At 46.5% G+C, this 71159-nt stretch overlaps 1 protein-coding gene across 1 annotated transcript; it reads left to right on the top strand.

Moving 5' to 3' along the window:
• Window positions 1-2229: 2229 nt before the first annotated feature.
• LOC134052041 (heparan sulfate glucosamine 3-O-sulfotransferase 3B1-like) lies at window positions 2230-28409 on the top strand. Its single transcript, XM_062506230.1, has 2 exons — window positions 2230-2672; window positions 27791-28409. The coding sequence occupies exons 1-2, from the start codon at window positions 2230-2232 to the stop codon at window positions 28407-28409; spliced, it is 1062 nt and encodes a 353-aa protein (XP_062362214.1).
• Window positions 28410-71159: the final 42750 nt, after the last annotated feature.

Here is a 71159-nt window from a genome sequence, read left to right on the forward strand (position 1 = left end):
ACAGCTGACAAATATTAAATCCTTAAACCAAACTTTTTGTGACATTTTGTTGATGTTATCCTGGCTGGTGCTGGTGGATGTAAAGAACAAGGAGAATTATTCCATCTGAAGGGTTTCCCTATTAGCTTATGGTGTAGGAACGTGCAGTGCAGCAACCCATGTGTGGAAGCAGCAGATTTTCTGTTTGGAATTGTACGAAACACCGAGTGCAGAGGTGAGTAAACCTGGGTGCAGGAGAGGCATGGAACGATTGCTGCCCACAGCTGTGATTCATGCATTGCCAGGAGCTGTCCTCTTGCATTCTATTCACAATTACCCATCTGGGCCAGCTGGCAGACCTTTGCCAGCACACAGAGGGAAACTGGAAAGCAGTTCCTTCTTCCTCCTGCCACAGCTTGTCACCTCCATCTCTGCTTGGTTTGGGATCACCCTTCACACCACAGACCCCAGTAGTACAACCTGTTTTATCTCACAGCAGAGAAACATTAGAATTATTTCCTGTTGACTCTGTAGGTGAAGTACAAAAGTTCTCCTTGTGTCATCCCAAAATCTGCTTTGCAAAAATCTGGTCCTGGGGAGAACAGAGATGAGTGAAACTGGTACTGATGGAGATTTGGGTGGCCCAAGCTCTGTGTTAATCCACTGAGCAGCTTTTAGAGAAGTCATATACCTCTCAGGGTCTTATTTCCCCTCTTCAGTCTGCTTAATTAGTTTCTAAACTCCAGTTTGTAGTTTCAGATTATTTTACAAGATTCTCCCACCACAGCCAGTATGATGGAAACAGTTCACTTTTGCGTAACAGTTCAGGAATTGATGTACAGTTGATATATGAATAAGTCAGGATAATGCTATTGCTTCTGACACACAAAATTAAGGCTCTTCATGGTGAAAAGATGCTCCTCTTGTTTGGAGGAAAATATAAAAATAAAGAGGTTTCAGCAAAACCTCACTCTCCTCTCAAAGCAGTAGTTCTCTGAAAGCAGCAAATTCTGTATCAACATTTATGCATCTTTTAATAAAAGCATGATTAGAAAAGCTGCCCAAATACACTAGAGCTGTGAGTTATGTGATTGCTGGGAGAATACTGGCTAGAGCACTTCCATGGAATGTACAAAAGCCCCATCCCCAGAGGATGCTGGAGCAATCTGGTCCTGGAAAGGAGAGTCCCACAGCAAGTGATATTGCAGCAAGGATCTCCTCAGACTGATGCTCTTAGTTTGCCTTTCAGGACCTGTTGGGTTGGGTTTGGTTTCTGTGTGTCACTCCCATGTAGACTGTGGCAAATCTCACCAGGAATATTTACAGGTGGGGATTTCAGAAAATACAGTGTGACAGAAGGTGCAGCTGATTGAAAAGCCAACTCATCAAAAGAACAGGTAAATCATAGTATCACAGAATAGTTTGGGCTGGAAGGGACCATTAAAGGTCCCATAGCCCAGCGCCCTGCCAGAGGCAGCGACACCTTCCACTACACCAGGTTGCTCCAAGTCCAATCCACCCTGGCCTCGAATGTTTCCGAGGATGGGACATCCACAGAGTTTATGGACAACCTCGGCCAGTGTTCTGTCAGCTTTATTCTAAAAAACTTCTCCCTAATATCTCATCTAACCTTGCCCTCTGTCAGTTTAAAACCATTGTGCTTTGGCTGCGCTAAAAGGCTTGTCCCCACCTTTTGAATACCCCCCCCCCCCACCTTAGGTATGGAAAGACCACAGTAAAGTCTCCCTGGAAACCTTGCTATCCAAGTATTTGGGGGTCAGGAGGAGAAAAAAATGACTGAGTTGACCCGACACCATTACGTCCCCAGTGCCCGACCCCCATCTGCAGGCTCCCCGCAGCCGTGGAGGAGCAAGGCTCGGGAATGCCGGTCTGGAAGCGGCTGTGGAGAGCACGGACCCGCCGGGGGCCGCGCCACGGCCTCGAGAGTGCTGCCCCGCCCCTGCCCCGCCATCGCCCAATAAGCGCGCCCGCTTCCCTCCTTCGCTCCGCCCCTCATTATTATGCGAGAACCCGCGGCTGTGATAGGCTGAGGGCGCCGCCCGCCCCAGTTCCCGCCCCGCTGCCGCCTGCGCTGCCGGCGGCGGGAGACGGCGCTGGGCGGGCGGCGGCGCCGGGCGCTCGGCGGCGATGGGGCCGTGCTGAGGCTCCGCGGGTGCCCATGAGGCGCCGGGCAGAGCCGAGCCGAGCCGGGCGGGCTCCGGCCATGCATCCCGGTGCGCCCGCGGGCACATGGGGCAGAGCCTGAACCGCTGCCTCGATGTTCCCGTCGCGTCGCCGCCGCTGAGGCGGAGGCTGCTGCTGCTCTTCATCATGCTCTTCCTCTGGCTCTACATGTTCTATTCGTGCGCCGGCTCCTGCGCCGGGCTGACGGCCCGAGGGTCACCCGCGCCTCCCCGCGCCGCTCCGCCGCTGTCCCCGCTGCTGCCGGGAGAGCCGGGCGAGGAGAGCAGCCTGGAGGAGCAGCGGGCAGCGCCCGACGCCGGCAGCCCCATCTCCAGCTTCTTCAACGGCTCCGGTACCAAGCGGCTGCCGCAGGCCATCATCATCGGCGTGAAGAAGGGGGGCACGCGGGCGCTGCTGGAGTTCCTGCGGGTGCACCCGGACGTGCGCGCCGTGGGCGCCGAGCCCCACTTCTTCGACCGCAACTACGAGCGGGGACTCGCCTGGTACAGGTACGGGCCGGGCCGGGGCTGAGCGGGGTCCCCGCCGTCCTGCGCTCGCCGCCCCGCTTGGGGATGCGGCCGAACCGGGCTCCGGAGCAGGTTGGGGAGCGCCCGGGCCGAAGAGTAAATGTTTCGCTAAGTGCTTTCCCCCGAAAAAACAACTCCTAAAAATATCGCAAACCCAGAGCGTAACTTGCGGTCCCCTGGCGGCGGGGCGTCTGCAGGTTTTTCGCGAGCCAAACCGTATTTAATCTCTATGTAAAGGTTAAATATTGACTTAATATATTTAAACACTCTTATTCCGCTTCCAGGTCTTTCGGTGGAGCGTATTTTGCCTCCAGCTCAGGGTGTTGCTGAGGGATGCCTGGTGTGTGTCCCGGGTCGGCACGGGCTGGCGGGCGGTGCGCTCAGCGACCGCATGCTTGTGGGGCTTTTTACCCTGTTGGGGTTTTTTGTTTGCTACCTATTGGGGTAGGATTTGACGCGTTTTCTTCCCCCCCCCCCCCCCCTTTTTTTTTTTCTGTGGAGGAGACGATGTGGGGAGGGTTTACCTCTTTGGGAGTTTTTTGACACATTTGGAAGGGGTTTGAGCCGTTCCGGGAGCGCTGCCTGGGACTGGCAAGCGGCAGCTCCACGTTCCCGATGAAACTTCCCCGCTCGCTCACTGCGTTCAGTCCCCGTTAACTTTCTCCTAGCCCGTAATCGTCTCTGGAGCTGGTTGATCGCCCCAGGTCGCTGTCGCCAGCCCGGCGCTGGACTGCGGGAGCGGTGTAGGGTGTATTGGGTAACGGGCGCGTCGGGAACCGGATGAACCCTTTGGACTGGGGAAAAATTATAAATTTCTGGCTTGCATCCTGTAAGGATGGATGTAATTCTAAGTGATTTTGCGAGGAGCAGCCCGGTCCGGGGTGTCTGTGTGCGGGTGGGCTCGGCGGAGCGGTCGGCGGGGAGAAGCGAGATCGGACACCGAGCGAGGGGCGACCTCTGTTTCTGTGCCTTTCTCACCCTTTTGCGATTGAAGTTTCTTTATCGGGAGTATTCTGAATATGTCTTTCTGCTGAGTGTTTACAGGAATGCTAAAGGAGCAGAGGTGAAAACTTCTGAAGCTAGATGGGAGCTGCGAATTTACGTAATGTAACCTCTTTGTAGTCTTGAAACTCCCACCCGGCAAGTCCCATTAGGTTTGTGTCCCTTTCCTTAGTGTTGCCATCCCTCATCATTAAGTGAAATGAGTACAGGATAAGATCTGATGAGGAGGAAGTAATTTTTGAAAGCTGTTTCGTTTTAGGAAATTCTGCCGTCTAGGTGGAGGATGTAGCGTGTTGTCCCGCAGCAGCCCAAATTAAGTCTTTGTAAATTCAGCTGAGTTTAAAAACGTAATAATCTCGCATTTTGAAAGATAACTTGCATATAACAGAACAGAAAATCTGTCAGGATTTATTAGCAAAATGGTGCTGTATGTGTTGAACTCTGTTTTTAATTAGGCACCTAAATTAGACCATAAAATGGTTGATTAATCTTTTACAAGTAGGAGGTGGAAGGGGAGAAGGAGAAAATAATGCTTATGATTGAGTTCATTTGTTATCCCAGATGGAGTGGGTGAAAGCCACTATTTAAAGGACACACATTATTTTTAAATTTGGAAAACAGGTATTGTGTTTAACTTCCCAAAGCTTCACCGTATCGGCTGCTGAATTTTAAGCAATGCGGGCCCTATCCCTGCAAATACACTGTAGTTTTTCATAAGTATCTTTGCAAAAGCGCTGTTTTAGGTGAAATCTGACAAATCTGAGGTCTGAACGGCGATGCTCTCAAACAGCAGGAATAAGTGATGCTGGAAGTCTTGAAATCAGTCGTGTGTGATTCACCCCGAAGATGGGAGTGTGTCTGGCTGGCTGTCTGTGGGCTGAGACCTGGGTCAGTTAGGGGGGAACTAAAGAATGCAAAATACTTGGGGGAGGATGAAAATCAGCAGCCAAGTTGTTATATATGGTGTGTCATTTCTAACTTAATTAGAATTAGATGCAGAAGTTTGTTCCTATAAATTCTGCCATTTGAAGTCAGATCCTATACAGTAGTAACTCCAGCCTCTTGCTGCCTTCAGTGAATCTTGGCTTCTCAGCACTCCTCAAGAACTTGTTTATTTCTCCCAGACCTAATGAGGTCTGAATTTATTATCTTAGTATCCATAAGGAGATGTATTTATATTTTCTTGTTAGTGGTTCAGTACAGTTGGATTAAAGGTGCCATGAAAGGTGCATGGTGTCAGCATCGTGCAGTGAGCTGGGCAAGCCTCATCTGTGTTTTTCAGATGTTTTGCTCAAATCAACTGTACTTTGGAACTGGGGGAGTTACTGTGTCCTCAACATCCAGAGTGCACTGTAAATCCAATTGCTGGCTTTGAAAAGATGAAGATAGAATTTTTGACCCAGGTCTCATTTGAAGTGTATTTTAGCTAACTGGCTAAGTTTGTTTATATTTGTTCGGAGTTTTTGTTTGTTTAAGTTGTTTCTGCCATCTCAAATCTTCTTTTTCAGATTTTCAAGATACAGAGGCATCAGATTTACTTGTTTAGCTTGATTAATTCTTATTTTTGGAGATGATTTGGATTAATCCTGTTTAACTACTTATTTCTGTCTGAAGTTTTCATCTATCAAAAACAACTTTAGAGGGAGGGAACACAAACTTCTTCCTTGCTCCATGTTCTGTCAAGTGAAATGAAATTTGTTGCTGTAGTGTGGAAAGCAGAACACCATCAGGTGGTGCTGAGTATTGTTCCTGAAAAGCAGGGGGAAAGCAGGAAAAATTAAATATATTTTTTGATGGCGAGATAAATAAAGTTTGGTGGAAATAACTTCTGCATGCACACTGCTGGTTTCCTCCCCCCATAATGAACGCAACATGTTAACTGCTTCTAGTAAAAATAGGTAGCATGACAGAGGAGAAATGGGATCCAGCCACTATTACAAACTAATTTTTTTGAAGTGCCTTGAATTTTTGGGTAGTAGAGGAGTTCCCTCTTTGCGGCAGCAGGGAGTTCAGCTCCACAGCCTGTGTGCATGTGTCTGGCTGAGCAGCCTGCAGGGATGTCGTTGTTCTCTTTGCGGTTTGCTGTAGAGCGTGGTGAGGAGGAAAGAAGTGTTTCTTGCAAGCCTAGAAATTCAGTTGTTGAATTTATTTCCGTATATTCTTTATTTGATTCAACAGTGATGCATTTTGAAATGTCCGAGGGACTTGAAAGCCTGTTGTCCTATAATTAATGTAAGAAAAAGTGATTGTCATTAGTGTTACATGTTTTGGGTTTTTTTCATTTTTTATTGTGATTTTCAGCCCAGTGGGCTGTAACGCCTAGTCCCTCCTGCCTTGGGCTGGGCTGTTGCCAGCCCTACTCAACATCACTGATTTATATTTCAAGTCTGTAGCTCTCTGCTAGGAACCCCTAGGACCCCCCGTGCCGTGGCTGCGCCGGCTGTAACTGCGCAGCAGGACTGGGCTGGGCTCCTCTGCCTTTAGCAGTGCACCAGAGAGACCTCTCGTCCTTTTTTTCTTCCTTTCTCTTATGGAAAATTCTTAAAATGCTGGCGCTGGGTCTTCCCACTACTGCTAAGTTGCCTTAATTCATTCTCCTTGCTGAGACTGGGTGATTTGGATCAGCAGGATCAGGCCCTGCGGTGTGGTGGTCTGCAATAAACTGTGTCAAACGTGCATTTCTTAGACTCCCAAATTGCTTGGACTTTCATGTGCGAAGTGCTGCTTGACAGCAACTCCTAAATTGGAAGAAACTTCCATATTTTTTTTCCCCCATGAGCCTCCTTTTTTTTTTTCCCCAAGGAATGTGTAGGGTACAAGCTGGTGTTTACAGTCAACCAGACTGGGAGCAGGGGAAGAATAAGGAAATGATGGTTAAAAGTTTGGGGTGAAAACCCTGAGGAACCAAATCTTGAGCAAGGCAGGATTTTGCCCCTGCATTTGGCCATTCTCTGTAATCTCAGCTTTAGTGGAGGTTTAATAGCTGCTGCTTCATTGCCTTCCCAGTGAGGCATGGAATCGGCAGCACAGACAGAACTGTAGTTGGTTTCCATCGAGTGTCACACAGTTTATTGGCCCCAGGAAGTTTGGGAACAGTCCTGATACTCCGAAATGGACTTTGGGTGCAAGTGAGCAAAGGCTGGTTCCTGCACTACGTTCCTGTGAGTTCTGCTTGGTCAGAACAAGCATCTCCTAAGGGACAGATGTGTTGTCCAGGAAGGTTTTGCCAAAGAACTTTGGTATTGAGATTTTCTTTTCTTGATGTGCAAAAAATTTAAAACTTGACTACTTATTTTGCGTTGTGTTGTGTTTAAGCAACTGGGGACTTCTAATGGTCCCCTCAGAATCTGCATGGAGTTCAGTGCCCCCATGGCCACTGCAGCAGCTCCCTGTGATGTGTCCTGAGCTGCTGTGTAACGCTGGGAGGAAAATGGCCCCCCAAAAGAAGGGGTGTGCTGCTATAATCAGTCAGCAAGGCCCTTGTGCTTGCATGGGATCATTCCTTTAGATCTGAGGAGGGTTGAGTTGTTCAAACAGATGGCAAAGATTATTCGTGTTGCTGGGGTTTCAGTGCACTGCTCTGTTTCAAGCATGTTGCCCGATATGACGCACGTGACAAGTTCTTCCCAGCACGACGCTGGGGGGATGACATTGTCTGTTGTGATCGGGTTTCATGGCCTCACCTGTTGAGCTGCTGAACTTTTCAAAGTTGCCCAAGCATTGGGGGTGACGGATGCGGATGGTGGATCTGCCTGGCTAATCGTGTTAGCACAGGACCGCGTGGCCTGCCGGGAGCATTGTGCTCCTTGGCATGAAAATGATGGGAATGAAGACTCATGGGCTCAGCTCTGGGATTGGGATTTATTATTTTTTTTCTTTTTGAGTGGGCCATGGCAAGTGTCTGTAACACACACTGTGTGCTGGATATCTCAAGGCACTTCAGGCAAGGCTTTGTTTTTAAAAGCATCCAGCAAGCCCTGGGTGCAGGGGCTATAGAAACTCTACCCGAACCAGTGTTCTTTGGAGCTGCATTTCCAATCTGCCTGATGACAGGAATGTCCTGTATTTGGGCCTCTCTTGCTGAGCTGCTCTGCTCACTTGAGCCTGGGTTTGGGGCTATTTCCCCATCCCAGCTAGGAAGAAGTCTAATTTAATGACCGTTCAGCATGGGATATTTGTGTCTCCTGGTGGTGTGGCCATGGGTGACCAGTGGGTTCAGGTGATAATGAATGGGCCAGGGCCATGTGGGATGGGTAACGTATGAGTTCAAAGACCAACAAATAGTGGGGCACGTTGTCTCAGTGGTGTGATTAGTGGGTATGGGGCTATCAGCTACTACCTGTTGTAACCATGTGGGGTGTGAGGATGGGCTGGAGAGGCTTCTTTGGTTTGTGGGAAATGACTAATGACTGTACTGGGGCTTGCCGTAACCGTTGCAATTCCAGGTCTTTCAGCAGCTTGCGTTGTGTTTATTATCTTGCAAGAAACACCATGTGCTTTTTAAAGGCACTCAGCCCAGCAGCTGCCAGAAGGCAACAGAGTAAATGGACTTTACCTTAGCTTTCTTAATGGGAACAAGGGGTCCTGAGATGAAACATACTGATTATCAGCAGGCTCAGAGGAAAGGTGGGGTGAATTCAGGACAGGTGTTTGTGGTGGTGTAACTTTGCCATCAGGTAGTTACTCCCAGGGATGCAGAGACAAACAGGGAAGGACACGACATTGTGCTGTGAATCAGATGAGGGGAAGAAAAGGCAGTCAGGAGCATGGTCCCTCTGTCTCCACCTAGGGAGAGCAGGGTCTGCTTGGCTGGGATGTGCACTGTACCTTAGTCCATTCATAATAGTGATCCAATGGGGACAGTCTCTCCTGGTGACACGCTGGATTTGAGTGCACCCCATGGTGGTTTTCCTCTTCGGAATAGTACCTAAGGAGGAGGAAAATGAACTCAGTGATGATGATTTAGCATGTGGTGCCCTTGTACTGGGAAGGCCCAGGAGTGAGGATGGACTTTTGGGAGATGTGAGCTGGCTTGCTTGGCTGCCAGACCTTTGTTCCTGGCCTGTGGCCTCAGCAATCATTCAGAGAAGACCAGAAAATTGGGTGTTTGGATCTTTAGATGAAGTCGATGGGAATGTTAGAGGAAAATAGGTGTACAGATGCTGTTGGCAGATCTCACACTGATTTCTGGTAAATGAATAATTCCATTTTTTAAATCTTACTGTCGAGATACGTAAGCATGGCAGTGCTCTGCCGCGTGGTGTCCAGGGAAACTTTATTTAGAGAAAAATAATTCCAGGTTCTGCTAAATGCTTTGCATCTGCATTAACCCCCTTGGAAACACCCTGGAACTAGCCTGCTTCTACAGCAGTTTCATTTTCTCCTCTCTGTACAGAAAAGGGAGGGAAGAAGAATGTCTCTCCAGAGGGATGGTGTGACCTGGCCCTGGCATCGAGGGAGTCATTGCTGTTTGGCAGCGGGTCTGACCCAGCGTTTTTAGTTTGCAGCCTGTCTGGGGTGCAGGGCTGTGTGGCTGACTCTGCCCTCCGTGTGGCTTTTAGTGTCACACATGGAGCCCGGCTTTGTGCTGGTAGATGTCATCTTCCCTTGTCCTGTTCTTCTTGTGAGTGTTGTGCTGATAAAATTCCATAGGTCAGAGCTGTAATTTGGCCAGTCTTTGCTGGTACTGATGGGGATTTCTTTGAATCTACCAAAGTGGCTGCTTTCTAATATAAGTGAGCAGTTGTAACCTTTCCCTGGAACTGGCACAGGCTTTGCTTTCCTGTCAGTGCAGCAGGCAGCTCTTCCAGAAGAAAGGGAGAATTATTGTGCACAGGCTTTTGTTTTATATGCCAGTGTACAATATTGTAGGTTCATCTGTGCATTTGCTAGATCCTTCCTAAAAGTGAACACAAGGCCAAATCCTGCACTGCCACAAATATGGTCCAACAGTACTGAGTATGACTGTATTCTGCTACGCCAATTTCCTTTAAAAAATAGAATTCTTCATGTGGAAGTTGGCTCTGATGAGGACAAGAGTGTTCAGCAGCGTGTGGTGACAAACTGAACCAGGTCCCCAAGCATGGCTGTGTCTAATGCAGTCCAGAACTCTGCTTAGGGAAGGGCTTCAAGATCAGACCCTCAGTGCATATCTGTGTGACTGTGAAGAAAACGTCTCCACAGAAACCAAAATCCATTACAGTTATTAACTTAAATAAAGCAACTTGACAAGTTTTATATTAAAGTCCCAAGCTTTTATCCTCTTTTGATTATCAAATGCAAACTTGCATTAAAGCTTGAAAGTCTTGAAACTTGAAAACTTAAGACTGCAAGTGTGGGTGAATGGCACAGGGAGGTGTAGGACATGTTTGGAAAAGTGCTCATTAAGTGAAAGGGCAATTGCACTGGGGTTAAACTACAGTAGTATTTTTTGTTTGGAATTGGGTCCAGGGGCTGCGGTGGCTGAGCAGGCTCAGAGCATGGATCCTCCTGTCACTAGGGGGAGGACGAAACCCCAGCGTCTTCCTCATAAAGTGCTTTGCTGCTTCACTGAGCTATTAAATACTTGTTTAGAAACTGGCAAGGCCTGCAGCTTTGGCATGACTTCAGTTTGTTTTTCTAAAAGTGTATTAAACTTGGAGGGAAACCAGGAGGTGTTGGAGTAAACAGGAGGTGTGTCTCAGCCCTTTGGTCCCAGAGTGGCTGTACATGGTCCTCAGCTGGTTTGTACACAGGGCTGGGAACGCTGCTGCAGAACGTGAATTGCAGAGGGACCCCGTGACTTGCTGTGCCCCGTGTCTCTGCCTGTTGGAACAAACGTGCTGCCTGACACTGAGGTGCTCTGCCTCTGCTCGGAACCCCCTGCACATACCTCTGGTGCCACGTTTTGTGAATTGTGCCAGATTGGAGCCAGTCTCCTGAGTGCTAGGGAGTTCCTATCTTCTGCAAGTGGGTTGGAATGGAGCAAGCTCATGAAAGTCTCACCTGGAACCAGTGGGGCAGTGGTAGATGTCTGGGCAGCTCTGAGCATCCCTGGGCTCCTGCTCTGACTTTACGATGGCTAGACCAACCAAAGTGAGCTGCAAAAAGCCAAGCAGCCTGGGCATTGCCCCTTGTTGAGGATCTGCTTAGCAAAGCCCATCTTCCTTTTTCCCAGTGCAGTGCACTGAGCTTGTTGCAATGTAACACACAGCTTGGAACATCTCCCCCCCCCCCCCCCTTTTAATTTCCTTCTTGAGCTGGTCTGGTAACTAATGAGCCTTGGGCTGTCTGCATGGCATTTGGAGAAGCAGAGGGAATAGCCAATACAGGTTGTTGAACAGGGAAGGAATCCTTGAGAGGAGATAGCAGCCTTGCCAAAGCAGAAGTGGAATAGCCGGTTAGGGTTTCAACCTGGGTTTGCTGCAAGCCGAGAGGGGCTGGGAGCTGCTGTCTGCTCTGAAGCCTGGTAATTACAGGCTGGTGCTGCCTGGCCAGCCAGAGGCACAGGAGGAGCCACCAGCCCCGCGTGGGTGTCCAGGCACACTCGGAAGCCTTGGCCGGCTGCCCTGGCTGCACTGCCACTGCTGCCTCCCCCTAGAGATCATTTCAAGGTCAAACTGTTCAATGCAGTGTAATAATTAATTAGGGTATATAATCAGAAAGCTCATGCGGTCCTAAAGTAGATTAAGAGCCTGTGAGTTTCCTCTTCTCTGCCTTCCTCCCCACAATCTTCTTCTCCCGAGGTTCCTCTGCGAGTGAGCCCTGCAGTTGTTGCAGGCTCGGCTGTTCCAGCAGGGCTCACCAGTTGGGTTGAGCAGCTGCACAGCTGGGTTGGAGCCTAAAAATTATAGTGGCAGAGCAAGGCCTGCTCTGCCTCACCCAGTTCCCCCATGAAAGCCACTGCTGGTGTGGGAGGAGAGGGTACATGCCAAGTCCCTGCCTTCCCAGAGTGAATCGCTTTACTGGTGGTGCCTGATGTGGGAATAGCCCCATGCTGGGAATGGATGCTGGCATTTGCCTTCAGTAACAGGCATTCCAAAGCTCCTGTTGCTTTGGGACTCAGTATAGCAAGAGCTAAGCTGGACAGCTTGTTCCCCATCATGGGCAACATGGAGAATCTTCAGTGTGGGGTTCAAAACCTCCCCAAAGGCATGTTTGTGTGGTGTTTGCAGAATGGAGGGGGAAGAATAAGCTGGGCTGGGATTCCCTGAGGAGCTGCAGAAACTTATGTTTGTAATGAGGCTTGAAACTAAACCAAAACAACTATGTGACTTGTGACTCCTGGGAAGCTGAGGTTTGTATGGTATCAAAATTGATAATGGTCTTTTATTTATTTTCTCATGTATCTATCTAAAACTGGTCAAAACTCTCTCCAAACTCCAAACGTAAAAATTTAGGGATAACATTTATTTAAACTCTGTTATTTTCAATGTAGCTGCAGAAACATCTTAGGGAAAATTAAAAATCAGATTTCTTAAGCATAATTGATTAAGTGCTATCAAGGCAGTTGGAAAAGGGCAGAGCAGCTTCCAGCTCTTCCAGACCAGCCCCGATTTTACAGCAGGGGCATGTGCAAGGGCACCAGCAAAGTCTGATCCTTGGTTTTGCACAGGGAAATCCTTGAAGACCTGAGTGATCCCATGTCTGACTCCAGGAGCAGTGGGGGAATGAGCATCGTCACTGCCCATGTTTGCTCTGGATCCTCTTCTGCTTCCTGGGCCATCTCCTCATGCACATCTAGTTGACTGAGGGCCACCACCAGCAGTGAGGATATGGTGAAGGAGATGCCCAGAGTGATGGGTTCCATGTGAGAGCTTGTGTTTTGGTAGTGTAGGTTGTCCATCTCCAGCTCCCTGGGTCTCCAAGGCGGAGCTGGCTTTTCTCACTTTTCAAGCACGAGGCTGCATCTCCATCCAGGGGCTGGGGGCAGAGAGAAAGGACTTTGTGACACTCACAGTGGAGTCCCAGATGGGTTCAGTGTGGGTCCAAGGGGGTTGGGCTGTCTCTTTGAGAACTCAAGGGTGTAGAGATCAAAGGTGTGGGTGAGTTAATTACAATTCACATTTGATTTATCCATATGTTTGGGTATTTGAAAGGCTTCAATGGTCACACATTTTATATCTCTTAAGCCCATTGATTTGTTAATCTGACACTTGGTTTCGTCTGCCTAATAATGGCTGTCATTCAGTCCTCAGTGTTCAGGGAAGAGTTATTTTGCTTGGGCTGTGCTCCAAGGCCTTGGCAGACTGGGCCGCAGTGCTCTTTGTGTACCAGGGCTTGAAGGACTTGGGGATAATTCATCCCCATGGCTGGATCTGGAAGGAAATTGGCTCTGAATGAAAGCAAGGTGGGATGCTGGAGGTTGCTGGTGGGCTTTGGCACGTGTAGTTTTGCTCATAAGGTCCTTCCTGGTTGTCACTATAGCCATGGACCTGCCATCAGAGTGTGTGAGGTGTGAGGAGATGGCAGGGTTACCCTGAAAGACAACCCAAGCCATCAGAAATGGTGAGCAGGCCCTCTTAAATAGTGCCTGAGTGTTCTGGACTAGATCAAATCATTAGTATGGCCATGTGAAGTCTCTAATTATGTGGATACCTTTTTAATGAGAAGCAGTGCTTTGCATTTGTTGTACTTGCAGCAGAGCATCTCCACCAGCTGAGCCTGCTCTTTAAAGAGCTCTTGGCTGGATGTCACTGACTGTTTATGACCATGCCATGATCCCAGGTAATGACTGGGCAGAAAGGCAGTCTGCAGACAGACCTGCTCCTTCATGTTTCCCTAATTGGAACCTGTCTCCCTCCTTCACTGAGAATTTCTCTCCTTCCCAAGGCTGGTTTGGCTCCTTCTGCTTTACCCAGTCTTGCAGTGTCATTGAGGACCCAGTGGTGTGATGGCACCACAAACTTACAGCCAGATTGCCTTGATGAGCATGCTGGGTTTTTGTCCTGGAAAGTAATTGTTTTTTCTGTCTGACGCTTGATGTGAGGTGTCAAAGGGGAGGGAAGAGTCAGGAGGTTCATCCTGGCCTGACTAGAGGTGTTGGTGGAAAAAAATCTCGTTCTGGACAAATATTTCACTGTCCTGGTCTGTTTACCACAGAGAGATCTTGATTTCCAGTGCTACTTCTTTGTGAGAGCGAATCACAAATCTGTTAAGAAATGACAATCCCATTTGTGTTGAAATGCATTTAGGGATCAGTACTGAGAGGATCACTGGTGTATTAATTTGCCAGGCCTTTTGTTCCAGTGGGTGGCAAAATTAGTTCATCTCAATGAGGGTCACACTGATTGGGCCAGTGCCCAGACTACTGATGGTTCAGGTTGTGGTTAGTGCTACCCCTCCCTTCTGAGAAGGAAGCAGGAGACTTTCAGAAGTTAATTAGGTGTCTCAGCTGGGAATAAAGTCTATGCCAATTTTAAATTCTTGACTCACTCAATGAGATGCTGAGGGTAACAAGCAGCTGGTGAGTACAGGATATGCTTGGTTGGTTGAGCACCCTCCCAGTTTTCATCTGATGGGTTTGTTCATCCTTGCTGTTACTGGCCACAGGGAAGGTCCTCTGACAGTCAGAGGGGCATCCCCTTCCCTTTACCACAGAGGAGAAGCCTCAGTGCTGCAAAGTTTCAGGGCTGGTTTGGATGTTGCAGAAGAGGCAGGTGGAGTCATGCAGCTGAGGTTTGGCAGCACCTTGTTGGCGTTACTTGGCCTGTGGAAGGTGATCAGAAAGGGCAGAAAAAAACCATAAGTTGCTTTTTACATCATGAATATAGAAAGCTGGCTGTTTCTGAGCTGTTGTTTCAAAGGTCTTTGCTGTTCAGGCAGTGCTGGATGCCCATTGGATCCCTTTAGGTGCAGAAAGTGAATTCCTGGACATACTACATGGCTTTTTTGGAAAACTGTAGATGTAAATGTGTTTCAAGGTTTGTTTCAAGCCTGGTCTGGTCCTGACCAGCCTGTAAGATCCCTTCCCACATACTGTGGAAGAGCTAGTGGTCTCTGGTTCAGATGAGACATGGAAGATGTTCCAGGGCATGTCAGTGCACAGCGGGAAGTGCTGCTGGGTGAATAAAGTGTCTCTGCTCCCCTCCCTGCTTTGTTACCTCCATGGTGAGGAAGAGGAGCAGAAGCAGAGCTACCACCAGTCCCTTTTGGGGGCTCTAACTTAGCACAGTGGTTCAAGCCTGACCTTGGCATGTCTTACCCCGAGGATAGACAAATCACTGGGGATACTCCCCCAGCATCGGTTATGATCCAAAAAGGTGAGCGCTGGGGTATCACTCATGTCTCCAAAATTTATCAGGAAGCTTTTTTCTCTAGTTGTGGCTATACAGAGCAGGAAGGCTGGGCTTAATTAGGAGAAATGTGTGTCAGGGTGGCAAACAAAGTCCTCCCTGTGCAGGTGTTTAACAAAGGGCACCATTATCAGTACTAACTCATTACCTGCCAGTGCAGGCACGCAGATTAGGACATTTGTTTCTGTGTTGGGGAAAACACAAAAGATCTCTCAGCAGGGCTGTGATTTATGAATGTTGCATTAGGGGAACATGGTCCTACTTGTGTCTTTCTGGAGTGGCTGTTGACTTGTATTTCCTTTTGGGGTTGGCTCTTTGCTGTCTGGGTTTTTTTTCCCCACCTTCTAGCAGAGTTGGAGCAGGTGAAATGTGGTGGCTTGGCAGTGCCCCAGAGGAGAAGCAAAGCTTGGGAAGTTCATCTCTTTGTAGTGCTCTTCTGGGTAGAAATTTGTCAGGTGTTTCTGAGTGTCAGCTGTGGTGGACCAGGGTTGGCCACTCACATTCAGGTGCTTTTTGGTGGCTGGAGAGAGGCTGCTGCCATGGTCAGTACATGGTTACTTAACCAGGAAGTTAATTTATGAGTGTGTGCCATAAAAATCAATATCCATGTAACTGGCATGGACCCTCACCTTAGAATGGCCCAAACCAGAGGCTATTTCTCTTGAACAGACTCCTTTTCTGGGAAACTGGGAAACTTCCGTATTGCAGCACAATTACAGAAACAGTGTGGCAGATGACTGGGGAGTATGAGATGTGATCATCTCCCCTGCATTGATTACACAAGATGTGCCCTTTGGGTCCAAACTGTGGTGTACCCTGCTTGCTGGGCTCACCACCTCCAGCATACAGCAAAGCGAGTCACTGGAGCAGGGCCTGGAAGAGGAGGTACTGTAGGGATGAGGCTGGTGGGATAACCTCCTGTGGGCTACCTGGACTAGGAATTCCTCCTGGTGTCCTAGGCAGGGGCAGGAGCCCCAGGGTGCTCTGGTGTCACTGGTTCAATGAGCCAGGAGGATGTTCTGCTCCATGTGTAGTGGTGGGTAGTTGGACCCTTGGATTAGTTTGGTGCTGCTTGGTATGGGCATCTCACTCCTGAAACACCTGGTGCTCCTGGGACAGCAGCAGGTGCCTACAGGCTGTACTCATTCTGCAGTGCTGCCTCTGTGTGTCTCAATACCCACTTCTGCCTCCTGCAAATCCCAGATCCTCACCTCTCTGGGGCTTAACCTGATTATATTCCTTCCTTTTCTGCAAAGGAAGCATTTTCCCAAGACCTAGGAGGAAGAGAGATGTCTAGAAGATCTGTGAGGAGCAGTGCCTGGGGTGGTTTAGCATCTTTGAGGATTGGTGCTGTTGCTACAATTAAGAGAGCAAATTGGTGGTTGTGGTAGCTGTCTGGGGCTATGGACTTGATGGCTGAACCTACCACCAGGACTGGCTGGTGCTCCTGCCACACTGGTTGTTTGTGCCTCAGCCTTGGTTGCAGGGAAGGGGTGAGAGGGGAAGAGGTTCTGCTGTGAGCAGTGTGAGCATTCTTGCCTCTTGGACATGGCTGTGTGCCTGCTGTGGGGCAAGAAGGCTGACAGCAGGGTGTAGGCTTTGTTTGGGACTGGTGGGAACAGCCCAGTTGTTCTGATGGAGTTGAAGCCAAACCCCTGAGATCAGACTCTCTGTGTTAGTGGGGACTATGTTAATCCCACATCCTCTGCTGCAGGAGACCCTCTTGTCACCTGGGTACCATAGATGTGTTTTGGATATCCCACCATTATGATTTCTTTGTCTGCTTTTAAGCCTCTTCCAAGCCTGGCTTCCTTTGCACAGGCCTACTCTGAGCTGGCATTGCAAAAGCTGTTGGGTTTTTGTCTTTTTTATTTGTCTCCACAACTAAGCCAAGAACTCCAGACCCTGACTCTCTTGGTTTTTTTTTTTCTGGACAAGGACATCCCACGCTTGCAGGTGCTTACCCAGTCCAGATCCTGGTTTCAGCTTCCCATGAGTGCAGGATTAGTGCTACCTAAGTAAAGCTGAGTTCAGGAATTCATATCTCTGGTGCAAGGATGTTTTGAACTAGCACTCTTCAAGAGCAGAGCTTTGTCATGCAATGAATCTGTAAGTGGATCTATCAAATCTTTACATAGTAGGAGGTTAGGACACATAATGTTAACTCTAGGCTATAAATTCTTGAGAGAGGACAAGTTGCTGGTCTTGTTGCAAAAGAATAAGAGGCAGAGGCAGTCCAGAGAATTTCTTTTTTACCAGGAATGAGTTGTAGGCACTGAAGTCTCTCAGGATGCCTAAAATTCTTTCTCTTTTCGCCCTTTCAGTCTTTTTAATTTATTGAGAAAAAATGTTGCTGCAGCTTTGCAATAAACTCTTGCATATAGTGACAGTAATCTTGGCTTGTTACAAGCCTGCAAATGGTGCACCTCTGGAGTAGTTGCTCATTTCCCAGAGCCAGCAGAGCTGACCTACCTCCTTCTGGTGGAAGTGCTGGGGACTCACACTGGTGGCCTTCAGGTGCCAGAAGAGGATTGCACTGGTGCAGCTGAGGTACTCTTGCAGGGATAGATTCCAGTTCTACACTCGGCGGGTGTACGAAGAGGTCTCGTGGAGCAGGAATTAAACACATCCTTTGGTGTAGACACCGATAAAGGGGCTCTAGTCCCAGTTTGCCAGTTAGCTCAGTCCTATTTCCTGCTGAGTTTAGGGGATTTTTCCACCTTAAATCATGAGTTGCCCAGAACTTCCCTCTCCCTGCTCTGCTTTTAAACAAAACTAGTCTTTTTGTCCCTTTTGGGGGAAATGGATACAGATTAGAGTAATCTCACATGACTTGACCAGTGGGCAGCACAGCCCAGTGGTGGGCAGTATTCTAAAGAACTCACCCATAAACAGCAATTAGCTTTTAATTGTGGCACTGCCGCCTGCCCGGGGCTGCAGGAACAGCACTGGGGGGACCCTCGGCCATGAAAGGGGAGCAGCGGCGGCCGAGAGGAGTAAGATGCTCCTTTCAGCCCCACCCCCTTACTGTGCTCAAAAGCTCTTATTTTCAGAGCAAAGCACTATTGAAGCGTTGGGACAATGGAGCCCAAATCCTACTGGGGGAAGGGAGATGCTGGCAATTGCATCTTTTGTTGCTGCTCCTTCTTTACTTGCCTGTGGCCTCCCACATCCCACCCCTCCAAGAAATCCACGTAGATGCTGGCTAGATGATAATGCAATCACTTTCTTGAGACCTTGCTAATAGGATTATAATTATTACTGGAGATGAACTGGAGTGAATAGAATATTTACCATTTCATCCTAAATTATTGTAAATCCCTTCAAAGCAGCCCTTTGATATGTAAAGTGCTGTCCTCTTTCCCCAGTGAAGATAATTATTTAGTGGAAGTTCAGAGCTTTTAAGTATGGTGGGGAGTAGAAAGAGGCTTCCATGTTTACATAAAGAGAAGAGGAGGGCCTGTGTAATGAACTAGGGACATTGATGAATATCTTGCCTGGCTCCAGCAAAGGAGGAGGGAAGGTTCTTGCTTAGTAGTTGTAACATCTCACCCTGTTATTTGGGAGAGAGGTGAAAATTGGAAATTTGGCCCTTGCTAATCCAAAGAAAGCTCTACATCCCTGCAGCCAGTGTTCAGTTGGTGCATGATCTACCCAGTGACAGTGGCAGCATTCTGAGCTTGTTCTGTAGGGCTGGAAGAATTTCTTCTTGAGTAATGACCAAGTAGCCTGGGAGTCCTCAGCCTGGCATAGAGATTTCCTGGGGGAAGGTATGGTACTTGCCAGACTCAGAGCTAGGCTGGAGATGCAAGGAGGGATGGACTGGTGTGATGGTGCAAGGACTGGGGTTATGGTACAAAGGCAGGGGCTGGTGAAAATGGGCATAGCAAGGAGCCTTGCCTTGGGTGGTCTGTGCATGGAGAGGTTCAGGAGGAATCACAGAATGTCCTGAGTTGGAAAGGACTTTGAATATCCCCTCATATCATCCCCTGCAGGGATACCACCCACTAGAGTAGATTTCTAAAGGTCCCATCCAACATGTCCTTGAACACTTACAGGAATGGGGCAGCCACATAGACAAGAGGCTGGAAGAGAGATTGACTGAGGATTATTAGGTGGACAAAGTGGATCAGACAAAAGAAGGCCCCTGGAGCCGAATCTGGATGGAGGCTGGGAAAGCAGTAGGGGACAGTGTGTGATGCTTACCCCATTCTTGCTCTGCCCTTTTCCTGCTCTGGCCAGGGCTGGAGATCCCCAGGCCACAGGAGAGGACTGCACCCTGTGGGCACATTCATGTGAGTGTCTGCAAGGAGGATGCTCTTCTCCCAAGTTTCCAGGGTGGTCTCAGCTCCTTGAACCCGTCCTTCCAGAGGCTGCCTTGCATGGAGCATGAGCTCAGATAGGAAGGAGGATGGCTCCAATCAGCCGCCTCCAAGACCACCTTTATGTCTTTGTGTTCAGTACCAAGGAACGGGCATGTCCCAGGAGTGATGGCCACATCACCCACCAGCCTCCCAGGAGTCTTTGTGGAACCTGGGCTTCTCTGCTGTGCTTCCTGGTGAAAGCATAAGCCTGTCCTTGTCAGACAAGACTCCCACCAAGTGTTTCTGCTGATCTATGCTATTCCTCCCCTATAGGTTGCAGCTATATGGTACACCATATGTGGCACTTGGATGCAGAAGGCAGCAGCCCTATGAGGAGTAGCATGTCATATGTTGGTTATGATACTGCTTCTAATTAACCCATTTAATCTCATGCAGTAGGGGAGGCATTAGGGTGAGAGATGTGTTTTGGTTGGCACAGGATGGGAGGCTGCCTTTGCGGCAGAGGCTGGTGGAGCTCATTACACCCATTGCTGTTCCCAGAGGGACAAATCCTCCATGGATCAGGCCCTGCTTTGTCCAGGTTGGCACTTGGATGCTGCTGCAAACTGTCTGTTCAGCTCTGTGGCTGGGTTAGATCCCCGTTTCCCAGCATAGAGAGGGTCAAAACTCTGTGGTGGCTTTTAGGTCTGATTTGAATGCAGTGTCTTTTGAAGAGGTGGACAAAGTCGTTTATTACAAAAAAACCAAACCCTAAACCCTGGTATTTGCAGCAGTGTGTTGCCCCCATCTTGGGGCACTGCCAGGGCTGTTTGGTGTGTCCTGGCTGTGCCACATGGAGTGGGGACGAATGGGCCCATCTGTCACTGCCCCGCATCTCCCCACTCCCCAAACATTTGATGGGCTTTTTATCCACATCAAAGGAGCTTAGATCAGACTCCACAGCCACACCAGAGCCTGTTCCTGTGGGGTACGTGGTGATGCCACCCATAGCCAACAGCTCTTTTGTCCCATTAAGTCCCAGAGCACCTTCATGTAGGGTACTCTTCACACACCATTACTGTCTTCTCCCTCCTTTAATCCCCAAAATTCCCCAACAAGTGAAGGGCACCTAGCAGATTTGGGGCCAGGGAGCAAGGAGGGTGGGAAAAACATTAATTTCAGGCCAACATATTTCTTTTTCTCCTTTCCCTCCTCCTTCACCTACTCCTTCCTCACCCCCAAAGTTCATTAATTCCCATCATCTGGTTTGTGTAATCGTTGTGACGAGTGTTTGATGGAGCTGGATAGGGTTACATCCATTTCAAAAAGGCCGAGGCTGGTTCCCAGCCATTCCCTTTTATTGTTGTATAATTTGCCAACCCAAACAACAGACTCCTGCTTGAGACAAAGGCATACGTTACTCTTACCACTGGTCATAAAAAGAGGAGGGATGGCCTGCTACTGTACAGGTCTGTGGTGCAACAGCAGCTGAAGCCAAGGAAAATTTTGGTAAGGTGATGTGTCAAATAATAAAGCAGCAAGCACTCACACTCCCAAAGAGGAAGTTTCTGTTGCTTCTTCTCTCTATTTCTTCCTCTTCCTCCATCTCTCTCATTCCCCCATCCCATTGTTGTCACCAGAAAGCAGAATCAAAGCAAACAAGGTAATTTTGAAGCCAGTTGACCTGTGTGCAGGTGGCAGGGTTTGTGATGCAGTTAAAGCACTTATTACTTTAACAGCCTTTCCCAGAGCTGGTCAGGTTCTTGCTTTTAAGGAGTATTGCTGGGATTCAACGGTTTTGTGATCAGCCATGCAGGGAAAAGGACCTGGTAGGATTGGGATGGGTTCAGTGTGGTGGCCTCAGGAGCTGAGCTAGTGATATGTTGGGATTTTGACCACCAGAGCATCTCTGAGCTCTTGCTCATGGTCAGGTGCCAGTATGGGGCTACAGATGTGTGGTTTCAATCTAGCTCCTGGCTGCTCTTACCAGCACTGTGCATTTTTCCTGCTTTCTGACAGCAGTATGCTACCTCAGAAACAGGGATCAGCTGGGTATCACCTTGGCAGAGAGGATGAACTGTAGGGCAAAGCTACCACCAGTGGAGGCACCATTCCATTCTTCTCTGGGTGTCTACAGCTCTTTTTCAAGATATTAGAATTGGCTCACATGGCCTAAATTTATTTATTGACACGGGGAGGAGAGAAAAGGCAGAGAAGCAGCAGGGATCAGAGTGAGAATTGGCTGTAGCAGTAAAGCCCTCTGTAAAAATGTTTGTCTTAAGGTGACTGTGGTGTGAAATGAGCCCTTTGGCTTTGGTGGGATCCTGACTGGAGCAAAGCTGAACAGGACCATGCTGGGTTGGAAATAGGGTACCAGACTGCCCCTGGGATTGGGACAAGACAGAAGGAGATGCCGCAGACTGGAAAGCATCAACTGCTGAGGCAATGCAGCTTTAATCTCCCTCATCTTCTGCACTTGATTCCTCAGAGCTGTTCCAAGCAGGCACCACCGGGCCTGTTTGCTTTCCAACCTGTAAATTAAAAATGCAGCAAAAGTCTTATATTCATCATGTGCATTAAGTTGTACCACATTCTGGGTTGTTCTGGTTCTGGCTGTACTTTAGCTTGGTGTCATCTTGGCTTTTCAAACCCTCTGTTATTACTCTGGAGGCTAAAAGATGTGTTTTCCCCTAGGATGGGAGAAGAACTTTGGTGTTTGGCTTTGACATTTCTATTTACCTTCTCACCATAATTTTTCAATCTAATCTATGCAGTTTCTTGGACAGCCTCTTGAGAGGACTAGGCAGGAGGCACTTTCCCCAGAAAAAATCAGACTGTCAAAATTCAGTTTTCTCAAAAGGAATCACATTTTGTCTTCTTCAAACATCAGTGAGGAATGGAGTAGAAACTGGCCAGAAATAAGTTGGATGCTTTGTGTGTGCAGTGCTGGGTTGCAGATGGTTCTGGGTTACAGACCTGAATTTGGCCTGAATGTGGCTGATGTTCAAAATAGTTTGACGTGCTTTTCCTCCCATTGCCCATATTTTCCTTGCTTCTAGGGAACAGCTGTGGAGGGAAAGTCTAGAAATTTTGCACTAAAGGTGGTTCTTGCTGTATTTTCTGGCAGAACTGCTGTGGGGACTGCTGTAAGTGCTCCCCAACCTGCATCTCATAGCTGCATCCAGGTGCTGTGGTGTTTTATCCTGACCCTAACAGCACTTCTGCTTTTTTAACCCCTTGCACAGATGTCCATCTCCTCTGGGAGAGTTTTGTCACCTTTTGCTGACGGAGCTGAGGAAGCACAGAGGACTGAGGTAGTGTGGTGCTGTGGAGCAGAGGTGTTTGAGACTGGGATGTGCCATGGCTGAAACTGCATCACAGGACAACCTAATTTTAAGACTTACCTGTGGAACTCATTACTTGAATTTGTTGGAGCAGGGGGAACATCTCCCAGAGGGGTGCTGGGTGGGAATATATCCAGCATGAAACCTTCCTCAGAAAGGAAAGCTCATCTGCTCAGCCCTGGGGCTTGTTGGGCAGCAGGACACCTGAGTGTGCTGAGGCTTGGCCGGGCAGCCTGACGGGGACCCCTGCCACGGGCAGACACTTGTGTCTGCAGCCCCCCAGGCTTAGTCCTGCCAGGGGCTCCAGGCTCTGGCAGAGTGGGAGGGTTTATCCCAGCAGGTGTTTGCCTTGGCAGGAGGAGCATGGGGGAGCCAACAGACATCCCCAGGGATAAAACCAGACACCGCTGTTGTGCTCTGCCCTGCATTGCTCTGTCCTACCTGTCGCAAATAGAGCGGCAACAGGTTGTGGGGGTCCCCTTGCCCCCCTGGCCTGTTCCGTCTTCAGAAGTAGCAGCAGATTAGCCTGGAGCCCCTCTGTGCAGACAAAAGCTGCCACAAAGGGCATTAGGCTTCAGGATTGGATTACCATGTGGCCACCTGTCATCCCCACTTTGTAAATTTATCTCACTCTGGGTCCGGTTTTCACATTGGAGACGTTTGTGCTTAAAAAACCCCCACAAAATCCCCTGCCCAGCGCCCCTCCAAGCAACAGGCTGGCTGAGTTCATCTTGGTATTCCTTCTTATTCCAGGTTTCAGAGCTGTGTGGGACTGGGGATTAGGGCTGTTCAAATGAAGAGAACCTTTATTACATTAGTTTAAGTGGTTAATAGGTAAAGTAGGCCAATCCATCTTTAGACTAAGCCTATCACTTTGCCTATGAAGGGTGCAGGCTTCACTGAGGAAGTGTTCATTAGAAGAAAAGCTTTTTTTCTGTCCCTCTTGACACGTTAATACCTCAGGGCCAGGGGCTTGCTCTTTGCCTGTGCAAAATTCATAGCTGTGCTCACACAGCAACTTCCTCCCCTCACTGGGACCCAGCTGCTGGCAGTTCTGCCCTAGTCAGCAGTGCTGAGCCCCACTAGTGCTTTGTTGGCTGGGCTGGGTGGGGAATAAAGGATACTGGGAGTCTGCTGGTCCTCCTCATCCTTATTTCCTTCTTCCATGCTCAATAAGCAGGTGCCTCATCCCTTTTCAAGCAGGAATGTGGGGACGGAGTTCAAATGAAAGGTAGAAGCAGTGCTTTGGTGCTGGGACTCTCTGCTGTGGGATGTTCTCAAGGCCAGAAGTATTTGTGGGTTTGAAAGGATTAGACAGTTCATAGTTTCTATGAAATGGGATGATTGGGATGCAGATGCTGTCTCCAGAGGCCTTTGAACTCCAGGTTGCCAGAAGGCAGGAGGATAACAAGGCAGGAGGGATGGCTTGCCAAGGTTTCCATACTGTATTCTCTACTACAGTTTCTGCTGTGGCCCTCAGTGGTGTCTCTATCCAGCCCTGGGGCCCAGCTGAACTCCCTGTTTTTTCCCACAACCAGTTTCCTTCTGTCATCTCCCTTTGCTTTCCCATACCCAGTGGTAGCTGCACCTCTGCCTTTCTTACCTTGTGTCAGACAGTGCTGGCAGGAGCTGACCATGTCTCCATGGTGCCTCTGAATCCTCCATGGAAACAGGCTCCACAGCAGTCACAAGCTGCCCCAGGGTGATCTGCATCCACATCTGAGCTAAAAGCAGGTTTCTGCTGGACCCTACTTCTTTTTCCCATGGGGCTGTACCGTGCCAAGGCATCGTAGCTTCTCACCATCACAGCTCCTCTTTCCCAAAGCAGCAGCTGTAGTTTAGCATGGCCCTTGCTGTCTTGGAGTCTGAGGAGCAGATATATTCAGGTTGGGATCTGGTGCTCCTTCCACCAAAACCTATGTCCAGTGTGTTGTGTTGGATCTGCAGCGCTCTGCTGGGCCAAGTTGCCCTTCTCCAGCTGTGGCTTGAATGGGAATAAATACTTCTTGGTGATTTTTCTGCCACTGTGAGTTCAGACCAGCCAATGTACCAGTTCCTTTTGTCCCTGAGGCTCTACTGTCTCTGGCTGCCAGCAGGATGGTTGGTGCCTCTGTGGGAGATTATGGAAATCATGGGAAAGTTCCTCACAGCTGACATGCCCATGCAATAAAATCTTGCTTTCCTGGATGTGGTGCTGTTAGAGGTTCAAACCACATCCATGGGCCACAATATTTGGTTTCACTTGCAGCCATCTTCCTTTCATGCAGCCACTTTACCAACAAAGCGGAGTCTGAGACAATCTTGAGGGTCTTAGTTTTGAGTTATGCCTGGCACCTATGTAGGTACAATGAAGGGAGAGCAGGAGCAAGGGCTTGAGGGCTTTTCTTGGTGGATCCAGGTCTTGTACATGGGTTGAAGGTTCTGTTTCTACCTCCGCTCACCTCAGCCTGTGTTGGTCAACCTGGGTAGGTGTGTCAATGTGCCTTGTTCTTCTTTGCTTGCTCTGTTGGGTCACCAGCAAAATGTTCTTAAAATACCAAGAATTCAGGCCCTCTCCAAAAATAACACTCTGGGAGGTTTAGACTTGCCCAGAACTGAGTGCTTTCAGCCACAACTGCAGTGTGGGTCCAGGAGATGAACTGCTCTGCAAAGGGACTGACATCAGGCCAATGGATGCCTCCTAGGTGAAGAATTACTCCCTGCTTTCTTCCACTTATGGTGTGCTCCTCTGCATTTGCTGAAATGCTAATTAGGAACCTGTGTTTCCCAACTGGATCAACTTACTTGGCATTCCATCCCCAGCAATTTCCTCCTGTTTCACAGCCCAGCCCTACCCAATGTCTTGTGCAAAGAGGGGAAAAATAAACCTTGCATCATTCACATGAGACTGATAAATACTGGCTGTAGTAGTCCTGGAGGAGAAATCAGTCCCAAACGCAGGGCCCCATACAATCAGCAATCGGATGAACCTGACCTAAAGCTTAAGGGCTTCAGTGCAATATGGGCAGGGCAATCTGAGAATGTTTTGGGAAGCTTTCTCCTCTCTAGGCAGGTTCCAGGCCGTTAAGGAATTCATGGGAGGAAAACAACCTCTTAAATCAAACTGAAAAGCAGTCAGTGGCCAGTGCAGGATGTAGAACTTGGGTTTAATGTGACCATTAAAGGAGACACCACTTAATGAGCAAATGCTGAAATCTGCATCAGCCCATGACAAATTTAAGAGTTGCTCTAAGCATTATTGACTGGCCCTATTCTGTGACAGCATTATGGGGTTGCAGAGTTGGCCAGAAAGGAGAAGGATTAGTCAGAGTTTTATTCTGGTTGCTGTTTTTGGCACACACGCTAGCTCCTGCCTTCCAGAAGTTCTCACATCCCAGGTATCTGGTAGACCAGCGTGATTTTTATCTGCATGTGAAACTCCACTTGTGTGGACTTGAAATCCCAGCCTTCAGGGTTGCCACCATCTCTGGCCATGACTGGAGGTTTCCTCAAGCTGATATCCTCTTCTTCCACAGTCCAGCTTGTTCATCACCACTTCTCCCACAATGCCAAGAAGATATGGCACAGGGACTGTCTCCCACCTTGGGCGTATGGAGAAGGGACTTTATGGGCAGCCTCTAGGCACAGCTCACAGGGAGGATGGAGGTGCAGCCACTGGGTGCCCCTAGCCAGTAAACACATTGCACAAAGGCAATGCCAGAAGCTGATGAAATAAAATATCAGGTATAGTGTGAGCTCACCAATAATTGCATAAATAACTAGTGACCAAATTTCATGGACATGGGATGATTTCCAGTGCAAACAGACCTCTCATTCTTGCATCCCCTGTTATTTGCCCTCAGAAGAGATTGGTCAGCTTTCTTCCCTTGAGTCCTTAATCAGGGCAACCGTTGGCTTTAGCACAAATTATCATTGGCTATTTTAATTGCAAGAGCCCTGGTGATCTTTGCTGGGGAAGCATAAAAGCAGTGAGGGAGAAGATGGCTGTTGGGAACAGCCTCCATATGGTGTCATATGGCTGAGGGAAGCACAGCTTCAGGCTTGCAGATCACACACTGGCTGCTTATTTCTCTGTGCTGGGTGGACGCTTTGAAAACTTAATCAAGTTTTATAGCTTTAATTTTGTGCCTGACTCCCCTTTTGCCTTTTCAACTGTCTCACAACCCAGAGCAAATGAGTCGGTTTGGGCTGTAAAGGGAAGGAACTGGCAAATGGTCTGAAATATTTTGACTTGCCTAGTGAATGATAGGAAAAAGTGACTCTTTCTGCTTTATACCACTTCCATCATTTCTGCAAGCTCCCTACTCTTTCCCCATGTGGTTAATTAGAAGTAGCCAGGGAATAAGGTCGAATTGCTGAAAACTTTCAGTTTTAAAGTACTTTGTATGGTATGTCCTTTGGAAGGTATGTCCTGCTCAAGCACTAAGGTTGTGTTCTCCACAGTTTTATCCTATATCCTGACCTACTGTAGCCTGTGGGATGGTGCTGGGGTGGGGTTGTCCTCATTGTCTCCTGGGCTGGGATGCACTGAGGATGCCATGGGCAGCTCTTGATGACCTTTCTAGTTCACATAGGAAATAACCGATAGGGAATAGTAAAGCAGAGGGTGAAACTGGGTGCAAGAGGACACCTGTGAGTGTAGTCCTGCTGTTGGTAAGCCAGGGAAAAATTCCACCCTCTTGCCTGAAGAAAGCTTTGCATTTGGGATGCTAAGGGAAAGTGAGGTGTACATGCTGTAGTTATTTCCTGCTTTTCTGCTGTACCATTCTCTCATTCCCATGGGGAAATGGGCTCTGAACTGGGGCTGAGGTCTCAGTGGTGTTGACATGAGTCAGAACAGCCACCTGGTGCAGCTCAGGACCCATCCTGACTGGTCTAGAGCTGGTGTGGTACTTGCAGCCACAGTCCAGGTGCAGATTGTAGCTCAGCTAATCCACTCATGGATAACTGGGGAATTACTCAGATGGATTTCTAATATGGTGGCCTTTGATAATAATCCCCCCCAAATCCCTAAAACAATGGGAAATGGATTTCTCTTTATGATCCAAATGGCCTGTGGAGACATTTTAGGGAGAAGAATTCTTGTGTATGTATGTGTGAACATACATGTAAATGCATATGGATATGTTTGTTCCTCTTCCTTGCCCTTCTGACCTATGTCTGTGTTCTGCTGGCAGGGACCTGATGCCCAGGACACTGGAGGGGCAGATCACCATGGAGAAGACCCCCAGCTACTTCGTCACCAAGGAGGCCCCAGCCCGCATCTCCTCCATGTCCAAGGGCACCAAGCTCATCGTGGTGGTGCGGGACCCCGTGACCAGAGCCATCTCGGACTACACCCAGACGCTCTCCAAGAAGCCTGACATCCCCACCTTTGAGAGCCTGACCTTCAAAAACAGGACTACAGGCCTGATCGACACCTCGTGGAGCGCCATCCAGATTGGCATCTACGCCAAGCACCTGGAGAACTGGCTCCTCTACTTCCCCATCGGGCAGATCCTCTTCGTCAGCGGGGAGAGGCTCATCAGTGATCCTGCAGGGGAGCTGGGCAGGGTCCAGGACTTTCTGGGCCTCAAGAGGATCATCACTGACAAACACTTCTACTTTAACAAAACCAAGGGCTTCCCGTGCCTGAAGAAGGCAGAGGGCAGCAGCAAACCCCACTGCCTGGGGAAGACGAAAGGCAGGACCCACCCTGACATCGACCAGGAGGTGGTGCAGAGGCTGCGGGACTTCTACCGGCCCTTCAACATGAAGTTCTACCAGATGACAGGCCAGGACTTCGGCTGGGACTGAGCCTGCCATGGGAAAATCCCCCGTTGTTACTTGCCCAGCACGGTTTGCTTATATAAAGAGATATATATGTATGTAAAATGTACAGAAATCTATTTTATAATAATTTATTTTTAATTCCTAAGCAATTAATTCACTAAGCTGCCTAACCGCACTGGCTAGAACAGTAGCCTGTAACCTGTTTAACATTCCACGGTGTTTAATTCTAATGTCTCTCCTTTCCTTGTTTTTTCCCCTTCTGCTTTTTCTTTGGTTTGGTTTGTAACAGACAGTGCTTCCACTTCTCCTAAACAAAATTTGTATCAAAAAATTAAAAGAAGCAAGGGAGGGAAGGGAGGGAGGGAAAGCACAAGTTTATTTTTGTTACGGGTATCTGGCCTTTATAAACACTTGCTTTCCCTATTCCAGTGTCCCTGTCTCTGCTCCGCTGTTGTGCTCCCTCATCCCACAATTTTCTGGTTAGTTCCACAGCCCTGGGGGGTGTTTCTCTGGGGTGGGTGGGAGGAAGGCTGGACATCCCTGCACCCCACATACCTCTGCTGAGCAGCAGCATGTTTTCCCAGTGGCTGTAAGCGTGAGAACCCCACATACAGTTCCATAGGGTTCCTGCTAAGGATTGCCAGGAGGGCAATGTGCTCTTTTTCCAGCAGAGAAGCTGCAGAGCCTGTTGCATGGGCAGACCTCTACTCACTACAATTTTTCTTTCTGCTCTTTGTCCAGGAGGTTCTTTACCGCAGTCCCTCTATGCATTTAAAATCTTCACTGCAGGACAAATGTAAAATGCTGTGACTGTGTGTGGTGCTGGTCAGACTGACTTGCAGAAAGTGTCACCCCGAGAATACCCATGCACGCCAGGCACTGCTGGAAGATGGCAGTGCCTGCAGCACGTGGAGCACCCTCCACCCACTAAAGATACTAGCAGAATAACTGGGAAAATCTCAGGTGTCTGCCTGCCATCATGCCCAGTGTGGAGCATGTCCTAGGACATGACACAGGCTCTGTTAGCTCCAGCTGCACAGCCACTGCAGCACCTCCCAGTACATGAACGAGAGGAACATCACCCTTAGCCCTCTTAATGCCCATCACTTTTTGGTCCAGCACTCTAGCCATGGTCTCTCCCAAGGAGCATCATTTGCTTAGAGCCAAGGAGCAGTGCTGCTTTACCAACAAGGGTGAATATGCAGGAAGGGAGGGGGGGAATCTGGGCACACTGGGGTTGGAGTATTCCTGGAAGTCCCTGGGTGCCCTGGCTGAGTGCAGGGGTAGCAGCCAGACAGGACAAGAGGCTCCAAACATGTAGCCACTAACCTGAATTTAATCCTTCTCCTCTGGTATAACCAGTTTCTGTGGGACTCCGTGGCAGGTTCGATGGGCTGTCCTGAGAGCTCTGCCAGTGTTTTGTGAGCTCAGGAGGTCCTGATAAGCACTGTGTGTGTCTGATGCCTTATCATTGCTGTCAGAGGTTCTGCCAGCTTGACTGGAGCACTTTCAGAGCAAGGTGGCAGCAGAAGTGATTTTTCTCACTGAATTTTTTATCAGAAACAGAGCTATGATGTCTTTGGGCAGACAAAACTCCGTCCACCTCACCTGCAGCACTGAAATGATGCACTGCACTGAGCAGCTCCTGGTGTTGCTGTGGGAGCACTTCCATAAGCAGTGTGAGTGAAACTGGAAGTAACAAAAGCACCAATGGGCAGAACATCTAATTTCGTATGCATTGCCTATAGAAATCCATGCCCTGCCTGTCTCCACAGTTATCCATAGCTTCCCCCTTGGAGCTGCCCATTGCTGAGCTGTCCCCAGCTGTCCTGGGGCCCATTCAGTGGTATTTCCCAAATGGTTGTTGTATTTTTGTGGCCTCCTTACTTTTTCCTGCTCTTTCCATCTCTCTGCTGTGGCTGTTGGGTGCTGAAAACATTCCTCAGAGCCTGGGCTGCTCTTTCTGAGTCTCGATCTAGTTCTGCTACAGCAGATAGAGCAAAGAGCAGACTCTGTTCTGGGTCTGCTGCAGGTGCCAGGGAGCTGTCCTTTGGAACTTTGTTTAAACCTGAGTGCTTTTGGCTTGGCTCAGCATTGTCACACCTCCAAAGGGATTTAAGGACTTGCACTACCCTGTGTGGGTTCATACTTGGGGTGCAGTCCACATGGGTGACCTTAAGGAAAGGGAAATTTTAAGCATAACAACATCAGGCTGAGCTGCCTTCAAAGCTGCTGTGAGCAGGGGGCAAATCCCTCCTTGGGGCTTGCCTCCAAGCACATCTTCCCACAAACAGGGAAGTTCTCCTTCTTGCCCTGAGCCATTTCTAGTGAAGAAATGACACTTTGAGCTAATGCAGTCTGACTTCAGGGGGTACAGGTGGGATGGGGGACCTGCTGGGCTGTGCAGGCTGACACCCCCTGCTTTCCTCCTGTCCTGCAAAATCCAGCTGCAGACTGGAGCAGCTGGGTGGATCTATGCACTTTTGAGGGGTTTGGCTTCAACTCCAGCCAGGTCCCTGTCTCTGTTTCCTGCTGCCAGGACAGGTGACAAATGCAGGAGTGTGTCTGCTTTATCCCAGACCCTCCCACTCTTGGGTAACTGAGGGGAAGGAGCTGCAGGCACTGAGAAGAAAATACTTCCTGGTGGAAAAACAAGTGATTTTGGTTCTCAAAACCTCAGTTGTCCTAGCAGCTTATGCAATGCACAGAATTAAGCTTGACCTCTCCACTTGGCCCTTGGGTGAGCTACCAGCTATAGCTGTGCCACTTCCCAGAGCGTTTCACTGGCAGAGCCTCCAGGACCTGTGTGTTGGCATGGGCTCCTTTCCAGGCACTTCCCTCCAGAGTGTGTGCTGGCTGCTCAGTGCTGGAAGAGTTTTGCTTCCCCTACATCTTCCTTGCTTTCCTGGAAACAAGTTTTTAATATCCAAATGCCTTCCTCAGCTGTACAGCAGTGTGGGCTTAATTTGTGTAATCAAGCCCTGCTGTGAAGAACTCTCATGGAGCAAACTTGTTGGAGAGTGGAAATACAAAATGTGAGGAATAACTCTTCAAACCATAAGCCAGTTGTTAGTCCTGACTCAATATCCTTAATAATGAAGTCTGCACTAGACTTTTAATGTAAAAAAGCCTTACCTAACAAATATGACAATGAAGGTGAATTCTCTGTGGTGTTCATCCAGTTGCTGATATTGGAATCGGTGCATTTTTTTTCAAATACTCCCCCTTATTTTTTAAATTAAGCTTGGAGGTGTGATTAGAAGTTTTGTTGGTTGATTTTTTTTTTCATATTGTAATATTAATTTATGGCTGAGTTTCATTCAGTCCTGTATTCAGAAGTGCAGTATAGCTATTAGTGACGTGGTGTCTGTAACATGGTTCTATAGTGTAGTAGCCAGTTTGTAAAAAAAAGAACAAAACAGAAAGGAAAACAAAAAAAGACACAAAAAAAAGAAAATTAAAAAAAGGTATATGGAGTATTTTGTGGTATGTACAACACAAATTAATTTTACACAGAGAAGATGTTTCTAGGAAAATGAAATTCTGATAATTCATACTATTTGTATGAACAAATAAAGCCTCTATTTTACGAAGTGACAGGCACGGCTGTGTTCATTCGGGAGGGTTGGCTGTGCGTGTCCATGCCAGGACTGTCCGTGTAGCTGTGCTGGCCCGGTGGCAAAGCCCAGGAGCCTGTGCTGAGCCCAGAGGGACTCGGTCCTGAGCAGGGGCTCCCATGCAGCCTCGGCTGTTCTGGAGCCTGAGGCTTTCCTGGGGGCAGAGGTGTCCGAGTCTCTGCTGCTCAGGCAGTGCTGTGGGGCTGATCCAGTGCCTGCTTCCAATGCCAGGTCGGGGAAGAGATCTGGGGATTACCCTCAGCCCTGCTGCAAAAACTGGATGGGCTCAGGGATCCTCAGGACAAACTCAGTCCTTTACAGCTGCAGTGGAGAACCTCCCCAGTGCCAAGTTACTTTTCCAAAGCTTTGCTCTTACTGTAGTGATGGTGATCCAGCCTCTGGGGACAGCGGTTGCTGTTGCTCCCTACACACACAGCATTTTTGGACATAAAACTTCATTATCATTAAATTCAGAAGAGTCTCATGCTAGTGCTACACAAAGCAACAGCTGAGGAATTACACAGATCTATGCAATGTACCAAACGCCACTAAAAATTAATTTAAATAATTTCATTTTTCTTTGGTAGCCTTGCATCTGGTGTAGAGTAATTGATGGTACTCTTTCAGATTGTCCATTTTTCAGAGACCTTCTAGAGAAGGAGTCAGAACAGAGCACAAGATTTAATTTAGCAATTTAGGAAGAATTTAACCTGGAAACTTCCATCTGGTCAGGGCTGTAATTAGCTACTCCCAAACTCTGGCAATGCTTAAACTCTATAGGTGTCTCATTTTTAAAATATGTAGATTTTACTTTAACATTCCCAACTAACTTTCAAGCAGCACAGCTGGATGACCTCAGCTTGATGGAGTTGAGCTGCTCCTTACCTCATTCTCACCTCCCCTTGATTTTGTTCCAAACCAGGTGTGAATGCCCCAGCAGATGTCAGTCCTGGAGGCAGCCTGCATCTGAGTTCACCCTGATTTTACAGCAGCTCGTAGACCCCTGTCCTTCATTTCTGTATTTTATATGAGCTTCTCAGTTCTGGGTTGGAAAGAGTGCTGGTGCTTTTGCTTCCTGGGGGGGTTGGTGCTGCAGAGAAAAGAGAAGGAGAGTCCTTGAGTCCTTGTGAAGTTCAGCATCTTCCCTCTCCTATGTATGTCTCTGAAAACTATTCCCAGTTGTACCTGGGCTTGTGGATATCGGGGATGCATTCCCCAGTTTGGTTTGGGGGCCATTCTCAGGTGCTGTTTTGGCAAGAGCATCTAGAAGATGAGGACAAGGATGTCTGTGGTTTATGGGGTCCTGGATACAGAGAAGGGTTTGCTCTAAAGAAGATGGACTGAAGGGTCTTCTTGGAACCTCAGCTGAAGGAGGAAGTTCCTGAAGGCAAATGGATTGCTGAAGAGGCTGGTGAGATTGTTGAAACATAACTGCTAAACATCGTGATAGCCAAGGTGGATTTACTTTTTCTCTTGGTTGATACAAGAAAGGCAAGAAACAATTTCTTTAACCTAGAAATCAAACAGGTCTGCAGGTTGTATAAGTGGATGTTGCATTTCTAGGGGAGATGCTTGGGCTGATGGTAGCATCCCAGAGAAGCATCACCTTTCAGGGATGAGAACATATAGAGCAGAAAGGAATCCACCTGAAAGGGTGCATGCCACTGCCAGGAATATCTCTGTGTGGCACTCGGAGAGTGTTGAGACCTCCCTGAGGAAGGTGAGGGAAGGTTGAAATGAGAAAGGATAATCTGAAGAGCCTGTAAGCACTTGGGAAAGGTCTGGGGAGGATCTCTGAGGGCAAGAAGTGCTGTTAAGTCTTGGAGTTAAGTCCACGCTAACAAAGCCGTTGATAAAGTTGGTAGATTTCATAGGTAGAACCACATTTATTGAGCTTTGGGCCAGAATGATTCATTTAGAAGCCCCTTGAAGAAGCTTGAGAAGGTTTTCACTGGGGCCTGTTTTCAGGAAAATGTCTTTATTATATATGTGTGTTTTCCTTATGCCTGGTGTTCAAATGGCTGGGAGACTGTGCTGCTGGCAGTCCCAGATAGCCAGCCACCAGGGCACTGCAGTTTTTGTTATTTTATTTCTCCCCTTCAAAAATGTTACCTAGCCACTGGATCTATCTGCAAATTGCTTTATTTGAAGCTAAACTACTATCCTCCAATTTCTCTCTGTGATTAAGAATCGTGGTGTTAAAACTCTTCCTAACGTATATATTTAGAAAGGTAATAATAGTGATTAATTGGTTATAAATCATTCAAACATTTCTATGCAAGGCAATTGTTCAGCACCTTGTTAAATGGCTTTTTCATTAGAGAGAGGTATTCCTGTGTCAAGTGTTAGTGCTGGTACCTTCAGCTGGGATAATACCTTATGGCCATTGCAAGTCCTCAGACCTTCCTGTAAATCAGAATTCCCTTTATTTACAGATTAATTTGTTTAAAACACCTGATTGCTTCAGGGTCCTACAGCCTAATTCACTGGGAGAGCAGGTGGTCCCAAACACACTCTGGGTTGGCTGGTCTCACTGTCTCTGAGCTCTTCTCATCCAAGCTGTTTACTCTCTTTTCCTCCTTTCCCTTATTTTCCAGCAGACTGTGATTCAGTCCTGCAGGACTTTTAGATCTTGACTTCTGCCTCTGCACTTTACTCTTTCCCCCTGAGAAGGGGCTTACAAATAGGATTGCAAGAATCAGCCATTCTCAGTGGAACAATTTACTTAAGAACTGGAGAGCATCATCCTCCAGGAATATTATTTGCAACTATTTATACAGTCAGCTCTAATTGTGAAGCTTAATTCATACTCATTAAGTCCTCTGAGATGCTTGATGAGCAGCACTGCAGCAGTGCTAAGGGTTCCTGGCTATTTGAGCTGCTCACAGCAGTGAAGGCATCACCCTTTTTCTTGCCTTGATCTTTTCCCCATCCCTCCAGGGACTGGTAGGGATAATATCGGTACTAGCTGCCCTCAGGAAGAATACAGATATTGGGTTTTTGCCAGAAACTGCCATGTGCTGTTAGCACCAAAATCCTGAGCAAAGGGATGAAGTTTTAAAATAATATGCACCGAAAGTGTCTTGGCAGAGAAGATGCAACTGGCTGCTTTGACATTGAGGTTATTTAGCTGGGAATTGATGTGTCAAAACCTTAAAAGTTTCACCAAAGAAAATTTAAGAAAGCATTTTGATTCCAACTAATTAAGTAGTGTCAGCCAAATATAATTTATTTCTCACCATCACTCAAGTCTACAACAGAATTATCTCATTTTTGATTTCTAATGACTTTCTCTCGTTAATCTGGCCATGAATTATTTTTATATAACTTTTTGGCATTGAAGCAAAGAATTTTTTTTTCTTTTTAATAAGGAGAGAATCCCTAGATAATTCTGCATCACCCTTGAAAGGGGGCAGGGAGTGTAGCTTAGGTTTCATGGCACAGCTCCAGCCTCCCTTCCCAGAAACTCTGGTAGACTCTAACCTAGGTCTTACCCAGGACTTCAGCTTATCCTTGCTCCCTGAGAAATTCTTTCTAGGACCACACTGCATGTTCAGGCTCTGGTTTGGGCTTTTATTCTATTAAAAAAAAAAAAAATCACAAAAAAAGAGGCCTTTTCCTGTAGTTCTCAGGGAATTTTTTTTCAAGTGCTTTTCACTGAGCATCACTGGCCTTTCTGTTTCTCCCAGGATCCCTGGCTCTTCACATAGATACAGGCTGTTGCTGAGGTTTAAAATTTGATTCCTTCACTTGGATCATCCATGGTTCTGTCCCAGGCACATGTGTTGATTATTGGAAGCGTTCGTGTTTCTGCTTTACTGCTTTGGTTCGTGTGTTGGTTTTTACTGGTGGCTTGTTATCTCAGGTTCACCTTGTTTCCAAGTCCCTGGAGCAAGTCCCAAGGATGCTCCCAAGCAGAACTGTTTTTCTCATCCAGTACTCCACCTCTGATCCCGGATAGCTCCAAGGGCAAGGAGATGAACCTTTGTTTTCTGCTGCTTATGGGTGAACAGGGGTGAATCTGTAATGTGGCGGTCTGTGCTCTCCTGGGGTTTCTGCAGCAGTGTAGTCCTTGAGCATAACATAAAGACATCAGCAAATACCCTTTGTGTGAAAGGGCCAGTCCCAGCTACAGAGCAAAGGACCTCAGGTGATTTAGAAAGGCAAGAAAGTGTTGGATGCTTTATATATATTGGCCTGACTTCCACAAAAATCCCATTATTTACAAGCACTTCAGAAGCAGAGCCTGCTACCCTCAGCCACCAAGAGCTCTGTGTCTCCCATGGGAGGAGCTGCCACTTCCAATCTGCCTGGGCTGCTGCAAGGTAACCAGGTTAGCAGGTGACCCAGGCAGACAGCAAGAGCTGCTCCCACACCTCCCTGGGGAAAGCAGGAGGGAGCACAGCCAGGAATGCCAGGCAGGCAGAATCTCAGCTGGCAGAGATCCACTGGAGAGAGCTGCAGGCAGTGAGCAGATGGCTGGAGGGTAGAGTGGAGAGTGGGACAGAGAGCATTGCACAGGGACAAATATTGCTTTTCTGTGTCCTTTGCATGAGCAGCTTAGAGGTACCTTGTCTGTAAAGGTATTTCTGAAACTCAGTGGGTCACACCCACCTTGACAACAGATGTGTAATTTAAGTTGAATGTGGCTGACTGGCCACAGGACTGAAAGTGGGATAAGATGAATCACCTACAGTTCAGCATTTCCTGGTGCTTCACCAACAGCATCCTGGTTACAGTGGGCTTGGATTTACCATTGTATTCTTCTCTGAAATGTTCAACTCCAGGCAGGATCTCAGCCCCATTCACTCACTGTCTCCTGTTGGGATGAGGGACAGAATTGGAAGAGTAAATCTGAAAAAACCTGTGGCTTGAGATAAAGACAGCTCAATATGTAAAGCAAAAGACATGTTAGCAAGGAGATCAAAACCAGCCATACATTTCCCACTTCCCATGGCAGGCAGGTGCTCAGTCATCCCCAGGACAGCAGGGCTCTATCAGATGTAATGGTGACTTGGGAAGACAAGCACCATCCCTCCAAACGTCCTCCCTTTCTCTTTCTTCCCCATGTCTGTATGCTGAGCATGATGCCATATGGTCTGGAATATCCCTTGAATCAGCTGTCCTGGCTGTGTCTCCTCCCAACTCTTTGTGCCCCCTCAGCTTCCTAAGAGGTGGGATGGAGTGGGGTGGACAACAGCAAAGGCCCTGACTTTGTGCCAGTCCTGCTCAGCCATAGGGGAAACATCCCTGGTTTGTCAATGCTGTTTCCAGCACAAATCCAAATCACAGCCCTGCAACAGCTACTGTAAAGACAATTAACTCCATTCCAGCCCAAACCAGGGTATTTTTTCACCTGTGCCCTCCTGGATGACCAGGCTCCATTGATGAATTTCTAAAGCTGAGGTTAGGGACGAGCAAGGGGAAAGCAAGCAGGTAGATCAAATTCATTGTGGGTTGTAGCCTACAAGGCTAGAGGACTCTGGTTGCTCCATGATCTCTCTCTGCTGAGGACTGGGACAGGATCTGGCAAACCTGCTCTCAGTCCAGGATCCCACATCTCAGTGGGCAAAGGACAGACCATGTTCTTTACACCCTGCTGTAGGAGATGCAGAGCTGTTCTACCCTATGTCCCCTCTCCCCTCCTCCTAAGCCAAAACAAAATTTGAAAATAAAAAAGCCAAATGAGGAAAATGCCTCTGATATCCAAAGGAGATTTTTGACTCATTTCTCCTTCCCAGGTTTTTATTATTTCCTATGGAAAATACACTTCACCCACAAAAGCCTGCTTTGCAGAAACTTCCATGTAGTTAAAAACTAAGAAAATATCTTCTTAGAAAACAGAGTGGCACTAAAACTTGTGTTAATTCTGGCCCAGCAGAAGGCAGGCAGATGGGACAGTGGGAACTGGGGGGTGAGGACCTTTACAGTTGGATGTGTCTCTGCAGCAGGAGGTATGTAAAAAAAAGCCCAATATCCCAGCTGATATCTGAGCAGATCTCATTACATTCTTTTGTGTATATTTGCTCTATGCCTCTTTGTTTAAGAGCATGTTTGGCAACTTGGATGCTCAAGTATTGTGATGGAAAATACTGTGTTTATGTATCAGCAGTGAAAAACAATTAGGGTGCAATTCCAACGGGACAGCAGCGTCCTGTGCAAGACATCTCGGAGTAAGGAGGTCAAGATGCTGAGATTTGGGACACAAGGATTGGAATACCTGTGGAACGGGAGCCTATGAAACATTTGTTGAGTGTCTGAGCTGCCACTTGTGGCAGAGCCCAGACCACCTGTGAAAGGGAACAACCCTTGTGCTTGTGTGCAGCTCTTTAAAGATGACTGTGTCTGGGTCTGCACAGACCAAACCACGGGCTCATTGGAGAAGGTCAGCTCCAGAAGTCTTGACTGTCTCAGGGACTCCACTTTCTGCCCTCTCAAGGAAGGACAATGGTGGGAGACTTTGATCTTCTGGGTGTTTCTTGGCACTTTGCAGATACTCCAAGATTTATGATGAATCATCTTCTTATTCTGTAAATCCTATTTTCAATAGCAACTTGATCCCTTTGCACTCATTTTCCTATGTAATACTGATGAGGAATCGTTTTCTATGACCTCTAGCTTCAAAATATAGAAGCAATTTTCTTACAGTGTTAGTTAGAAGCCTATTTAGGATCTCAGGACCAATGATTTCTGAAATTGTTACTTCAAAACACTTCAGCCCCAGATGTCTGGGCAGTTTCACTGTCTCTTCAGAGATTCACAACCCTTTTACGAAGCTATCTAAAAAGCTAAAACAAAGTTCTATGTTTTGGAAGGCTTCCTTTATGCTCTGTTTTGTTTTGATGGGGAGTTTTAGGCAAGCTGCTTACCCTGCCAGACAACCTTTGTGTTGTTTCCATCCTGAGAGCAGAGGTCCCAAATCTACCTTACAATACCCTGATGGAATTGTTAATTCTGAAGCAGCACGTGGATACTACAGATGGATCCTTGCATATCTTTGCTGTTCACCACCTTCACTCTCCTGTTTTAAAGTTTAAATAATTATATAACCTGGGAATAAATTCAGGAACAGCTCACAGTTTAGAAAAGATTGACTAATTCTTGTCAAGGGCAAGCTGGCATAGCTGTGTTGACTTCAAGGGAGCAGAATTGATTGATGTTAACAATGTGGCTGGCCCTATTTCTCCAGATGTTCTGGTAAATGCCTGCAGATAATGAATCCTGTCTGGAAATCTGCAGAAATGTATGAATATTTGTGGGATAAAGATGCTGATACATGGATTGCTATGACCTGCTCCAGGCATGGCTCAGTGCAGGGCAAGAAGCTGCCCTCTTCTGCTTGCTGAGGCATAAGTGCTGCTAGAGAGACCCTAAATTCAGCTGTGGAGGAAAGGATGTGACAACCACTGCTGAAGGTGGATTTATCAAGTGAGTGATCAGAGCGCGCTGTGTATGTGCGACATAAACATCTATTATCTTCATTTGTAAAATTTCTCCTTGGCTCACTTCACGGCAGATACTTCTGAGAGCTCAGTTATGGGTAGTTATGGCTGCTTGACAACAGTTCTGGCAGAGTGCAAGGCTGTGTCCCTGTCAGGGAGCAGATCTCTGTTTATTAATGTACTGACATCAGGCAGTGCCTAAAGTCACCTGGGAAGCTGCTGAGCTTCTCACAGGGATGGAAGGAGATGAAGCCTGGAGGGTGAGATCCTTGTGGCTGCTGCAGGAATTTCCAAGAGGTCTTTGGTCACTTTGAATCCCATTGGGATGGAAGGACAGCTTCCCTGTGGAATGGTCAGTCCTTGTCTCTAATAGCTTTGCCATTCAGACAGGAGAAATTTCATCCTTGCACCACAAGTGCAAACGGATTTACCCAAGGAAGGGCAGGGAGCCTGTGGAAGTGCTTGCAATCAAAGGTGGATTCCGGGCTAGCAACCCACAGGTCTTTAAATCATTTAAGCAGATACAAATCTGAGGATTGGACTCCTGGGCTCCCGAGGGATTAGGGAGCAGGAGCTGTCCTGGTGTCAGAGTCACCAACTGAAACCATCCCTATGGAGGGTTTCTTAGGGGGTGATCCCTGCTGTCTTTCACCAGTGTCTCCCTGCCTGGAGGGGGTCTAAGGTGGAAGTTTACAGCGCCCAAATTATGCCTTTGAAACAGCTGTTTAGCAACCTCCTGCTCTTCTAGCTGAAACAATGAGGGTCGGAAGGGGCTAGGAGTCTCCTGAGAGTGACCTAGGGTCCTTCAAAGGCTTATTTATTCAAAAATACTTTCATTCTCCTTCGAAAAGCTGGCAGAAGGGGTCTGCATGGTGAAATGACAGCTCCAGTGACCAATCAATTCTTCCTAATCACCAACATCCTGCAGCAGTGAAGGGTCACAATCAATCACCACCTATTATTACGTGATGAAATTGTAATAATGGGGAGAAACATGGCATAACACTCCCACATCAGTCATTCCAGAGCTTCACACTTTGCTGGCAACTCTCAGACTAGTTCACTGAAGTATTTAATGATGATGCTTCCTTCCCCTCTTCCCTCCCTGCCAGCCCCACTATCCTGGTTCAACACAAGCAGGAACTCGGGAGGAAACCAGGTGAGGGAAAAATGTGGAAAGAGTTCATAGCACCAAAACTCTTGAGAGCAAATCCCTTGTGTCCTTACTGCTTCCCTGGTGCCACAGTATGTCACACATCTGTGTTAGTAGGAATAATTTCTTTTTGCTGGAAATTCCAAATATTTTTAAATGAAACATCCATATATTGGCTGACCACAAAGGTTAAAAACAAGAGAAGAATGAGCCACTAGAGTTTTTGTTGCCCCAAGATGAATAATTGTGATATAAACAATGTAGAAGTTCAGAAGTACCTCTTCATCCAGAGATGATTCCATTTCAAAATTACCTGAAGAAAAGTGTCTTTAGAGATGTTTTATATATAGGAGAAATGAATTCAGTATTTTGTAGTTAGCCAAAGAAAATTTTTGTTTAAAATGTAGGTCAGAAACTTCCCTCTTATTCCAAAAGGGTCAAATATCTGCCAGAAATGAGCCTTTTGAGGAGTGGTTGGATGCTTTAGATGACCTCAAGGTCCTTTCTAGGCTATCATGTGTGACCCTCTGACATTAATCTCTGTTCTAATGGTCTGATATTCAACTATCACTGGATAAAGGAAAATGTAATTTGATGATGTCTCTTTTGCTGTGTTTGCTCAGGCTGCTCCCTTGCCCCTAGAATGCCATGCTGGGGAAGAATCTGTGACACACCTGTACTGAATTTTGGTTTCTATGGGGGACTGTTCAGAAGGTGCTGTAGAACATGGTGGGCTTGGTTATGTTCCTGTACTGCCCTGGAGCACAAGGAAAATAAAATGTTTGTCGTATCCTCACACCTAGACCTCCCCAAAGCATGAAATGGGCATAGAGAAATCCAGTTCCTTGCTGTGGTTTGGGAGGGTGGAGGGGATGCAGCTCAGTTATATGCCTGAATGGGCATCTTGTGGGGTGGAGATGAGTCTGGACCAAAACAATCAGAGGGCTCTCTACTCCTAGGGCAGATCTGATAAAATGGGCAGAGGGTGTTTTCTTTGCAGCAAATCAGCAGTAACTTGAGCTGCTGATGCCTGTCCATGAGCAGCCATTTCTCTGTTCAGCAGAAGACCATCGCCAATGCAACATTTCCCTCTCATTTAGTCTCCAGCCTGCTTTTCACCAGGGAGTGGCTCCCAGCACTGGGAGTAATCTCTCCTGCTCCCATGGATTGAGGGGTTTTTACCTTTATTTTGCCCCCAGTTGTGTTGATATTCACTATGGTCAATCTCTTCAGTGAGATGATTTTGTGCTGATAAAGGATACAATGATTTCTTTTATCATATTATTTTATTCTTCGTCCCATGTCCCTCAACTAATAATATAATTGAAGAAATCTTGTATGTGAAATCTTCTGCATAAAGGTGGTAAGGCTGGGTAAGAAACAGGGGGTTTCTGTTGCAAAACATCTGAAGTGTCTTGTGGCTGTCTCTGCTTGAAGTGCCCTTGTACAGTGAAGAGAAGTGCACCTTGTGAAGTGCCCTTGCCAGGAAAACTTTCGATACTGAAGCAGTTCATCTGTTTGTAAACTTCTCTAGATCCCAGAGAGTGGGCTCACATCTCTGATTCAGGGAGGTTGTCACTGGGCTGGAGAAGACCCTGAGCTGCTCATCCAATAAACTTTTGTAGTGTTTCCTACCAGAGGACAAAAAATTCTCCACCACAGGATCACATAATATCCTGAGCTGGAAGATACCCACAAGGATCATCAGGACCCTCTCCTGGCTCTGTACAGACACCCTGAAATCCCACCTTGGGCGTCCCTGGCAGTGCTGTCCAAGCTCTCCTGGAGCTCTGGCAGCCTCGGGGCTGGGACCATTCCCTGGGGAGCCTGGGCAGTGCCTCTGAGGGAGACCACCCTCTGAGGTGGAACCTCTAATGGTTCCACCATAAGAACCTTTTTCTAATACCCAACCTAAACCTTCCCTGACACAGCTCCTGCCATTCCCTGAGATCTTGTCCTTGGTCACAGAAAGCAGAGATCAGAGCTGTCCCTCTGCTGTTCCTTGGGGGGGGAGTTGTGGCTTCTCTGAGGTCTCCCCTCAGCCTCCTCTTCTTCAGCCTGAATGAACACAGCACAAAACAGGAGAGGGGAAATAAAAAACATCTCTGAGACAATATTCCTCTTCAATGAACTGCAGAGGTTTTGTGTGTCCAATAATTCTTAGACCTTGCTTGTAAAAAACATTAGTATAGAGTTCACAAGATCAGAACCCTAGTTGACACACAGTGTGTATTAAATAAATAATAAAGAGGAATAAAGTATCAATGAGTGGTGTCTGTGGTAGGCACCTGTTTTCTCACAGCCCTCCCTTCCTGGGCGGTGATCTCGTCAGCCGAGTTCAGCTCTTGGATGAAGATCAGCAGGGGGATGCAATGCTGTGTGCTGCTACCTGTAGGCTTCTTCACTGGCACCTGCCCTTCCTGCGAGCAGAGGGAATGTCAGGCAGTCATCAACCTCCCTAGGATGATCATCTTGAAATGCTGGACCCACTGACAAAATCAGTGTGTAGGTGCGTGCTGCCCATGGATTAGGAAAAGCTTCTGGCTAGAGATTGCTCGTGAATATTGTCATGTATTAATGTGATTCTGAATGGCAGAAAAGCACTTGACTTGCTTCTTGGCAAGCAAAAGCATAAACGCCCAAGCAAATATTGATAGCTGCTATTCACAGGAAGGAACCAAAGATGTACAATATTTCAGAAGAGTTTTAATAAAAAGGAAAGGAAAGGCATGTGTTCACAGTGATAAAGCAGTTTCAGATGTTGCCAACTGATGTCAGTGGGGCTTTGGCAGAACGAGAGGAGAGCAGTCCCTGAGATGACCAGATGTGGCTCTGATTCCACTTAATTTCTGCAGCAGGAGAGGTTTTGGTTCTGAGAACTAAATTCTCCCATCTAGAGCATAGACATGAATAGACACAAAGGCATTTCTTGAGTTGGAAAAGTTGGGTTTTTTTCAGTTTTACCCCATTCCCCCTAGAAGTAGGCTCAGCTGTGCCTGCAGTGCCATTTAGAACTGTGGAATTACCCATTGGAGGAGGCTCACAGCTATCAGTCAAACATCCCTTTTCTGTGCACCTTGTGGGCAGAGCAGGCCCCCTGCCATGTGAAAAACAGTATCTGGGTTTCAGATGGGGGATGGAACAAGTGTTCTGTCCCAGACAGAATATGTCCCTCAGGCTGGAATATCTCTCCCCTGTCCCCCACAGTGCCCACGGACTGTGCTGACTTGGCAGTCCTGGGCTGAGCAGAGCCCATTGCTGCTGAGCCACACTTCAAAGAGCTTTTCCTTTTTACCATCCTTAGTGCCATCAGTTCCTCAAATCCACAGTGTCTTTCCCACTGCAGAAGGCTACTGGGAAAACTTGCCAGAAAGACAGCATGACCTGGGCTTAGCCCAGAAACCTCTGCTTTCCTATCTGGTAATCTCTCCAGCCCTTTGACTTGTTGGCACTGAGTGAGGCTCTCAGTTTCCCACAGGATGCTTATATTTGGATGAAACACCTGCCATAATTACATTCATTCACTCTGGTGGAACACTGGTTTTGTGAAGACACAATTTTATTTTGTCAAGCCAAACCCTTGAGCTGTCCCAGCACACAGTGGGAGGTTGGAGACAGTCCAAGGTCCCTCTGTGCTTTTGGGGGTTTAGTGCTGATTTCAGTGGATGATCTGCAGCCAGAGCTGCCTTCCTGACACATCACTTGAGCTGAGTAATATCTTAAGTGCTTCCAAGTCCAGCTTTGCTATTGCAAAGGAGGGCATGATGGCAAGGGGAGGGAGGCCTGTTTTGCTTTGAATTAGCTTCTGCTTCTGAGGCCTTAATTACAATAGTGTAATTTCTAAAGTCTTTTTTTTTGTTTGTTTGTTTTTGGTTTTGGTTTTGGTTTTTGTTTTTTTTCTTCCAACTATTAATGGTAGAAATGGAGTTAAATTAGAAATCTGAGAATTTCATTGTATTAGTGTGCATCCTTGTGGCAGGGACTGAATAAAAACACTAAATATAATGGATTTCATTATAAAAACTGCAGGAAACAGTGGTTCTATGTGATGATAGCTCCTGGAGTGAAGCAGAAGTTGTGTTGATGTTATCATGTATTTAATTAGATGTTCTGAACCCAAATGACTTCACACTGGGGATGTCATTGGCTTCATGTAGTTTTCAGGGAGGGTTCACAAGTAGTATTTGGCCTCTGGAAAAGGCCAATTTGTCTAAATGACACTTTAGCCCAAATAACAGAACTTGATCAATTGCCTGGGACATGGGTTGCTAACGGTGCCTTTCAGTTCCAGCCTGTTGAAATGCTGACAGGGGTCTGGTGTTGAGACAAGCCCTTCCTTGGTTTTGCCTCCTCAGGATAATGTTGGGAAATGATTGTTCCCCTCCAGATTGTCCCAGGAGGTGCAGGCACATCTCTGACCCGGGGATGGAAACATAGGCAGAGCCCTCAGCCTGCAGCTGGCGAAGGGTCAGGGTTAAGATCTAAGGGGCTGAGCAGTATTACACAAAGCCCATTCAAATTCAGGGTCTGCTCAGTAATGTCAGGATTAAATATCTGACCTTTCCATTGTTTCCTACCTTCACCCAGCCCCCCCACAGCCAGGTGGTGGACAGCACCAGGAGGCAACATCACTGGGCATGGGGACATCCCACAGCAAAGCATCATGGCACAAAAGGATCAAATTCCTCCTCAGGTTTTATCCTTCCTGGTTTCTCACTGGAAGAGGTCACAATGAGATAGCTTCACACCTTGGAAGAGCTGGGTTATAGCTCTGAGTGGAGCAGGACGGGAGGGTCCTGGGAGAGTGGCTCTCTCCTGGCTGCTGAGATGGGCAGCTCTGGAAGGTTTAAGTCTTAGGAATGGACATATGGGGAAAACACTGATCTTGCTCCTCCACTGATGGTAGGAGCGTCAGAGCAGCTTCAGGTGCTCCATCTACATTGTGTATGGAGGTAAGTCAGGCCAAGATGTACATCCATGCTGTGTTTAATTCAAAATAATGAGCTGTGGAGGTTTACCAGTCTATGAGGGAATCCAAACATTTCTTCAGGATGCTCACCCATAGCATAGTCACCTGTTTTGGAAGAATGATGTCACACACTGTCACTTCAATGGGAAATAGTAACACAGCAGGACCCAGCACCAGAGAGTCCTGTTTCAGCTACCAAGCACTGCAGAAGTGAGAATGAATGGGACCTCAGGGCTGATTTCCCTGTCTTGAGGTTGATGAAACTCCTCCAAGGCTATAACCCAGCAGCCAGGAATGACAGCACTGAAGCGTCAGAGGGATAAAGCTGGTGGTTCCCCAGCCTGACAGTGACAAATGGGTTAAGGGAGGTCGTTTACCTTGGAATCATAGAATCACTAAAACTGGAAATGACCACCAAGATCATTGAGTCCAACATTCCTGAGCCACTGTGATGAGCTCTATAACCTCCCACTTCTCTAGAAACTTGCATCCAGGCCTAATCTTCCTTTAAATTTTTCTTAATTATTAGTGCAACACATCTGTTAGAAATCATGTCAGCTCAGAGTAACAGAAGGGAATAAAGTAGGGTTTGGGATATGCTTCAAGTGACTGTACTTAGCATTTCTAACATCAAAATCTTTAAATGAACAGAAATATTTTCCCAGAGCCCTAAGTCATCACCTCATTGCTGAATTTAAGACACAGTGTGACTAATTAAGATTTAGGAGTTTGCGTTCTATATAATAGTGCTCTTCCTGTGCTTACACGTAGGAAGGGCCCTGACCCCAAAGATGGGTCTCACCTGCCCAGCCCATGTGCCACTGGGTCTGTGCCACTTCCTGAGCCAGGACCAGCCACCAGGGCTGTTCTCCTGCCCTTCCAGTGGAAGGGCTGCCATCACCAGGAGCACACTGGAGCCCCAGTTCTGCCACTGCCCTTGGCAAATGGGTCATCATTCCCTGCCTGCAAGTAGGGTAATGCTTTAGGCTGTCACCAAGCTGTTTAAGGTTCTTGCATCTTCCTAGGAAATAGAGTTGTATGTAAGAGGGAGCAGCACAACTGAAGAGGAATTGTCACTTTGAAATATCAATGACAGAGCCAGAAGTAAATTTCTGTAGCTGTGGAATCTCAAATCCATGCGTGAGCTCCCTCAGTAGTCAGCAGAAAATGGAGAATACTCCCAAACTATGGGCTGGGGTGAGATGTCTGTGGAAGCAGAGGCTTGAATGTTGGCCCTGATACATTCAGGCCAAAGTTAATTATCTTGAAAAGAGTAATTCTCTTTTGGGAAGAGTTGGGTGTAAGTGTTTATACTGTTTCACTTGCATTTGCATGTTGTCTGAAATGATTTGTCAAAAATCTTCTATAAGTAGATCTTGATTTAGGCTTATCAGGATATGTCTTGTTAACTCAAATTGTGTATTTAAACCCCCATTGGACGTAATAGGGCACAAGCGCATGCTGGGAAAATATGAAGTATTTTCACAAAAAGACTGAACTGAAATACTCTGCCTTTTTGCTGTTTCAACCATACTTTCCACTGGCAAGAAAAAAAAAAATCCATTATTCTAATATCATGAGCTGTCTCCAATTATTTTGCCAAGCTGGGAAATTTGTGAAAATTCCACTCTGGAAATGTGAAACCAAAACATGCCAATACATTAAAGTGTTTTAAAGTCAGTGCTGAGAAAGTGGTGACATAATGGCTTTGTTCCAATTTTCTATATGTTTTTTGTTTTTCCTTGTGGCCCTACAGAAATTTCAGGTCTGAGACAATTTTGAAAAAGTCACTTGGATTCCAGAGGACTGAATTTGCAGCCTTGCTAATTTAATTAACGTCTATTAAGCGAGCGTGTGCCCCGAGCAGCTTAATAGGAAAATCTAATAATGCTTCTTAATGGAAGGTTCCCTGTTAAATCATCAAAGTGCTTTAGTGTATGTTTTCTGTAGGCAGCACTGTATAATGGAAATGTTACACAAATTAGTTTTAGGCCCTTTTAGGAATCTTTTATTTAATTTGATTTTACAGCTAGGATGCAGAGTGATTGCTGCTTTGGCCCCACCAGCATGTGCCCAGGCGGAATTAGGTTTTGCTGGGATCACCTTTGGAATGACTCCTCCACAGCCCTTGCCTACAGAGTGGCTGGGATTCATTTTTAACCTGACCTCTAAATGGCATTAATAATGTCCTTGTGGAGCAATAGAATAGCAGGATGGGCTCCATTAAAACAGGAATCCTGTGGCTGACCAGTGTTGTGTTTTATTTTTTTAAGGTGGGTAATAAAAGAAGAAAATGGAAAGCTGGTGCCTTTGTTTTTGTTTGGTAGCAGAGCTGCAGGTGTTTGAATAAAGTCCCCCTTGTTCTTCAGGCGTCACTGCTGCCCCATTTGCTGGAGGCCCATTGGGTTTTCTCAGGGGCTTAGTGGTGGTAAATGGAACAGGAACAATCAGACCCTCATGCAATGTTCTCTCCATGACCTCCCCATGGCAGAGAGATCAGCTGGGTCTCCCAATGGGAAGGGACAGGAGAGCACAGCCACTGCTCTGCTCATGGGGTGCCAGCCATGAGTGCCCACAGCTGGGTAATGTCTCTGTCATCCCCGTCCTACTCCTGGGAGAACTGAGTCATGAGGAGGGCAATGCTCCCTGGGGAAAGGGTGAAATCCCAAAGGAGCTGTTTCTCTTCTCAGTAACTACACAGTAACCTTGGTCAGTGATCAGTAAATGCCCACATTAAACATTTCCTCCAAAATCAGAGCGGTAGACGTTCATCCTGCATGAGGGAGATGCTGAGTTGGTTTGGTCTGGGGTGGTGGAGCTCCAAGAATTCAGTCTCAGCAAAATATTAACTGAAAATTGACTGAGATTTGTTCCTCTTTTAGTTGTTTCTGTTCCGGAGAGGGGAAGGGATGAACATCCCCCGGATTTTAGGGGAACAAGGAGGATAATTTGTTGAGGAAACTCTCTGAGATGGCAGTGTATTTGCAGTTAATATGTAAGGGGAAAGGTTTGCCTCTCTCTTCAGGCTGCTGCTTCAACTCACCTGAGGAGGAAACCACCAGGCCAGGGGTTCTTTAATTTTTCATCAGGTGAAGCTGTTTCCTTCCCTAGCAAGGAGAATCTCTTCTTCAGAGCAGACTGATTAATTCTGCCCTAGGCACCATCACGTACTTGAGGCTTGCAGCACAGTTCCTGTAGCCCCTTCTGCTGCACTGGGCATTTCTCAGATGCATCTGAAGTGAAGACCTCCTCCATGAGCAGCTCTGGGTGTAAACTGGGCTGATTGTGCTTCAGGAATAGCAAATTATGGAAGACTTTGCTGAGCAGCCCCCTTGAGCTCTGCCTTCCTTAGAACAGCAATGTGCACGTCAGCAGCTAGCCCTGGGCTGCCCAGCCAGTGTCCAAGTGTCCCTGAGCCTGAAACAGTCAGCTTTGGTTTGGATTTAATGGCAGTTTTCCTCAAAGAACTGGCCCAGCAATTCACACATACATTTGAGCAACCTGGTCTAGTGGAAGGTGTTCCAGCCCATGGCAGGGGGCTGGAATGAGATGGTCAAGTGACATGGTCATGGTGACTTCCAACACAAACCATTCTGGGATTCCATGTCTGAGGTTCACTGGGCCTCTCGGTCTTCCAGAAAAGCACTATAATCATGGCAGAAGCTTCCCTGGATACAAATTCTCTCCCAAACAATGAAATGCTAAAATGAAACTGAGAACTCAGGAGAAACCCCAGGTTTCCTGCCTCAATGAACTGTGAGCTGCTGTTCTAATCCAAACTAAAACAAGAAAACTGAACTTTCCAAAAACATTGACACACATAATTCTGACAGACAGAGTTTTCCTGCTGGCTTTCAATGGCCTTTAAGCAAAGCTAGAGCTGAACTGAGAGTGCGGGTATACAAGGGCTGGAGAACAGGGAAGGGGGATAGAGAAGGGAAATTATTTGGGCAATTCTCAAGGGAAAACTATTTGAACAACAAAAAACCCATTCTGTCTGCATAAAACAATGAACTTTAAATCCTTGTATCCTCTAAGTGAAAAGCCCCTAGGCAGGGACAACTTTGACCAAAATCATGAAACAGGGAAACCTACACATCTTGTGTGCTCCTATTATCAGCTGCAAGAACCTGTGAGTGTTTTTATAGATTTCTGCTCTTACAGAGGAAAAAAAGAGTTGTTGTTTCCTCATACTGATGAGTCTGTAAAAACTTCACTTGGCTTCTTAGCGTTAGTTTTCTTTTCAGTTTAGGGAGAATTTAATGTTGTTGGGTTTTTCTTTTATTTCCCCACAAACATTAAAGCAGTTCTCAGAAGTCAGCTGGTTCACTTTCACTTTGAATTAGAGAAACTGAGGCAAAAATGGGGCTGTACCTTGCCCAAAATCATAAAATACATACATGATAACATTTGGGGTAGAATCCAATTTTTTACTGGCTCAAGCTGGCTGTGCAGAGACTCGAGAGGACTTCCTGGAAGCAGGTCAGAATTATTTCCCTCACCTATGAGCCAAGCTCTCTCCTAGCAGCAGGGCCATACACCCCACTTTGTACCATTTAGCTACTGATTTATGTCTTCACTGGAACACCTGATACACAGGCAGATCTGGCAGTAACAGTACTTGATAAAATCTTTCCATTTTCTTGGTTTGGTAATTGATGTCAGCAGTTTCATGCCTACATGGAGCATTGGCATGAACCATGTGGAAATGATGGATGAGATGTTGGGTCCATGGCAGGAAAAGGGGTAAAAGCTGCCTTTCTCTTGAAGTATTTGGCTTTTGTTTGCTGCTGTAGATGCAAACAGTCATACTGGGGCTTCCCTGGCCAGAAACTACTTGCTTTAGGCACAGCATAGAGAGACCTTTTTTTGTGCATGTGGTGTTGCGGTTTTGGGTCCCCACCACATTTTGCTTTTCTTACTTGAATATTGCTGTTCAGCTAAATTTAAATTATTTTCCATCTTACGGGACACTGTATTCTCTGAAAGTTTTAGTGAGTGCTGGGTGAAACAGGGACTTGGAAGACAGCGCTGTGGCCTTGTGTGTGTGTGTGTGTGTGTGTGTGTGTGTGTGTGTGTGTGTGTGTGTGTCCTCACTGGTGTCATCTGGGCCAACCTGTCCTGGCCTCAGGTCTCCTGAAGGCATGAGATGGCTACAGAAACATGACCTCTATGAGACCTTGGAGTATATTCCATGGATTTGGGAGAAAAACATTGCTGTTCAGAAGGAAAAGTAATAGAAGCTGCTGTGTGGGGTGGTGGGACACGATGTCCCAGCCACATCCTGGCTATAGCATGTGTTGTGGCCCTGGGTCGGGCTCTCCAAGGAGGTACTGATGGTATTTGTCCTTGTAGAGCTGGCAGCTGAACTTCCTGATGCATGGTTTGGAAGTTACCATGGTTTGAATCTTCTTGTGATCTGGGGCAGTGAAATGAAGTGCAGTGGAGTGAAAAAGGGGGATGAAAGGTGGAAAAGAAGAGACAAAGCAGAGTATTGTGCTAGGTTTGGTCTGCAACCAAACCCCAATCTGTGTGTGCTGTTTGACTTTGTCAGATGCTCTTGTCACAAATACCGTTTCCTGCAGGGACAGTGTCTGGGTGATGCTGATATGAGCAGGAGTTTGGGATTTGTGATGGACTATCTGGTTTGAATCAAATAAAATTTCACTCTGAAACCCTGCCCAAAGCACAAAGTAAGCCTGCGGCATGTCAACAAGATGAGAAAGTCTGGCCAATTCACTTAATCTATTCCAGGCTCCTCTTGGCTTCCAGGTGTTCATCCTGGATCACAAGCCAAAACATCCTGGGAGAGGCTCTTGCTGTCATATTTCCAGCCCATCTGATAAGGCTCTTGCCTTCAAGCTGGCATGCTGCTGCAAGATTCTCCCTCTGCCCTAGCCAGGGATGTTAGCTTAGGGCTTTCAAGGCCAGATCCAAATTGTAAATAGAAAAATAGAGGTTTTCTTGACCACATACCTCACCAGTGGTATGCCTTTGACCTCAGAGCTCCCCTTTGGGACATGCGCTTTTTCCACGGATGGGCGACTTATTTTCTTGCCCAGTGTCCTATCAAATCCTCATGGCAGTTTTCTCTGTTCTAAAGGGTGTGCAAGGAATTGGGCAATGACAGTTGATCTAAAGGGGGTCCAAGCTCACTTCTGTCCCCAGACAAACCTACTTGACAGCCACATGCTACCTTGTTGACAAAACCATGCTAGGAATCTTGGCTGTGCCTAGGCTTCCAGAGGGGCTTGAGGAAGCAGGGAGAGCCCTGTGCTAATGTGGGAATGGGTTTGGGGCTGGTGATGGTCATGCACTTCGTACTACACTCACAATTCACAGCTCTAGACCTGGACTTCCTTGTTCTTCCTTGGCTCTCTGGGCTCTGACTTGCTTTGCAAAGAGCAGTGAAGTTTTTGACAGGGCTCAGTAGCCCATGCTGGAAGGACAAAGCCTCTGAGCTGTGCTCATGACCAGCCTTCTCTGAGGAACCTGGTAAATGAAGGGGAAGCAGGGGAAGCAAGAAAGGGGAAAGACTCACCCCTGATAATTTTCCCAAGTACTTGATAGGAGCTGGACTGCCTGGACAAGGCTAAAACTCAACCCAAGGGACTTGTCTTTGCCACAAACTCCCGGCTTTTCCAGAAATAGAAGATACTTCAAACTGACTTTTCAGTGTTTCTTTGAATTATCTGTATGTTCTCCTACCAAACATTACAAGTACTTGCAATATTTTTCCCCCAAAGAGCTGAATCTAGTCACTTTTTTCCTCTAGGCTTCAGAGGAAATGGAAAGGTACTTAACTTATGTTTTATTCATTGCAGTCACTATCTCTTGTTAATTTACTTACATTATTTACAGAATTTTAAAGTATTTTGTGTGTCAGGCAGCATCCCAGGTCCTATAAAATGCTAATTTGCAAACTGTATCAGAGGCAAACATCTTTCCTAGGCCTCTAGGTAGACAAAGGGTCATCCCCATTCTTAATTTATTTTTTATGATTCTATATTTAAATGCAATAAAGCCTGCTTGAATGGCAGATCTCAGGCAACCCGCTTCTCTGTGTGGTTAAATTTTATGAAGATCCATTGTGGTTGTGCTACTGGTACAATAAATTTAATTTTTGATCTAGTGCCCTTAATTACTAAGGATGACTGAACCTGGTTTAAGTACAAGAATAACTATCTTGGATCTTTGCCCTCAATGGGAATGAACATAAGGTTCTGAAAGTTCAAGTAACTTTCTGAAAAGAAACTAAGTTTTATTTCCACAGTTGCTTCTTTGCACTTCCTGATTCCAGTGCAAAAGGAAGTGTAGGAGAACTCAAACCCCAGAAGGGTCTTAATGTTTGAGGTTTTGATCTCATGTCTGTGTGCTCTCAGCAAATTGGTCCAGTTCCCAGCCTTGGGGTGCTAGAATCTTCTGAAGTGCTGGGACAATTGACACCATTAAACTGGGCAACACATAAAGATTTAGGGACATTTCAAGATAGTTTAAATCACTGTGACATGCCTGAACCATGTGTTTCCTTCTGCTCAGTTGCCTCTCAAGTTTTAAGGCCTATCAATAGGAAACACAAGGCAGTAGATTCCAGTGGCTTTTGTCCTGGCAGAATAAAGCCAGAGGTGTGTGATCAGCACAGCACGTCCTATGAGTGTCTCTTGGTCACAGTGCTGTTGTCACTGGTGTCTGCTGTACTTCTTCAGGTGTCCCTGAGGTGTTCCTGTGCTCTTCTGCCCAGGTAAGAGGCCATGGTCATCCCACTGTTGATAGGGAGCACAGCTTATCCAGGCCTCTCCTGATTGCTCTGGAGAAATCTTAAGGTGAAAATGAGATGTTTTTCTGTGGAGCATCACATTCCTGCTTGCTGAATGTGGGTACAAACAATCCCATGGGTCTGGAGCTTCTCCAGGAGAAGGGAGGCTGGGCTGTGGTGTAAAGAAAATGAATGGTGAGGTTGGTGCAGGGTCAGGCTGGATCCTGGCAGTGGCCAGGGCTGGATGGGTACCAGAGCAGCCGCTGGCTCTCCCTTGCAGGTACAGCCCTGGTTTAAAAGTCAGACAATTTCTCCTTGGGTCCTCCTGAGGTCTGCCTGAACCAGAATGCCTCTTTGCCATCTGTTCAGCCTCCAGCAGTGCTAGTGTGTCATGTCAGTGGCTCCTCCATTCTCTATGGAGAGGTCACTTCATAATAAGTAAAGTGACCTAATCTCAAAATTAATGTAAAGGTGGCATTGAATACTCTGACATAGTGTGTCTGATCAAAACATGTCGGCAGACTTGAAGATTACCAAATTTGAGCCTTGTAACCACCCTGAGAAGCATTGCAAGGTTATCATACATCATCACAATTATTTTTCTGTGCTTGGAGTTTCATGAAAGTTTCAAGATTTTTCTAGTGAATGCATCATGGAATTTAATGTATAATGGTGCTGTGACTGCCCCTTCCATTCAGTGCAAGGTTTCACTGGGTGATCCCGCTTGAAGTAGAGCACTGCAACCAGCAACCTGAGCTCAGACAGCCTCTGGATCACTCTCAACCCTCGTTCCTTGGTGTAGAGGAGATGAATCCCTCTGCAAACAGCCCTGCGACAGCCCCCTGGAACCTCCTTTGAGATAAGAAAAACTACTTGCTTAGAATGACTCATGTTAGAAAAATGTAAGCTCTTCTTATTTTTTTAGAATATTATTTGTTAGGTTTGATTCTTTATAATTGGTTGTCCCAAACAAAGAAAGATAATGTAGTTGGCCAAAATGTGTTAACCCTGTTTTCCATTGGTTTACTTGTGATCCCCCAAACCCTATAAAAGTACACATGTGATCCCCCATCTTTGGATTTGTGGCCTAACCCCTTCATGGACAATAATAAAGCCTGTGAAAAAAGTCTGAGCTGCTCTCCCAGTCTTTTTATGCTGGCTGGAAACTACAGGTTTCTGTGAGAAACCATGAAGCTAAGTGCCTAAAGGCCAGCACTTACAAACCTTGGAACTTTCCTCTGCCCAACAACAACAGGGCAGGGGACATAACAAAAAGTTACACCTTGGAGGCCAAAGCCAAGCTCCCATCCGCTCACAATACAGATATTGCTTCATCTGTCAAAGGAACTCAGTGATAAGAAGCAGTGTGGGTAACGGTGTCAACAATAGAGGATGTGGCCCTGCTGTGACACTCATGATATGTGATGCCATGATGTGAAAGGCTCAGCCCCAAGATAGCACCAGGGCATCTTGTGGGTATGAGTAGCTGCTCATGGAGCTCTCAATGGAACAGCTCTGCCAGCAGCCAGGTGGTGATGATGTCCTGGTCTACCCTATTCCAGTCAGAGACACTTTTCAGGCCCAGCTTCTTCCTTTCATAGCACTTTTTTCAGTCCTGAGGTAGTTTTAGGTGTAAGTGGTAATGTTCTCATGAGGCTGGTTGATGCCCCAACACAAGTTTTTTGGAGGGAGCAGTTGTGATGTTTCAACTGTTATGCTATCTCTTTTGGAAAAATGACAGATAGGTTTTTTTTAAATGATTGAGACACTGGAACTTTTCTACTGCTGGAAGTCAGGGAGGTGTTGTGTTACATTCTTCCAGTACTCACTGTGAAAAGAAACACCTAAAGAAATTGTCCAGTAGACACCGTGGTTCTGGCCACTGTCTACGAAGGAGCACAAAATCCTTTTGTAACTTTGAAGTTCTCTAGTCCATGTGTCCATGATGGACACTCATGGAACAAGCTGTTCCATTCTGCTGGACTCTAAGAGGAGCTGGGTGAAATGCAAGGCCATGAAATGCAAGACTGAGGAGTCTACTAACCTCAGCTCAGGTTTTGGATTGTGTCTTTGATGTTAGACTTTGTTTCTGGGGAAGGTCTTTTCTAAGTCATCAACCTGTACACGTGGCATTGTGCTGCTCAAAATTTCTTTGTAGCCAGAAGGAATACACTTAACACACAAAAGCTGTCCTTCTACTGAGGAAAATAAATCCCATTTACAAGCTTGTTTAAAAGATTTCTTCCCCCTTCATCTTAACCAAGAAGTTGGCATGTAAATAAATGCAAGCCCCAAGAATCTGAGTGTTGCTCAGTCACCATGAATAGGTTTCTCTGCAGCAGTGTGAAGCTCCCTGGGAGCCTGAATGCTGCTCACCAAGAGCACACCTTGTCCTAGAGCTGATTCTGCCAGCTCCAGTCAAGTCAGGGACACAGCCCTGGCTTAGGATGTGTTAGATCTATCTGCAAAGCAGAGGTTGATAGTGTATGAACTTTGATAGGAATTAAGAACATGATAATTTTGCAAGTCATACTGTATGATGTCCTTGTGAAATGGGGAAACACATCAGAAGTTGCCATTGAAAATTACTGGCAGCTAAATTGAAATATGTTTCTCTTCCATCCACAGTCTTGGCACTATCTTGCTGCCGTGTTCCAGTGGGCACATGGATCTAGGTCATCTTCTTTTCACCATCAGTAAGACCACCAATTCCTCCACTCATTCTCTTCACTGACTCTAATATCCATTGCCAAATATTTTTTCTTTTCTCAGACCTTGGTTTGTCTCACTATGAGGTGAGAAAATCCTTCCTGATGGTTTCATAAGCACACATGATGTGGCATTTGCCAACACTGATTTAATCTAAATAAATAAATAAATAAGTCCATCTGCTCCTCAAAAGAATCTGTTTCTTCTGTGATGTCAAAACCTGGCCTCGGTGACATCATTATTCATCACAGGAATTGCTGTGATGTCCCAGGAAATTACTGGCTAAAGCAGTCAGGAGCCAGTTACTGAACTGAGGAAGAAAATTATTCTCTTCAGATAAGAGCATGGGAAAAGAAAGAATGGAAATTTAGGACAGGTTAAAGGACCTTTTGATGTGCAGAATGCAATATTCCCCTGTGTGTGGCAGAGATTAACTCTTCCTCTGCAAGGTAAAGAACCTGCAAGGAAATATATTCTAAATAGGCTGATGTATCTAGCCACAAGAGGAAGAGAATGATATAATTGTAAATCTGTGTACCTGGAGATAAATGAAAGGGGGCCACTCTTTCTCTGAGGGCTACACTGCAATGTTTCCTGATCCCAGAAACCTCCTTCATGTACATGACATTTAAGACATTCCAAGCTAGATCTCCCATCTGATAATTTCCAGTGCACTTGCTACAGTGTACTACACATCCAGGATGTAATTTGCTTTAGTGAAATTGTCATTTTTAGTCCTAAATGGCTGGTGACCACTGTGCTAAAGACAGCTCGCCAGAAGTGACCTTGAAGATCACATACCATTACCAACTCCTTGTTCAAATTGCAGAGAAACGCTGGGGCTGTATAATAAGATGTTGATTGTCAGGCTGAACAAGCAAATTGAGGTGGCGATGATGTTGGGAAGAACTGCTGCTTTGACATCCCTGCCTGCACTGTTCAAAATGCTTTTCTTGATTCTCTGTTCATCCACTATCTTCCCTCAGCAAACTTCCTGAAGATAAATTTCTGCTCTTCTTGGACAAATATTTTTCAGAATAAACAGGGAGGCAGAGGAAAGCGTTTGTTTTATACCTTGGTGAAGTGATAAAAAAAACCCCATGTTCTTCAGCCTTTGAATCGTTGTTCCTTTGTGTTTTTGGTAAAAATGTTTGGGCTGTATTGATTTCTTGTGAAATGAAATGTTAAAAAATGTGCAGCAACAATGGAAGTTGTTTCCTTCCCTTTCTTGTGAATTTTCTGAGCCTGGAGTATTTTTTGACCTTTACTCCCTAAGGTCCTGGCTGGAAATTGAACGAGGTTCATGGGAAAACAGTGTAACAATTAGTGGCGTGTTCAGCTGGCTTCTCTCTCCCTGTAGTGCCTGTGGCACATGAACCTGCCTCAGGTGTCAAAAATAACAACAGTTAAATATCCATGAAACTTTGGATGCAAGGCAGCATAAAAATAATGCTGGTAACTTTTTCCTCTTACTATTTCAAAATATATTCATAAATATTCTCTTGGAGAGGGATGTTCCTTGGCAAGTAAATCTCATTCCTGGCTTTGCCCTGGGTGTTCTGCAATGCTATGAGCCCATACAGGCTTTACAGGGCCCTACAAGCTGAGGCATCTGCTGACAACAGCCTGGGAGCAAAGCTGGTCTCACACGGTGTTCCAGAGGTGCCAGCAGTTGTGAGGGAGAAAACCTGAACCTTACTGTACTGTTCTCCATCTCCTAACAGAAAAAAAGGCTACCAAGGGGGAATTAATAGGGGTCAGCTCCTCCTGGTGCCCACTTAACTGTTGGTTTTAAGCTGCAGATTTTATCTAAATCTGGGAAGGTGCATCCAGCCCCTGTGCTTTGTGTTGCAGCACTCAGCCCTTTAACTGCCCTCCTGCACTGCTGGATATTCCCTGATCTGATGAATCAATCCCATAATATTCCACTCCTCCATGCGTGACCTCCCTGCACTGTAGGGCTGTTTGCAGGGTTATCCAGGTGCACTGCTGTAAGTACAAGCTCCCAACACTCTCTCCCTTGTGTAGTTTATAGCTCTCACTGTTCTGGCAGGGAACAAAAGGATCTGACCTTCCTGAAGGCAAGCAGGGAAGTTACTAAATAACCGACTTCTCCTTTCCCCAAAAGGCTGTAAATTGTGCTGAAATAGTGGTTTCACTATATGCCAGATGAGAAGCTGCTGTCTGCCACCAAATGATTTTGAATTGAACATGAACCAGAAGAAATGCCTTACCCTGGAAAACTCCCACCTTCTCTCTCCTGCAGAGCACATGTGCTGCTTGCCCTTGTCTCAACCTGATGGAAGCACTGGCACCATCCCATGGGTCAGGGAAGGTTCTGGTCCATCCCAGGAGAGGACACAGAGGCACTGTCCAGCTTTCAAATTGCTGCTGGTGTCTCCTTGGAGTGCTCAGGGCCAGCTCGTGGTCTTTGGACTTGCTGAAGATTTGGACATGCGCTGGAGTCAGGGAGGGCAGTGCTGGAAAACCCACAGCACCTTGTGTGTTTGGGTTGCTTGCTTTGTTTTAAGGGCAGCCTGGAAGGGGCATTGAGCAACCTGGTCTAGTGGGAGGCATCCCCACCCATGACAGGGAGATGGAACAAGGTGCTCTTTCAGGTCCCTTCAAACTCAAACTTTTCTGGGATTGTGTAGCACGTCCACTGTGCCAGAATGAGAATGAGAATGAGAATGAGAATGAGAATGAGAATGAGAATGAGAATGAGAAAAAAATAGAGGAAATACCTCTGCTCTGTTGAGAAAACTTTCATTAATGGTGGCAAAACATGGTCCCAAAGCCAGATGGCGAATGAACTGGATTCGTGCCACCTGTCCTCCAGCTGCAGCTCTTATTTCTGAAGAAGGCAAGAAAACAAGTACCACACGACACTTCTTTTCTTACCTGTGCAACGTTTTTTTTTTTAAAAAAAAATCTTCCCTTCTTTAGATTTTGATCCCTCAAAAATGGCCCTTACACACTTTTTCTCCTCCTCTTGGTTATTTGCTTCCATGATTTGACATTATGATGTGAGGGACATTACTGAGCCCCAAGCGTGGAAGAAATGGTTCAGAGCCAAAAAGTTCTGCTGGGAAAAAAAGAAAGTATTTCCATGGCTCCTCTAAATGCAGCCAAGTTGGTTTTCTGTGGCTCCAGTTTTATAGGAGAAATTTCTGAAATCCTACCCTGAGGTCACCAACTTGTGGGAAAGTTCTTGTGATTTCTCCCTGCCCAGCCAATAAGTATCAGTGCTACTTTTCACACTATTGCAGAATGACCCTAATTAGACTTATTAAAGTTAGCTCTATACTTATGTTGTGGCCACGATCCTGCAAACACCTCTGCATACGTACAGGCATTATTGAAGTTGAGTTCCTGCTAAAGCCAGTGAGGCTGGATCTGTGCTGAAAACTAGATGTCAAGGATGGTGAGAACAAACGCTGTGGCCAGATATTCACTGCATTTTGTCATAAGAGAAGACTTTCTGTTCACTGCTGAAATGTTTAAGATAGGTTGTCTACAGATGGAAGCAAGAGTTTTACCTAAAATAAGATCTGAGCCAATAATTTCCTCAAAGCAGAATCCCAAGGGTGCGATGATTTTTTTTCCTGTCAAGGAAAAGATGAGTTTAACATTTTTATACCATGATATTGTGACTGAGCACTATACTGGTGTCTTCATTCCTCCCTACCAAGTGTTGCTGCTGCTGCACCAGTTGCAGTTTCCTCATGAGCTTCTTCCTCTCCAGGGCAATTTCCCAGCAGGAGCAGAACTACTCCCAGGGAACCCCCAAGCCCTGGGAAGGCTGGCTCCTGCCTCACGGAGCTTTACCACCCAGAAGTGCTGTTCCTGCTTGTCCTGGTTATCCAAAGTGAGCAGTAGCTACAGGAGGTGACAAGAGGCCTGAAGCTGTGCCAAGCCTGGGTGCATCCTGCTGACCTGTAAGCAATGCTGGCCTTGCACCCTCCAGTGCTGGATCTCTGTCTTGGCTTGGGATCAGATGTCCCCAGGGATGCCAGTAGCCTCTCTCACTCATTTCATGCTTCAGTAAAACAGAGCACTTTTTTCTCATGTAATTTTGAGCCTTCTGCTTATTGGGCCTCTTCTGCTGGGTTGTGATTTCCAGGAAAGGCCTCCTGGTGTCTGCCTTTGTTCTTTGGCTAATTGGAGCGTCAGGAAGGAGATGTGCATGGTGGACATGAGTGCACCAACATTTGATTCATTGTAGCAGATCCTTTTGAGAACTTGTCAAACTACACCACTGCTGTGTCTTACCGTGTGTTTTCTCCTCTGGGTTATGGTTCATTAAGTAATTAAGTCAGCTTATTGCTCCTTAGATAGAGGCTACATGAGAACTTCCCATTGAGTTTCTTAAGAGTTCTTGGTTTTGGTGATTCTGAGATATTCAGAAGCCTGGCGTTGAATGCGTTAGAATAGATGAAAATATTTCAATTGATTTTGGGGGAAGTTTGCTTTAGGCCATTCATGAAGAAGAAAGGACATCACCTAAAGATGTTCCCCCAAAGTATTTCTTCCTTGCCACTAATTTCCCAAGAGCTGAGGAAGTGGGCAGTCAATTATGCAGAAGAGCCACCACAGGTCAAGGGAAGCCCTCAACCCTTGCCTAGATCCAGTGGGCAGCTGCGTATGAACAGTGGCTGCTCTCACAAATCCATTGCTACCCTTTGCTGTGGAGATCCCTAATTAGACAGGAGCGCTGGAATCTTTCCAGCACGTCTCCCCTGCTGGCTGCCCTCCCATTTGGTCATGCTAAATGAGTAGGTAAATAGGCCTTTCATGAAATCTAACACCCGCCCTACCTAATCCCCCCTGCCTTCAAACTGTGGGGCTAATCAGTTGTTTTGACATAACTGGAATCCAAATTCTATAAGGAACATTGCCAAGAAAAGATCAAATCCAAGACCAAGATTAATGAGAACATCAAAGAAATTTGCCACCAAATGTTACTAATTTAGTACACCCTCTGTTTGAAACCAATGACCTAATTGGAAACTATATTCTTTAAAAGCCTTTATGTTCCAGCTCTTTAGTATTCGAGAGGTGACTTCTGAGATCAGAGTGGGTTTATGTCATTTGGTGGGACAGGACTGTTGATTTCTACTCCCACCTCCCTAAAACTGGGATAAAATATCCTGCATTAGGTGACTGTGCATTTAATGCACAATAAATAACAGGTTTCTAATCAGACAAACAATTTCCTCCTGTTCTCTAATAACTGAGTATAATATTACAAATCCCTTAAAGCTGGTTAGAGAAATGAAAGGTCTGATGGACTTTGCTGCTTCACATGTTGCCAAAAAAATTAGCACATCAAAAAAATTGTACTTAGTGTAAAAATTGTTTTTTACATGTTGCTTCGCAGTGCTGTTGGTACTACCTCTGCCTTCCCAGAGTTTCACCAATGTCTTGGTTTAGTTTTTCGTTTCCTGGCCAACACACCAAAAATGTTATAGTTTGAGTTTGCCAGTTTTAAATATATTCACCTTTTGTTGTGAAGTAGAATTAGGAGCAAAAGCAAAGCAGGCTTAAAACTTAACAGGGGATAAAGAAAAACTTTATTAATAACACAAAGAAAAATAATAAAATAATTCTTCCTCTTTTTCATATCTTAACAACATACAGAGACACTTCAGTCAATTCCTTACTTAAATAATCTTTTTCAGTTCACTTTAGGGAGAGGAGTTTCTTCTTGTTTAGCTATAAGGATCTTTCTCAAGAGATGAAATAACCAGTTCTCTCCTAACTTCACTTTTTTTCATTAATAACAGCTGCCTGGGATCTGCAGTCATGAATTTCCTCCCACCTTCCCAGCCTTCCCAGAGCTGGGTTGCGGGCCATGTCAAAGTCATGGGGTATTACTTTTAACGATGAGCTACTCGAAGACAAAAGTTCTCTTTAGCTCTCTCCTCTCTGTTCATACTTCATTCCCAGAACAAAGATCCCCCTTTTTCCTTTGGGGAAAAGGATCTTCCAAACACTTTACCCCTCAGCCAACCCCCCCATGTCTTTTTCCATGGTTTAAAGGAATTTTTTTGTGTAGTACAGTCCACCCATATAACTTACAAAAAAAGATATTTCAGCGAACCTTCATGGGGTCTCCTCATTATCCTTCCATCTAGAAACTTAGCTTTTGCTTCATTGACTCTGGTGTATCCTTTCTGTTCTTCTTCCTCTCACCCAAGGAAGGATGGAAAGTCTGTAAGTCTTATCTGAGCATTGGAAAAGTTAGCATCTCACACAGAAGTTGTAGGAGCTGGGCCAGGCCATGCTGGAGCTGTGTCAGGATCTCAGTTGGCCCAGGGGGTCCGGATGAAAAGTGCAAAGTGCAGTCAGAGGAGAAATGGGTGCCAAGGCCGTGTGTCCACGGCTTTCCCCCGGCGCTGCCCGCCCCCAGCTCCAGCCGCAGCCCGGGGGTTCTCCCTCTGCCCTGCCCAGCACACAAAGCCCTGGGGGGCTCCCCCGAACCGGGCCCGGCTGCCTCCCCCCAGCCCGTGAGGGCGGCCGGGCGGGCTCGGCCACCCCAGGGCTGCTCCGAGCCGGGGCAGGGCAGGGACCCCCGAGACACGGCCACACCGGGGGAGGGCGAGGATTATTAACAACGGGTTTTTCTTCTTCTTGGCTACTGGGGCCCCTGGTTGGAAACGCAGCCCATCAGCCTCCCGAGCCCAGCCCTGCCTGGCCTGGGCCGCATGAGAGGGGCCGGGGCCAGGTCGATGTTACCTCGTGAGGGGCTGGAAATGAAAAAGTGCTTTCCCGGCGTTTACTTGCTTCAAATGTGATTCACGGAGCGAAACGACTTTTCCAATTGGTTTCTCAGGCTGTCAACAACTGAACCAGCCTCCAACTGGTCCCATCAATCCACAGAGGAAGTTCTCATGGAGAAAAACTTCTAGTATCCCCTCCCCTCAGGTGCTTTCAAGGTAAAACCAGCACAACCAGGGTGTAAACAATTGTATGCTCTGCACTTGGCTATAGATTTGGGAAGAAAGCCTGAGGAGAAAATCAGATCACTGATACTGTGGAGATCAGGCATGCTGTCATCAGCTCAGGCACTTCTCAGTGTTTTGTGTTCTTCCTGGAACTCCACAGAGCTCCGTACTTTCCTGAGAGGGTCCTGCTGTCACCTGTGAGGAGGCTGTTTGTCCTGCATCCAATTATGCTGATCCTCAGCCCTAGAGCCAGAAGAGAGGCAAACTCATACTGGAAACCCTGCAGGGTTTTCCCAGCAGATGAACTGGGTTAGAATGAGGTCAAGGTGGTACTTGTCTCACCTGCTGTTGCATGTGGAAGTTTTGTGTAGACATGCATTCTAAATCACCGCTTTCTGTGTATTAGGAAGAAGAAAATTTCTCCACATTGAGCCTCTACTTTAGTGTGAGTTGTACCATCCTCTGGCACTGGCTGTTTCCCTACTCTGACTGCAGGGAGACTGCATGACAGCTCAGGGGTGTATCTTCATGTCCTGAACATCAGTGAATCATGGATTCCCCAAAGGGTTTGGGCTGAAAGGCACCTCAAAGCTCATCCTGTGCCACCTCCTGCCATGTGCAAAGATGCCTTCCAGTGTTCCAGGCTTCTCCAAGCCCCAATGTCCAACCTGGCCTTGGGCACTGCCAGGGATCCAGGGGCAGCCACAGCTGCTCTGGGCACCCTGTGCCAGGGCCTGCCCACCCTCAAAGGGAAAATTATCCTCCCAATACTCCATCTAAACCTACTCTCTGTCAGTGTGAAGCCATTCCCCCTTGTCCTGGCATTCCATGACCTTACAAAAAGTCTCTCTCCATCTTTCCTGTTGGTTCCCTTCAGGTGCTGGAAGGTCACAACTAGGTCACTCCAAAGCCTTCTCTTCTCCAGACTGAACAATCCCAATCCTCCCAGCCTTTCCTCACAGTAGAGCTGCTCCAACCCTCTGATGGACAGGAAGCAGCTATGAAGCAAAGTCTTCTGAAAACAATCCTCATTGGTTTTCTGGGCAGAAGAGCAGCTCTGGAAGGTTCTGTATAGAAAATTATGGTCCTGAAAAACCCTTAAGTGAATTATTTGGGATGTACTACAGCACATTTCAGACACTAGAGGACCTGGGATACCTGATTTGCTGACGCTGTCATCTCCCATGAAGCCTGTACCACAGTGCTGAGGTGACAAACACACTATGGAAGAAGTAATGTCATAATTTTGACATAAGACCAGGCTTGAGCTTCTTACCTGCCCCTGCACAGGGGGGTGAGAAACTTCTCTGGAGCCAGGGGACACAGCATTCAGACCTGACACACTCTGAGGAATTTCTAATAATTTGGACATAAAAGTTAGTTTTCAATGGAGGTTACATGATTTCTCAGGCTTAAAACTGGTGTTTTCCATTCCTAAACTACAGTGGAATTCCCCCTTTCTGCATAAATTAAAATGCAGAGAGTTGTTATCGGTTTAAAAATAAATAAAGGAGTAGCAAAAATGAAAAGGCTGCAGCACTTTGGATGCATTCAGCCTTTAAGAAAGATTCCTTGTTTTCACATCAGTGATATTTTGCCAGTAATAGCTTAGTGAACATCAAGGAAGGTTTTTCTTGGGTTATTTTCAGAAAACAGTTTAAAAAAAGTTTAAAAGCCTAAACCAAATGAGGGCCTTTGCTGGCTGAGGGGCTTGATTCCTGCTGCGTATGTGTTACCTAATGCAGGTTGGATACTCAGCCTGGTGGTGATCGGTGAGGTTTGAGCAAGTCCAGCTCAGCTGCATGATTCTCCCCTACAAAAGATGTTTCTGTGTATGTCCAACGCTGACAAACCCATATATTAGACATTCATTAGTTTCTGCTCAGTGAGGATCCTTCCCCACTGCAGCAAGGGCACCATCCCCCAGCAGTGCTCAGTGCTGTGTTAGCAATCCTGCATTTGCTGAGAAGAGCTGGATATTGGAGTGATTTCCTCTTCAGGTCTTACAGGCCTTGTGGGGTTCGTGCCACCTTAGGAGTCTGCGCAGAGTTTGTAAGGCTTAAGTGCAGGAGAGACCAAATTTCCCAGAAAAGGAAATTTGCGTTTTATAAACCCCACAGTACACATTTTGCCCTCATCCATTTTATGATTATAATTACTTAGATCACTTTCTAGATGAAGAAAAACAATAATGAAAGCGTAACTAAATAAAAAACTCAGGGCAAAAAAGAAGGAAAACACTGTGGTTTCTGTTCAGAAATTTTAACCCTTCAGCAAGAAGAAAGGCTGGATTTTTGGAAGTGAGGGAGAAGGCTGGCTTGTAGCCACATATATTCCACTATTTTAACCTGCTATTTTCTTCATTCCTGCCCTTAAAGAATGGTCTCCCATGCCTTTTTTTGTGCTTAAATGAGTTGTGGCTCTCCAGATGCCTGCAAAAACAAAATTGGGCATTATAAATACATATATCTAATAAATATTAGATATATGCATACACATAATAAATACATATGTATAATGTAGTTCAAGTGAGTTTAGAGGGCAGGTCCAAGCTCCAGAAGATCCTTTGTACCTTCATCTCTGTGTGATGGGCACTAGAAAAAGATTACCCATGGCCTCTGTGCTTCTGGTTGCTCCATCATGAGTGAATTACTGTTGCACAGAGCTGCTTCTGGGAATTCTCAGGAGACTTGTGAGAATAAACCCCAGAATTTCCTGGCAATGGGAAGTCCAATTCCCACAGGAATGTCTATTGCAGAGACACCCACTGTGTCCATCCTTGCTGTGGTGCACTGAGAGGGGAATGCTGGATCTCAGCCCAGGAGAAGGGGGATTGAGAAGGGGATGGGGTGCTGCAGCAAATCAGCTCTGTAGGTTGATGGAGTATTAATGGATCATGCCCAAATGATGAAGCAACTGTCTCCACCCCTGGCTTGTCTTGTCTGAATGCTTGCAGGCTCACTCACTGATGTTCTAGGCATGGGGCAACACCAAATACCTGTGACCCCCTGCCAGAGTTCCCTGTTGGGCTCTGAGTCTGAATGAGGCTTTTCAGCCTGAAACAAGTGATTTTATGTGAACTAGATAAATAATTAAGATAATCATCTGTATGTTGTTGTTTCAGGCCCTGTTTCAGATTCCAGCAGAAAGATTAAAATCCTGTAAGTGCTTTGTAGCGTGATAATTTCCAAAATAAATGAAACCCTGCACTACGGACTGATGGTAGCTGGAGACCCTGTGTCCTCATAAAGACCTCTCATTCCTTTTCCAGTTCTCTCTGTGGTGGAAGCTGCTCTTCCTCCTTGTGTAATATCTAAAACCCCACAATGCATAGGAAGTTTGTTCTTTCCAGGGGCTTCCACTGCCCTGGGCTGTGTCTGACTGTTTGAGATGCCCAGAGGTCAGACATTGCCTGAGTTGCCTGAGTCAGGTTTGCTGAATTTTATCAATCTTCTCTGGGTGTTTAACCCCAAAAGAGAACACAGCATCCTTTTCTGGATCGCGAGCCCTGGGAAGGAAAGGCTGTGAACCTTTACACCCGCTACAAAGTGCATGGCAGGCTGCACGGAAACTAAGCACATGTACTGGTTTCTCTGGAGTGGCAATCAGGAAGGGAATTAAAATTATTTTATGTTGCCATGGTAATGAACTCCCAGGATTTGGCTAGGAGGAAAAGTGAGGTTGTAGCTAGTTGCTCATGAATTCCTCAGTAGGCTTTTCAATACTCTGTTTCCTTTAAATGAAATTGGAGAAAGACTTGCAGTTCATAGTGGGGATAAAAATTTTATGAAGCTAAATCTAGGTAGTGTTTTAGTGTCAGTCAGCATTAACCCACAGCATGAACATATAAATAATTGAAATTTCAAATACCTCTGGATTAGAGCACTGGCAGCACTTGAGGGCCAGTGTTCCATGGTTGTCCCAGAAGCTCTCCAGCCTCTTCTGCAGCTTCCTGGGATGAAAACACCCACTCCTGCTTCCTTCCCTGCCCTACTTCTTAGAGTATGTCTTCTAGCAGAATAAAACAAGATAAATCCAACAGTTCCTCTGGCTTGGAGCAGGTGAGTTGAGCTGCTCATGGAAGTATTCACAGCTCTTCTGAAGACCAGGTTTCTCCTTATCTGTAGGATCCTGGTTGCAGTCAGCAGGGTGGCTGTGGGCTGTAGTTTGTGTGTTTGATATCCACTCTGCCCCTGCCAGAGACCAAAAAATTGACAGTCCTGATACAGGCAAAAATAAAAATAAGCACAGTTAATTAAAAAACCATAGAAATGTAGCAGAGGGAAGAGATTGTAAAGCACTCCTTATTTGTGGTTTTGAAAATGAATATTCTATGGAGATTTCTAAAAAATTGAAAAACACTTTTGTTTTTTGGACCAACCATGGCCTTAGTTCTTTCCTTACATCTATGACAAGTTTAAGTAAGGCAGACTGAAGAGTAATTTGGAAAGAGAATGATATAAACTTTTAATATTTTCAGCAAGAGTAATACCAAGAAAAAGAAACTGTCCCAAATATTTTCTCAAATTTAATTTTTTTTCCTGATTTTTGCTTCCCATTTCCCTTTTTTTAGAGGCAAATGAGGAAAATAGAGGGTGAAAACGGATGACTCATCTGCAGGGCAGGACAGAGGGCCAGCGGGAAAAGAAAGGGGACAAAACCAAAGCACAAGAAAGTGAGTTCTCAGAGCTTTTAAGGCCCATTTTCAGGGAGAAAAAAGAGACATTTTCTGTGACACTGAGATGTCCTGCATCAAACAAGAAGCTCAGATGAAAATGCTTCACTAGAGAGTAAGCAATGCCATGTGGAGACTTGTTCCCTCTGCTGTGCCCAGGAAGATAGGGGTATGGTTCCCTGCATCCCGCTGCCCTCTCCAGCAGGGACCAGCTCCGAGGCTACTCCCTGGCTGCTGTCCCCCTCTGCTCCCCTGGGACCCCCATAGCCACTGCCAGCTCTGCAGAGCCCCCACTGATCTGGATCGTGCAGCAGACCCTGCCCAGGTCGATCCCTTGTCTTGCAAGCATTTCATTTTCCAAGCAAGCACTAGTGCCAGGTGGGACCAGCAGCTGCTGGGAAGGAGAAAACTCTGCTTGTTGTGCCAGCAGAAGGATGCTGGTTGGGCAGATATCTGTGTAGAGGTAAAACTCTCTCATCAATGTTTCAGGATGGTCCCACGGGCAGGGACACCTTCCACTATCCCAGGTTGCTTCAAGCTCTGTCCAGCCTGGCCCTGGACACTTCCAGGCATCCAGGGGCAGTCACACCTTCTCTGGGCAGCCTGGGGCAGGGTCTCACCACCCTCACAGGGAAGAATTTCTTCCCAATACCTCATCTAACTCTCCTCTCAGGCAGTTTGAAGCCATTCCCCCTTGGCCTGTTACTCCAGCCCCTCATAAGATACCAAGAGGCTGCAATTAAGTCACCCCCAAAGTCTTCTTTTCCAGGCTGAACAATCCCAATTCTCTCTGCCTTTCTTCACAGCAGGGGCATTTATTTGTCTCCCTCTCTACAGAGGGTCAGGGGTGACAGCCTGCGGGAGGACCATGGGTGTCCGTGTGCAGATGTGCTGTTCTCAAGGTGTGTGGTTTGGCCTGGCTGTGTTCACCAGTGCAGAAGCAGCTTTTTGCACTGCTGGGATGTGGGTGGGAGTCATTGGAGCTTCTCCATTTCTCAGGCCCCTCAGCTGTGTTCTGTGAGGCTGGCAAGGGAGACTGGGCACAGTGTTGAGCCTCACTAAAGCCTTTGCAGCCCTTCAAAATGCAGATGCTGTTCAGAGCTTTATCTGATTAACAGCTCTGTAGACCCCACAGAGCCTGGGGATATGCCAGGGCTTCTAATGATGAGTCTGGGTTTGGGTGAAAACAGGCCATTGTGATAAAATATCTCCAGTGCATTTGGATATCAGGCTGCTCTCCAGAGCAGGTCACAAAGTGTCAGGTGAACTGGCTTTGCTGTGCAGGGTGATGAGGTTTCTTTTACCTGGGAATATAAACTGGGCTTTTCCACACTGGGGAAAATGTGAGACCTCCTAAATATCAAATCTCAGAGTGTACCCTGCCCCAAGCCTGGCTCATGAGCCTGAGGGATGAGTGGTGCTGCCTGGCTGTGACTGTGCACACCAGGGAAAAATAAACAGAAGGAATTGCTCTTGGCTCCTTCCCTCTGGCTCCAGTGTGGCATTTCAATAAAGTGTCAGGTTGGCTGCTCTCAGATGAGTAAATTGATTTGGGGTCTTTTTATTTCAGCCATGAGGAAACAAAAGTTCCAAAGGAAAGACTTTTTCCCTCTTTACTGTGCTAAACCAAGCCAGACTCCTGTGATTGCTCACTCTGCCTGGGAATCAATGGTCTTCAGATGCTCAGGGATGCAGAAGTGGGCAAGGGTGCTCAGTTAAAACAGCTTTGCTTTTTACTGCTACGTTTGAATGACTTCTGGAGCTGGTTGGGAACAGAAAATCACTATGAGGTCATCTGTGGTGAGAATCTCCTATGTACATTTTTTATTTTCTGTAAACCTCCAAATTTTGCTTGTTTGATTTAAATTAAAAGTCAGAAATGCCTCTGTGAACCTGGCTTATTTTTTTCCCCATTATTTTAAAATAGTATTTCTCAATAATGGCTTAGATACACTTTCCATTTTCAGTACGAACTTGAATATCAGAATAAATTTGAACAGTACAAACATAATCAGTTGTGACAGGCAAATTTACAAGGTGCTGATCCTGGACAGAGATTTTTGAAAACTCTTCCATTTGAAAGGTTTGTCATTCAAATCTTTTCTAAGTCAAAGCTGACAATCATAAATATCTAGTAGCATGTTCAAGAAAGGTATGTTAATAAATCTGAGGTTGGGATTGCCTCTAATTTCCTGAAAAAAAAATAAATAAAATAAACAGGGAGAGGTTAACTCTGAGCAGGACTATAGTGTTATTTAAGAGCAATTTTTACTTAGGCAAAACTTTTCCAAAACTTTTAATGGTCTTGTGTGATAAAAGCTCCCATTTATGTAAGTTTCTCTCAAATGTTTTTTCAAAACAGCAATATTAAACTGTTAAAACCCCAGAGGTAACAACATGCCACTTCAAAACAACTAAAGCTTCCAACTTAAAAACAAACTGTATTTTACTGGGAGAACAAAAACTTCCAAAGGAAACATGACCTGCTTCTTCAGGAAAAGTGGGAAATGGGAATCCCCCCTCAATTACTGAATGTGTTCTTCCAGCAAAAGCGCTCTGAAACAAATTCTTATTTCCCACGAGATATGTGCACATCTTCTATGAGCTGAAGAACATTGTGTTTTGGCATTAAAAGAAGTTGCTAAAAGATCTTAACCAGAAACAGGAGGTGGATTGGATCAAGGGAAGCCTACATGAGGTGTATGTTGCTTCCCACTTGCTGGAGTGTCAGGAAGGCTCTGACTGGGGGTGGAGATCTGTGGTGCTTGGCTTAATGAGGAAAACCAGTACACAAATGCAGGTCTCTCATGGTAAGCCTGCAAGTGTCAAATCTTTGTTATACTGATCTCAGGGGTGTTCATTTTATTCAGTTCCTGGATGGTCAGATTAGGTCTGTTTGCTCTCTTTTGTGAAATCTACACTTCAGGATTAATACAGGTCTAATTTTAGAGTGTTGTTGTTACAGAAGGCAATACAAGCCCCAGAATACTGCCAAGGAAATAAACTTTAGAGGTCCATGGCAGTAGTCAGTTCTCTGAATTAGTTAATTTACTAACTGGTAAATGAGATCAAACAAAACTTTGACTTTCAGCTCAAATGGAGCCATCACCCATTTCCAATAAGTCCTCCCCAATGCTTTTTAATTATGTTTCTGTTCTTCGCAGCTCTCTGGCAAGAGAACCTCGCTGAAGGGGAAGGGCCACAGCTCCTTCTGGGGCCATCTGTGCTGATTAGACCCAGGAAGCAACACAAACTTCAAAATGCCATATCTCCTGACAGAGGGCTGTAATGACCTTGAATCCAGAGTCTTGCTTTTGACTGTGCTCATTGGAGCTCTCTTTGCTTGTCTCTTGGCAGCCCCATTTTCACAGAATCATAGAAAGGCCTGGCTTGGAAGGGACCTTCAAGCTCATCTCATTTCAACCCTGCCATGGGCAGGGACACCTTCCACTACACCATGCTCTCCAAGCTCTGTCCAACCTGGCGTTGGACACTTCCAGGACTGG

This window comes from Cinclus cinclus, chromosome 20, assembly GCF_963662255.1.
Source record: "Cinclus cinclus chromosome 20, bCinCin1.1, whole genome shotgun sequence".
In the NCBI taxonomy this organism is placed as follows: domain Eukaryota; kingdom Metazoa; phylum Chordata; class Aves; order Passeriformes; family Cinclidae; genus Cinclus; species Cinclus cinclus.

Bases quoted from the DNA above. Each gene is read 5' to 3' on its own strand.
- LOC134052041 (XM_062506230.1), top strand. From the start codon at position 2,230: ATGGGGCAGAGCCTGAACCGCTGCCTCGATGTTCCCGTCGCGTCGCCG. The intron at 2,673-27,790 runs GTACGGGCCGGG...TTCTGCTGGCAG, and splicing joins CGGGGACTCGCCTGGTACAG to GGACCTGATGCCCAGGACAC.